The sequence below is a fragment of the Dreissena polymorpha genome, chromosome 2 (genome assembly GCF_020536995.1).
Source record: "Dreissena polymorpha isolate Duluth1 chromosome 2, UMN_Dpol_1.0, whole genome shotgun sequence".
Classification (NCBI taxonomy): domain Eukaryota; kingdom Metazoa; phylum Mollusca; class Bivalvia; order Myida; family Dreissenidae; genus Dreissena; species Dreissena polymorpha.
This window is the reverse complement of record NC_068356.1, coordinates 141,164,621-141,236,709: the sequence shown is the minus strand read 5'-3', so window position 1 is coordinate 141,236,709 and position 72,089 is coordinate 141,164,621. Positions and strand designations below refer to the sequence as shown.

The following is a 72,089-nucleotide window of genomic DNA, read 5'->3' as shown; positions in this document are numbered from 1 at the left end:
TCAAACGTAATTGCCCTATTATTTAATGACCTGCGAGCCGCTTACTAATTGGCACCCAAAATCATTTGGGATTAACATGTTTGATGTGACGTTCTTCGTGTCTAACTGATAACGCGGCCCGTATCAGCCTTGATTGCGCAATGCAATATACACAATCTGAGAAAGGCCCCGAACTGTTGTTTGTCAATGGGGTGCCAATTAACAGCTTCAATTGACTGGCGAATAATAATTAAGTATCTGTGATCACAGTATGAACAGCCATTAAAGTAACATTACTATTCAAAACCTACGAAAATTTCGGTCAATATTTCGTAAAATAAAGCTTAACAATTAAAAATCATTGTTCCTTATGGCAATTGCTGAAATTTCAACGCCAGATGTGGTGTGGTAAAATAGATGTTGGCTGATACAAAATGCTTGTTTCATTATGGTTTTAACATGGTACAAATAAATAAAAACGAGCATTTTGTATCTACGAAAAACATTTTATCATACAACATCTAGCGTTGAAATTGTGGCTATTGCTAGAAGGAAAACTGATTGTTAAGTTGTAAACTTTATTTTACGAAATACTTTACGAAATTTTCGTTGATTTTGAGCGGTATAGAGATTTTAAAATGTGTGAATTACTCGAATTGCGCAATGCAATATACACAGTCTAAGAAAGGGCCCGAACAAAAATAAAATTCTGTGACATGATGTTTTTCATTATATTTGAACTATAATATTTGGTGTACTTTGCATGCCTTATTGATATGTTTCTTTATATTAACGTACATGCTATCGTTACTTTAAAATTTCAAGTAAAAATAAAATTCTATGACATGACGTTTTTCCTTCTATTTGTGCCCGATTACAGTATCGGTCATAGTATTAGCCGACAGCGATACAATTATTTGATCGCAATGTTAATAAACAGTCTCGTATTAAGCAAACCGATATAACTTACAAAACAATGAAAGGTACCACAGAAACAGTTTCACTTTTTTTCTGATGTATTTCGCCTAAATAGGCTTTTTCAAAATTTGTTTTTACAATAAAGCTACATTTTTTTCTATTTCTAAACACAACAATTGTATACTCAATTGTATTCCTGTGTCAATTTATATTTAATATCCCTACTGGATACGAAACTCGGTAATACAAGTTAAATCAATCCGGCCGTTATATGCGAGTATTCGAATATTCGATTGAATGGATTTGCGAATATTCGAATACCGATATAGGTATTCGATGCCATCCCTAATTATTATAAAGTACCATTCCTTTCATTATCCCCTCTATAGCCACCAAGTACTGGTTCTTTCTAGGAAACGGACTCGACAGTGTGCATATCTGACGATAATACTCGAAAGAGCGGTTGGCAGTAATTAGTTTTTTTAACTTTTATATTATAAAAAAAAAGAATTTTAAAATACTGCGTTGAATGCAACCTTAAAACAACGTTGCAGCAACGTTTGGAAAAAAAAACGTCGGGAAAACTTTCATATACACCATTGTGACAACCAAACTGCAACGTTTGAATGCAACCTAAATACAACGTTGCAATACTGCGTTTAAATGCAACCTAAATACAACGTTGAAGAAACGTTTGGAAAAAAACGTCGAAAAAACTTTGATATACACCATTGTGACAACCAAACTGCAATGTTTGAATGCAACTTAAAAACAACGTTGCAACAACGTTTGGGTGCCCACTGGGAAGTGTACAAAATTCCATAGAAGCAACGTTGTTGCAACATACTTCTCAAACGTTCGACCGACGTTCCGCGTGCAACGTTGAAGAAACGTCCTTTCAACGTTATGATGAAACGTTCTGGTATTGTTTTGTATGCAACGTTATGGCAACGTTCGGTAATGGTTGCCGACGTTGCGACCTAAATATAACGTGTAAGCAACGTTCGTTAAACGTTTGATGCCCACTGGGTGTGTCTAACCCATAGGAATGCTGATGTGGAACGTAGCCTGTCCATCAATAAGAAGATCCTGACTTCAGAACGCACCCATTTTTCTGAGCAGTCATTGAATGCATTGAGACTTACAATAGATGCTGTGGAACAATATGATGGAAATGTAACTTCTGTTCCAATAACCAAAACAATGATGAAGTATGTGACTGACTCACATCAGAAATACTTCAAAAGACTTAAAGATGAGAATCAGGAGTCCAATCTGCCTAAAAATGTACAGCTTGTACAGAACAGGCAACGAGAAATGGAATCAGAGGCTATCAAGAAAAACAAAGACAGGAAAAGAAAAATATCTGAAATGGAAAAGGAAGTTGAGAAGAATGAGGTAGGCCTACAGGAAGATATGCATGCAGCAATCAGCCTGTTCAGGGAGGCTAATGACAGGCTAGCAGCTGCAATCAAAAAGAAAGACTTCACGGAGATAGATATTGCCCATGCATTACTTGATGTTGCCAGGACCAAAAAAGATAAAGCCACAAATGCCTTGGAGACATGTAGAAGCCAGAGAAATAAGATTGAAAGCAAAAAGAGCAAAGTAATTGCAAGCTATTCTCAAAAAGAGAAAAGCAGTATCTCAGGCAAATAATATGGTTCATGTAGATATTGTAGGCCTATAACTGAGTATGTTACTTAAATGTTTGGCCAGTGTATTGAAGCGTGCATATCCTATTCCACCTGACTGTGTTGTAGATTCCTTTTTATTTATATTTAATGCTGAGCTTGTGTTTTTTTGCATACTTTTTGCATCAATGTAACCTTGCAATCCATTATTTTTTCTAACTGCTTATGATCATGGATACAACACACAATTGTACATGCCAATACTCATGCTAATGTAGTATCTGTTTAGCTCTTATGCTTACTAACATGTATGCTTTGAAACTAATTTTACTTAACCCTTTATTCCATGTATACTCATTTTAACCCCTTTGCAAACGGAATATTTCTTAGTCATATTAATGGAGGAAAGGATTAATACTATTGGCTTTTGTACTTTGCTTTATAAGATTAACAGTGTCTGTTTTGAATGTCATGTTCATTATTGTATTTCATTGTGTAAATTGATGATAAATGATAAATAAATTTCAGGTGCCTGTATTTCAATGATGGGCAGAACAAGGCATTCTCACAGCATCAGATGGACTAGGATATGTATCAATTTAACGGTAATTCCAGCTGAAAAATGGTAATAAGTTTCTTATTTAGCCCTACTTTTTAACATTAAAAATCCCTACTTTTCCCTACTTTTTGCTAAAATCTTGCCCTACTTTTGCCCTATTTTTTTTGGAGAGGCAGTAGAAAGCCTGCGATAGACACCTGTAAACATAGCATATTATATTAGATGCCAATAATTAAAAGTTGCCATATTGTTTTGCTGTAGTAATTGCGCATGCGAACAACTGCAAAAGTACTCTATCTATCAATATTAAAATTGTTTACGAACGAAAATAGTTTTATTTTCTAAGAATGGTCTAAGAAAAAATTCTGAGATGAACATCTACAAAAAAAATCGCAAAATTTAAGAATAAAAATATTCTATGTGAAATTTCTTACAAATGTTTAGAATACCGCCAAAGAGCTTTTAGCGATTGAGCTGTTGTTCGCTTTAGTATTTCTTAATCTATTAATGATCAACTGATAATTTGCTTTGATTCCTGAATCAACGTGCTTTCTGTATTGCAGTTACAGTAAAGCTGTGAGCAAATTTGTGTAAGATTAATAGTGTTTTTACTGTAGGCTGAAAGGGAACCATGTTTCAATACATCCATCTGTTTGCGCGACTGTCGTTGAAACAGTTACTTGCAAACACATGCTACAACAATAGAAAAAAAAACTTGTCGAACCGGTGGGTGTTTAGCAATACAGCCTCCCAAACCGTTTAGTCCAACCTGCGCATGTCTAGCATCGCAACTGCCACCTTTATCATAGCTATCGTCGTTTTAACACTGCCATCATCGACAACATCATCCTTATTGTAGTATCTTACAAAAGTGTTTTCAAAATTAGAACTGACAAAACAATTTACAAACAATATCAGTCGGAGTCCTTCAATTTCTATTTTACCTCTTAATACGATGCGTATTGACGAATTAATGAAAAATGATTAATCTCCCCGTGGTCATTTCAAAGTGTTTATAATTCGTTGTTATTTATTACAGCTTTGTATAAATGATCAAGCATGTATCTTTTTATTTGTAAATAGTCATGTTTCAATGTGTTTGTCCATAGTTGGAAATTAAACAATCTGTTTAAACGTACACTTTAATAAGTGCTTGCCCTTTTAATGCATGGCTAAAGAACTAGGTGCCGACTTCATTTAAGTGAGATGTGTTGTGCCTGACTGACACAATATCGACGTTGTTGGTGTGTAGTTGAAGACTTTTTTATCGGCCTGTAAGGCTGTAAATATTTACTTACAATAGCAAAAAAGCATCACGACAAATGACACTAGTAGTCTTACTATCGCCTACGTCACGATACGTCTGTCTGACTGCCTGTCTGTCTGTGAACGAGTCAGGTACGAGGCTTCGCACTGCATTAGTTCAACCTTAACATTGTCCCTTACACTAAGTCGAGTATATGTCGTTTAGAATGGTTTCAAGAATATCACTTGGAGATTGTTACGTCACCAGCAAAGAACGCAATCTTCAAAGAGTCAAATAATGACCCGAGCACGGTGGTAAGTGGCGGTTATCACTTTATAGTTAAGATGGTGACGATTGTTTCGCAGTAAAATACTCTTTCTTATTTTTGTTTTATTTTAAAATCACGCTCACTTTCCAGCTATATCAGTACGAAATTGAAAACTGTTGATTTTGTTATATAACATATTGTTACTATAAATGGTAACAAAATGACGTCGCGAGCGGGCCTTTATTCGTATGTAACGGGCCTATATAAATTATATCAACCCGCTTAACCGGGCCGATTTTTCATATCTGAAGAATCGGATTACGCGGCTTCAACTGAACAAAGTGGCGTCCACATTCATTCTTAGCCAACTGTGGTCAATAAAATAAAGCCACAACTTAACAAAAGAATCGAATATAATAATAATTACACTTAGCACATAATTTGGATAATACAAATATCGATTGAAACTGAAACTATTCTGTACATTAGATTGAGGCCTCTGATCGAGCTTTGTCGGGATTCATCAAACAGGAAGATTTATAGTAAAATACACGCATACCTCGATGACAACTTTAATCCGATGCTTATAATAAAGAAAATAACAACGCTGTGCTTAGCACATTGTGCTAATCGGTTTTCTGTAAATCAATCCGTGTATCTATATTGATATTAAATCACACTTTTTTAAACGATTCAACGAATGATTTTTAACGAAAAACGATATTAACGAAATCGAATTAATTGTCCGAGAGATTACAATAAGTTTATTTCTATCGAAGCTGCAAATTACATGTATTCATGTCTAACACACAATCCGAAATACGTATTGGATTCGTTCGATGCATAAAAATATGTCACTGTTAAATAAAATCCAGGCCCTCGAGACGTTATGTCGGCAGACGCCCGGCCCGGATCTTCTGTGTGTTATTGTCTAATTAAAATTCGCTTAATATCTTGACTTTAATCGCTGCGAATTTGCATAGTGGATCTGTAATTTGGTCATCTCGCTAACAACTTTGGCAGCTAGTTAAGTCGACATAAAGAGCGAATATTAATACGAAATAAACGCTAATCAATTTATTTCTGATATGGCTGGAAAGAGGCGGAATAAAAATTAAAAACAGATAAGGGGTATAAAACGGCGAAAAATACCTGTTTCGACATGGACGTCGCCATCTGGACTATAACGTAATTACCACCTCTAATGTAGTGGAGATAAACCCATAATAGTTAGCAGGAACTAATAATCACACTAAAATGGATGCCATCGTAGTGATAATATGTAAGCATCCTCCCATTAAAACTGGGCTTAATGCGTTAAGTGTTGCCAAGATTAACCTTTGCAGTCCGCATGACTTATCATGAAGATATTTTCCGCTTTATCGAATAATTCATTAATAGGAAGAAACTTCTTAGCGAAAATCCAGTTTAAGCGGGAAGTTTTGTTCCTGATAAGCATATGCGGACTGCACAGGATAATCTGGGACGACCCTTTACGCACATGCGTTAAGATAGATTTCCCAGAACGAGGCGCCGCTGCTGTTAATGGTGATGAGTATTGTTGTTATGATGATGGTTATTATTATTATTATATGTTTGCTGACTTGCTCATAACTCATCGCTTGATGAAACTTTTGAAAACCGCGTATAAAGTTAATTTTAGCTTGTTGGATTGAGGTTATTGTTTAAAGTTGTTCAGTTCAAATTGTTCTGCTAAAGAGATTCAGTACGATTTCACAATAGCGTGTACGTGTAGCTTGCTTTCATTTTGCGAAGTATTAACAAATAAATACATTAGGCTCAATTTAACTTTATTAAAGAGGCCTTTTCATAGATTTTGGCATATTTTGAAGTTTGTCATTAAATGCCTAATATTGATAAATGTAAACATTGGATCTTAAAATCTCCAGTAAAAATCAAGAATACAATTAACAAGAAATATCTTTAAAAAGATATACGGCGTTGATAGTTCAATGAATGAGATCAAGGATAGCGAATGTCTTTCTGTGCAGTTCATAGCTGCATCACACGCAGTACGGGATGTTACGCGGAGTTTTCGCGGCTTATTTTACATTATTACATATTGCTGGTCATAAACCTATAGAAACAAAACAGAAAACCAAAAGAAGAATGGAAGTGAAATGAAAACATATGAGTCAACCGGCCACACGCGAAGTATCCGTATTTATAGGCGCGTTCTTCGAATACACCTGTTTTAGTGGTTTGTCGGGCATTGCCATTTGATTCGATTATTAACTGTATCGAGAATCATCGCGCTCATGCTTAATACATTAGTCAATATGGTGGGATAATTATTGTTAAATTAATCAAAAATAATATTTATCATTGTATTGTTGAAAACACATTAAGAATCTATTATTGACATACCATAGTTATATTGCTGAATATCTTCATTGACCATATTTCTGGTAAATAAGAAAATTCCAGGTCACCTAGTTCACTGATAGCGTCTTTATTATATAACGATGGCCGCGAACTTCGGTGATGACCTGTATATAAACTCGATACCTCGCGGGTTCAAATGCAATCCATTAAAGTGAGGCCTCGCTTCCACTGCTCTTTATACTTTTACAAGTTTACATGTTGACAGGAATATGGAAGTAAGTACGAAATATGAGAACATAGCCTTTAAGTATAAAAAGCTTTTGCGCTGGTAATTCTATGAAAATAAAAGGTGCACGCACAAACTGTATTGATGTCGAGAATTGAGTGTAAAACTGTTCTATCTATTGAGCCTTTTCATTAGAGATAAAATTGTTTCATGCAGTAGAACAGTGTTACAAAGACGCGGATATGTTTCCAATGTTCTGGTGGTATACTCAAATCAGCCAATGGAATAAATGAAGTGCATTCATTCGTACCTAGCCGCGGGAAATTTTATTTGAATTTTATTGGACACTTACAAAGGTCAGGTAAGGTGAAAAGCTGGCGTATACAGCTAACGCCGAAAAAAAGGAAAAAAAAATAAGCCGGTACCAGGGCTCGAACCAGTGACCCCGGGAGTCCTGGAGTAAGTCTGAAGTAAAAACGCATTAGCCCTCTCGGCTATTCCGCCGGGTGGACACAGTTGAAGTATTTTATACCTTATATAAGCAATCTTCGTAGTTTCGTAAATTTAAACGACAACAGAACTCTCCAAATTATTCAATCGTTTCGCGTTGCAACGCTTGGTAATTTTTAGGTTTTCAAATCGTCAAAAGATACATATAATGGCTATATTGGACTATGGTAAATGTTCAGTAATACTGTTTCCTCACAAATATCATAACTAAAACGAAAATTTGCGAATCTGAAACAATTTTGTTTCAATTTTGTCAATTTACCAAACCGTGAAAAGATCCCTTTAAGCGTTGAAAACAAAATTTTCCTTGCGCGGCCATATTTATTATTGTTATTCTTATTTCATATCCAAGTAATTTTTCATACAGTACTAATACTACTGCAGATGTTAAACATCCAATATGTCCTTTGAGCGATTAAAAAAGTTGACTAACAGAAGAAGGGTAAACTTTACTGCGGAAAAGTTTTGGTTCAGCTCTTATTTTTGTAACTGCTTTATCAAACCTATAAGTGGATTTGAAGTAAAACCACCAAAAATAAACAACGGTTGCGATAGACACCTATAAACATAGCATATACTGTTAGATGCGCATAATATCACTTTAATTACCGTGGATTAAACTTAGTTAATGAATAATTCTGTGGTTTTAAAAGCACAGCAATTTGAATTTCGTGTTACCTCCCGTTGAAACTAAGGGACGTAATGCATAAGTATAGTTGCACTAAAAGTAACATTTTCTTTTATTAATTAAACATTTTATTTTCATTTTAGCAATAATATTTTGACAGATCATCAAAATTTAGAAAACAGTATTTTATAATGGAAATAATATATCCAGATAAATATATTTCAAACCTACTTTAATATCACGGACACAGAACCATGACATTAACCTGTATCGCTCTACTGAGTTGATCTCGGTTATGTTAATTTTATAACCGACTCATCGTTGGTAAACACGAAATGCTATAAGTAATCAAAATCTGACAAGTGCCTGCGTCATAAATGCGTACTTATAGAACTTTGTGCCGACTTCATTTAAAGTGATATTATGTGCATTTTTCACTGTTGAATTGAGCTGAGGTCAAAATAGTTAGTTCAAATGTGGTAACTGACCAATTAGCTACAAACTAATCTTGCTACCAGTTTTTGAAAAAATATATTTATTATATATTATATTTTACATGACTCACCAAGTCTTCTAAGCCGAAAAAAATTGTGTCTTTGTGTCGTATGAACGAATCTGTATGAAAAACTACATAAAGACTCACATCGTACATCGAATCATTTCTGTCGTCAGTTGTCAAAACGAAAGTACGGTTGACATTCAAATGCATTATTTTCTATTTCCGGGATATTGTTTTAGTATGTTGATGCTGCATTAACAAATCTAAGTGTATATGAAGTGAAAACACCAAAAATAAACAAGGGTTTCGATAGACACCTATAAACATAGCATATAACAATTATTGTTAGATGCGCATAACATCACTCTAAGGTTACTGTTTTAAAATTGTCTAGTTCAACGTGTTCTTCTAAATAGCTTCAGTGCGATTTGACAATACCTTTTGCATGATCTCTTGCTTACAATTTGCGAAGGTTTGACAAATAAATGAATAACGCTCAATTTATTTTATCAAACGTTGAAAAAAGTTCCCTGGGGCGGCCATATTTCTTTTTGTTATTCGTTTGTTTTGCAGTTCCAAGTAGTTTTTCATAAAGTACTAGGGCCTACTACTACTGCAGATGTTCACCATCCAATGTGTCCTTGGGCGATATAACCAGTTGACTAACAGAAGATGGGTACAAACGTTAACAGCAGAACAGTCTTTGTACAGCTCTTTTTTATGTAACTTCTTTATCAAACATCTGTTTTATTTCAATTATCATTATGCTCACGCTCACAAGCGTATACCGATCAGAGATCGGCTACAAAATTGACAATATCGAGTTTCAACTCAGGTGAGCGAATCTTTGATAATTGTGGTAGGTGGCTATCCTAAAGGTGTATAGGCTATTATGCAATTCATAAAACAATATACTATATTTGAAGTAAAACAAACTATTTTGATTTATGTATTTTAGTTTTAGCAAAACTATTGATAAACGAAAATAAGAAGGTTAAACTAGTATTGTAATTTGAATTGTTGATTACAACATGACCTACGCTCCAGGAGTGAAATAACGTAATGCTCAATTTTGTTTATTACACGAGTGTTATTACACTAGTTATACAACTGTGAAAAGACGTCCTTTTTGTGACGAAATGACGTCATTATTCCAGCGAATTTCTTCAGTTAAACTCTTTTACAATGTGAATAAACGGTGAAAAAAGCATAAAAGAAAAAGAAAAATTGTTGGTCATGTTATAAAAAGAATCTTAGATTCGTGGTCATTTTGTATTGAATTTATTAAACTTGTCATCTAAACAAAGATTAAAACTCGGCAAGCCTCGTTCTATCTTTATTTAGATGACTCGTTTAACAAATTCAATACAAAACGACCACTCATGCAAGATCCTATATTTATAGCGACTTATTTTTTTTTTTCTTTTTTCATAAAACTTTATTCATTAAAACGTAATCTGGGCAGTATAGCTGACCAGGACCCGATAAAGAAACTAAATTGAAATGTACACAAGACTTAAAGGGGCCTTTTCACAGATTTTGGCATTTTTTAACTTATTCATTAAATGCTTTATATTGATAAATGTAAACATTGGATCGTAAAAGCTCCAGTAAAAAATCAAGAATAAAATTAAAAAAAGGAAAAGAACATTGCCCGGAGCAGGTTTCGAACCAGTGACCCCTGGAGTCCTGCCAGAGTCCTGAAGTAAAAACGCTTTAGCCTACTGAGCTATTCCGCCAAGTACACATACTTGTCGTATTTTATACCTTATATAAGCAATCTTCGTAGTTTCACAAAATTTAACGACAAAAACAGAACTCTCCAAATTATTCAATCGTTTCGCGTTGCAACGCTTTATAATTTTTAGGTTTTAAAATCGTCAAAAGATGCATATAATGGCTATATTAGACCATGGTAAATGTTCAGTATTACTGTTTCCTCACAAATATCATAACCAAAACGAAAATTTGCGAATCTGAAACAACTTTTTTCAATTTTGTCAATTTACCAAAGCGTGAAAAGATCCCTTTAAACACGGATATAAAAACACAGTCTTTGACGTCTGCACGTCATAATAATTAAAAGCACTATAAAACTTCAAACTTATACGTCTGCACGTATAGCATTTTACAGTCTTTCACGTCTGCACGTATAATATCTATCACAGGTATTAAACAATCACACAATATCACATGTATAAATATAGCACAGTCTTGAATTAACTTAAATGAAATCGGGTACAGTAAGTAAATCAATGAATTAATGATAAGTGAAATAATGGAACGTTTTTGAAATAAATGTCACGTCCTTAAAAATCTGTGAAAAATAACAAGTAATATAAAATATGAAAATAAAAAACAGTGAAAGGGAAGCTCCAACAGGTGGTGGCATCTCCCGAATGACGAGGCTCGGGCCTCCCCATCTGGAAAAAGTCACCAACCGTCCGCGGACTTCCGTAGTCTACGGCGGAGCTGGGTTCGGAGCCGTCGGCGAGATCGTGGTGGACAAAACACAACCTCCCTTCAGGCCCCGAAACCGAGCACAGCCTGGTACACGTGACATATAAAAACAGTGAAATTATTAATAAATGGCACTTATTAAATGTTATAAATTATTCATTGATAACAGAAAAAGTTAGTACGTCGCTCTACATAACCGACATGAGTGATTATGAGGTAATGGTATGGCGCAAATAAATAGTGATGAAGTATGAAAGATATTGAAATTAAATGCATGAAATGAGATGAATCCCAATACTGGGTTACATATAATAGTATGAAAACGTGACTGAAATGAAAACTATATAGAAACGACATGATAAAGGATGATGGCATATACAACACACAAATACACAAAGAAAAACAGCACTTCGAATACAATACAACAATTATCCCCATTCTGCCCGCAGGATGACAACCCCGGTGTCCTACACGCAAACCAGCTGGCTATCGTCATCCTGAAAGCAGAAAGAAAAGAACAACAGCAAAAGGAAATATCAGCTTAAATTTCACTTCATGACTAAAATAAACCCGTAAACATATTAAACACACATAAACCGATAACGACTCGACACAGCGCACAATAAAGCGCGGTAAACCTACAAAGACAAATGAACGTTAAAGAAAGTAGTAAATCTGTAAAACAGACGACACATTTTGAGGTTAAATTAAATAAATTTAAACCATTAATTATTTTATACAGACAAAGAATATGTGCTTTATACAATTACAAAACAAAGCAAACAAGTAATAAGAAGTTTACATGCTTTAAACCAAGGACCTTATGATTGGTAAAACCAATTACAGCTGGCATATAAATCAATAAGTCGACGGTGTTAGCGGCTCAGGGCGTATCACCTATCATCTGTAAAAACAAAGAACGAGAGACATTATAAATACATGTACAATGTGTGTGCACTAGGAAAGATCTTATACCGGCTATTTATAAATACATGAACAAAAAGAAAGAAAACGTTATGGTAAAGGGAGTTAACGCAGTTTAAATTTGTTGACATAGAATTCAACAAAACTATCTGCACCATAAACAAGTTCATTATCAACAGGGGAGATAATATCATACAATCCCCATGATTCAACAAATTGAGAGTAATTCTTTTAAAATCAACATAAATTCTAAATCTTAGTTAAGACAAAAACATGGTTAGGCTATCAATAATTGTAAACTGTTTTTTATTATGTTTTGTCTAATTTCTTATGTTCCAAATAACAAACCTAGAAATTGATAAAATAACTAAAAAGGTGTAATTATGACCAGTACTTTCTGGTGTAAAATCAAAGAATCTAAACATTTCTCTGAAAGTGTGATCTTTGAGTCAGATGCTATGTTAAACAAGTATAAAACAGTCTTATTGAGTGGGTTGAAAAAGGAACATTCAATAAATTTGTGGGTTACAGTTTCAATATTTTTACAAAAATACAATTTTTTATTTTTTATATTCCTTACAGAGATAAAGATAATAATTGACATAAGGTACATCATGAACTAAAGTGAAACAAATATTTCTATGACATGGGTCTTTTGCTTTTGAAAATATGTTTGTAAAAGAAGTAGAAAAGTTAATTTGTGGAAAATTAACTTTACATTTAACAACTCTATCATCTACTGTTAGAATACAATAGAATTGTTTGGCATTTATACACATAAAACTAATATATTCTTTTATTTTTAAGATGGCATCTACAGCTTTAAGACAATTTTTATAAAATAAAGGCATACTTTCACTTTTGGGATATAAATTACTTTCAAAATTCTTGTTATATTTTCTTAATTTAAAACCAATCCAATATTTTGTAAAATAACTCCATGGTGCATTATAATCTGAAATAAACGTTTGTACATGTGACAACAACAAAGAGTACCATTTATATAAAATATGTGGGGCATTTAAACCTCCTTTCTTGAAAGGTAAGTATAATGTTTTCCTGTTAACAGGTTCAAAAGAAGAAGACCAAATAAATTTAAAACACAATTTTTGAAACATATTAATATATACATCTGGAAAATGTCCGGCACTTATATAATACAATTTTTTTGAAAAAGCTAAATAATTAAGTATTGTACTTTTTCCTTTAAACGACATTATAAAGGATCTACATAAATTAATAACTTTTGTAAAGTTTAAAAATAAATTAGACCATATTTTATTTTAATTAATATCATACGCAAAATAATATCCCAACACTTTACAATTTTTCACCCACGATATACCAAAAGGATGATCAGATCTACTTTTCCATTTTCCCACAAAAGCTCAATTAGATTTAGTATAATTAACTTTTGAATCACTAATTGATTCAAAAAGTTTGACATTTTTAAAGAAATGAGAAATAGATACATCATCTATTAAAATTGCAGTATTATCATCAGCATAAACTGAAATTTTGATTTCCAAAGGTGAACCTGGAACTTTTAAGCCTTTAATATTAATAGTGTTTTGAACTTTTAAAATAAATGGTTCTAAACATAGAACATACAATAAAGGACTGAGTGAACAGCCTTGTCTCATAGATCTTGACAAAGGAAAAGGCTCAGATATGTGGTTATTAACAATAATGGATGATTCAATATCTGTATATAGAACTTTAATAAAATCAATAAACTTAGGTGCAAAATTAAACGATTGCAAAACATTAAACATATATTCCCATGAAACTCTGTCAAACGCCTTTTCTTGATCTAAATTTATAAAACATGCTGACATTTCTTTTTGATTACAATAATCAAAAATATTTCTTAACAAATGTACTTTATCAAATATTGTTCTACCTAATTGAACATGTTTGACTATCAGAAATAATACAAGGCAATATATTTCCTAATCGATTAGTTAATATTTTAGAAACTATTTTCCTATCTAAATTTAATAAAGAAATTGGCTTATAATTTTTAACAGTAGTGCTACTATTTGTATCTTATCATAAGAGAATGATAAGATAATTTTTGAGATGTTGACATATAACCAAGTTCAAAACATTTATCATAAATACTTTTTAACAAATGACCAACATTCAGGGACGAGCCCACTGTCGTCAGCTTTGTCATACTGTTTATGTGTTTTAACACGACTTCCAATGTCTGGTTGGACATTCCTTTCGTCACTCGTTCTATGTCGTCCGGCTGGGGCCCTGCTTTCATCAATACTCTCACAGCATCATATTCACTCGTTCCATTATGGTTAAAAATCCTTATCGACCTTTCCATAATTTCCGAGACAACAGCGTCTCCGTCAATAGCTGGTAAATTCACCTCAATCATGGTAATCAATCGAAAAAGAAAAAAACACCAACACGCAATTTAACACCACTGCCACCGCTAACAGTAAATTTTGATCTTAGCCAAAAGGCCGAGAAGGAAGGTCCGCGTCCATTGACAATCCGAAAACAGATAATAATCTTGTTCGCGGATCGTTAAAGGGTGATAATTAAAAGTGAAAGGCGAGTGGACGGGGAATGCCATTTATAACACTATTCGAAGAAGAGGGGGTATATTGTTTTGCACATGTCGGTCCGGGATGATTCCATGAAGTCAATGGTGTTTTTAAAACGGCTGAATGTGCTTTCGTTTGAGGGTCGAACTTATGAAGCCAGGTCTCATCGGTAATCCCAGCTAACAGTCCTCTTTTTCCTGCGCATATCGATACAAAAATGAAGATGAACAGTTCACGCACTTAATTATTTCTTCTTCTTGTTTTATAGGGGTGTTCATAGCGTATATGTTGCTTTCCACTTTGGTCCATGATAACAACAAGATCGAGCAGGTTCTGCCTGGGATGCGGCCTTTCCTGTATGCACGCACTGCATTTGTAACGAATATTTATTTATATCTTTTTTAATAAAAATTGTAACAGGTTCATGTAAAAACACGTAAAGATGAAAAATCGATTAATATGTATGTATTTTAAAGAAGAAAGTTTTTCAGATCGCATTTAAAAGGGAGGTAATTTTAAGTCGCTATAATCAACAATTCAAATTACAATGATAGTTTTACCTTCTTATTTTCGTTTTAGCAATAGTTTTGCTAAAACTCAAATACATAAATCAAAATAGTTTGTTTTACTTCAAATATTGTATATTGTTTTATGAATTGCATTATAGCCTATACACCTTTAGGATAGCCACCTACCACAATTATCAAACTCGATATTCTCAATTTTGTAGCCGATCTCTGATCGGTATACGCTTGTGAGCGTGAGCATAATGATAATTGAAATAAAACAGATGTTTGATAAAGAAGTTACATAAAAAAGAGCTGTACAAACACTGTTCTGCTGTGAACGTTTGTACCCATCTTCTGTTAGTCAACTGGTTATATCGCCAAAGGACACATTGGATGGTGAACATATGCAGTAGTAGTAGGCCCTAGTACTTAATGAAAAACTACTTGGAACTGCAAAACAAAAGAATAACAATAAGAAATATGGCCGCCCCTTGGGAACTTTTTTTCAACGTTTGATCAAATAAATTGAGCTTAATTTATTTATTTGTCAAACTTTCGCAAAATGTAAGCAAAAGATCATGAAAAAGGTATTGCCAAATCGCACTGAAGCTATTTAGAAGAACACGTTGAACTAGACAATTTTAAAACAGTAACCTTAAAATGATATTATTCGCATCTAACAATACATTTTATATGCTATGTTTATAGGTGTCTATCGCAACCCTTGTTTATTTTTGGTGTTTTCACTTCATATTCACTTAGATTTGTTAAAGCAGCATCAACATACTAAAACAATATCCCGGAAATAGAAAAATAATGCATTTGAATGTCAACTGTACTTTTGTTTTGAAAACTGACGAAAGAAATGATTCGATGCACGATGTGAGTCTTAATGTTGTTTTCATACAGATTCGTTCATACGACACAAAGACACAAATTTGTTTTACGGATCATTTCGGCTTAGATGGTGAGTCATGTAAAATATCAAATATAATATATATATTTTTTCAACAACTGGTAGCAAGATTAGTTTGTAGATAATTGGTCAGTTACCACATTTGAACTAACTATTTTGACCTCAGCTCAATTCAACAGTGAAAAATGCGCATAATATCACTTAAAATGAAGTCGGCACAAAGTTCCATAAGTACGCATTTATGAGGCAGGCATTATCAAATTTTGTTATAGCATTTCGTGTTTACCAACTAAGAAGTTGGTTATAAACTTCACATTACCGAGATCAACTCAGAAGAGCTTTTTTTTTCTTTTTCATAAAACTTTATTCATGACGTACCCTGGGGTGTAGATTTCCCCAGGTACCCGCTAAACGAACTAAATGTGAAATAACAAATGTATGGTGACTTATTATAATATTTAACAAGATTAACAAAGTTATAAGAAACAAAATTATATTTTTCACAATTAACAAACAGTCTTTTGCACGTCTGCACGTTTAATTAATATTCCAGTCTTTGTTTACGTCTGCACGTTTATATGATGTTATATTGTAAAACGAAACACAATGATAGCATTTAACAAATAAAAGTCACCATCTTAAATTTAAGCGGGACTTGATTAGTATTATGTATTGAGTTTATATCCTTGATTATAAAACGAGTAATGTATCCACACTTCCTTAATAATTGTAAAGAATAACGAAAAGAAACATATAAGGTTGTATATTTAAATGAAAAAACTATAATGAAATAAAATGTGGTTCCAAGCGAACCACCTCAGGTCATGCACGGGCACTTCCCGCGATGGTTCGCCAGGATCATGATAAAGAGTCTACAGCTGTCCTGGATGATGGAGTTGAGGCACGTGACAGCCTTCGGTACAACTACTCACCCGCCTCAACCCCACCATCCAGTTAAGCCTAAACAAGCGTTAAAAGTGTGAAAAAGCATGTATAATATGAAATCTATTTTTTTTTAATGAAACTCAATACGCAAGAAAGGTTAGTACAATGTTCCTATGGCCTACATGAGTGAAAATGAGGCAATGGTATAGCGTATATACATAGTGATGAAACATGAGTGATAATGAATTTCAATGAATGAAATGAGATGAGCCCAAGACCGGGTTACACAGTATATGAAATTATGATTGAAATGATTCATAGGAACATTGATGATAACAGTGATGATATATAAATACATCAATACAAAAACTCATCACACAAATGACACAAAACACTGTATCACTTTGTTGTTCTCTCTCTCTGACCCAGGATGACAACCCGAGCACCGGTTCCCCACATCCTCGCTGCTGTCATCCTGAAATCAGAGAGAAAACACAACAGCAGAAAACAAGTAAAATGTGATAAAATTGTTAAGTAATTTTGGAAATCAAGTTTTCTATGAAACACAATATTTTTATTGGTTTTGTGACATAATCCACCCCAATATAAATAAAAGAAATAATGTTTTAAGCGATGAATATCTAATTTAATTCTAAATTTTATTCTATTTATAAAAATTAATAATTAAGTCTAAGGAAGATAATAATGTGTTTTCATGTTAGACGGAATTCCTACATGTCCAAATAATATTTCTTGATTCTGACTAAAATATTAAATATACATATTTTAATTCAGTACTTTCAACATGTTTTACATCAAAATACTGGAACCATTTAGGATTAATATTAATGTTTTCAATCGTAAGTATATCAATTAAATATAAAACAGTTTTATTTGAAGGGGAGGTAAACAAACAATCTATAAATAAATGTTGGACAGTTTCGTAACAATTACAAAAAGTACATTTCTTTTTTGCTTGGTTAAACTTTTTATCATATAAATATTTATTTACATACACAACAGAATGCGCTAACCTAAAAATGCATATATTTCTTTTACAGACCACTGTTTAAAATTTTCAGTTTGAACATGCTTTATAAATTTATGAAATACCCTTAAACATTCAACATAAAAAGAAGGAATAAATTCACTGTGGGGTTCACTGTAATGAAGGATTAACTTTTCTAAGTTGCATACCTATCCAATACCTTGTAAAATATACCCAAGGAGATTTATAATCATTTAACAGTTTAAATAAGTGTGATAAATAAAATGCATTTATTCTTTGTTGAACATTAGGAACCCGAAGGCCACCTAAAGTGAAGTCTAAAAATAATGTTTTTCGAGCTATTGGTTCGTAAACACTGCCCCATATAAACTTAAAACAACTTTTTTGTATCATATAAATATAGTGACTCGGAATTGTTTGACATTGAACAAAATAAAGAATTTTTGATACCACATATGTATTTAAAACAGAACTTTTACCTTTAAAAGATTTACATTTATTAGACCACAAATTTAATGTATTTGAGAAATTAATATACGATTCATTGAACACATCATCATCAGTTAAATCATAGCCAAATTTATATCCAAGTAATTTAACATTTTTAACCAGGTTTTCCGAAGGAAAAAACTGGTTATTAGATTGGCGAATGCGGGCGGGCTGGCTGGCTGGCTGGCGGGCTGGCGGGCGGAACAAGCTTGTCCGGGCCATAACTATGTCGTTCATTGTCAGATTTTAAAATCATTTGGCACATTTGTTCACCATCATTGGACGGTGTGTCGCGCGAAATAATTACGTCGATATCTACAAGGTCAAGGTCACACTTTGAGTTCAAAGGTCAAAAATGGCCATAAATGAGCTTGTCCTGGCCATAACTATGTCATTCATTGTGAGATTTTAAAATCATTTAACACATTTGTTCACCATCATGGTACGGTGTGTCGCACGAAAGTACACGTCAATATCTCCAATGTCAAGGTCGCCACGACTAAAAATAGATTTTTTTTAAACAAACTTTCAAAGGGGGTTAATTTTGTTTGTTCATTTCAAAAGTTCAGTTTGAGTTTTCTCCCTTTATCAAATTTTTTTTTCACAATGAAAACCTGGTTTTGTGACAATTTTGTCCCTTGTTCACCCATGATATGCCAAATGGATGGTCAGACCTGCTTTGCCACTTACCTAAAAACAATCCACAACTTTTATTATAATTTATTTTAGAACCTGAAACTTTTTGAAAATCAGAAACATGACGAAAGAAATGAAACAGATTTGTTATCTGTTAATGCCGATGTATTATCATCGGCATATAAAGACATTTTAACATGAAATTTATTTCTTGGTGTCTGTATACCATTTATATTGTTATCATCTTGAATTATTTTAGCAAATGGTTCAAGACAAAGTACATATAAAAGAGGTGATAATGAACAACCTTGACGAACAGAACGAAATAACGAGAAAGGATCAGATATATGACCATTAACAATTACAGACGATTTAATATCCTTATATAAAATTTTAATCCAAGTTATGAATGTATCTGAAAAACCAAATGAAACAAGTGTAATATATAGATAGGACCATGAAACTCTGTCGAACGCCTTCTCCTGGTGTAGAAAATAAAGCAAGCATTTATATTCTTTTGCTCAACATAATCAATAATGTTTCTAATTAAATGTACATTGCCAAAAATAGTACGACCTTTGAGAAATACCAATGATCTAGTCTAAAACCTTACCTTATCTATTTGCTAATATTTTTGATAATTTTTTTCTATCAATATTTAAAAGAGAAATAGGTCTATAATTTTTAACTGATGTTTTACTATAGGATCTTTGCATAATAATATTATATAAGATATTTTTTGTGAATCAGACATATTGCCTAAATGAAAACATGCATTGTATAATTGTGATAAAATATTGCCAAATAAATGGAAGAATTTAATGTTAATAAAGGAAGTTAAACCATCACTACCTGGACTTTAAGTGTGATCCATATCTTTTAAAGCTAATTTAATTTCACCTAATGATAAGGGGCTATTTAACATATTATTATCATCATTTGATACTTGAGGTACATTATTTTTAAAAAAATTATTAAAGGATGCATCTACTTGCTCTTCTGTATACAGTTCTTTATAAAATGTTTAAAAAAAAATGTCATCAGTTGATTTTTTATCAACTCAACCATCAATAATATGGTGTATAATTTTGTAATTACCATTTTTAAATTTCTTGTTATGATAAAATGTACTAGAGTTTTCATTATTATTTACATATGTATTTTACTTCTTATATATGCCCCTTCATATAAATTGTATTTCCGAAATATCAATACAATGTTGATATTGTTTAACTAGTTTTTTGATTTCATCAAAAGATTTTTTATTTTTAGACTTGCTATAATCAATACAGAAGTCTTTAATTTGTGGTTTTAAAATGTCCCACCACTCTAAAGTTATATTTTCAGTTCTACTGATAATTTTAAAATAATATTCAAAAGCAGAGACAAAATCTTCATCTTCAAAAATTGAATTGTTTAATTTCCAGTATGATAAACCAATGTTTATGCTATAAGTTGTATTGTTATTTTCCAAATTTATAGTTAAACTAACAAAATCATGATCTGAAAATGGACATAGAATAATATCTACGTTTTTACATTGTTCAATAAGTGACTTTTCAATATTAATTCTGTCTAAACGACATGCAATAGATTCTGTTAAACATTTCCTACACCAAGTTGTTATTACTTTATCTGGATTAAGATGTCTATAAATATCTGTTATTTTAAATGTTTCAACTATTTGTTTGAAAACTTTACAACCTTTTATTGTATCAATAAATGTACCTCCTATTTTATCTAAGAGTGGGTTTAAAATGAAGTTAAACTCTTCTTAAATAATTAATTTGTTTGATGACACTAAATAATGTTTTATTGATTCAAAAAAATTATTTCTGTCACCTGGTTTATTCGGTGCATAAATATTACAAATTTTAAAATAATCATTTAAGTATTGTATATCTAAGGAAATGAAACGACCATCAAAATCAATTTGAAATTTAGAACATTTAATATTCGTATCATTTACGATTAAACAACATCCGCAAGAAAGGTTATTAGAAAAATTCCATACATAAAAGTATTCTTTTGATATTAAATTTTCTATTTGTTTCGACATTTTGTAATTATCTACATGTGTTTCTTGTATGCATAATATGTTTATCTTGTTAGTTGAAATATAATCTTTAATAAAAGTTTGTTTTTTTTGGATCAAAATCCGTTTATATTTATTGTTTCTATTTTTAACTCCATGTTCTAGTTTATAACTCATATTGTGAGGTTAAACAAAAGATGGCGGCGTCCATGATATAGTGTTAGACTAAAAAAAACGATAATATTTATAAATTGATTTAAACCAGGTAGAGAGGAGACTAAGCTATCGGGACCCAGTTGTTCGTACACTAGGTTATTTTATCCCTTTGGATAGCTCTAACCGCCGGTTAAAGTAATCCAAGCTGGGTAACTAACTAGGCTGGATAAATGCGTTGCTGGAAATATATACCCAGGCTGGATAACTATCCATGTTGGGTAAATTTATCCACTGGTTAACTTTTACATATATCCCATAATCCATTGTAAATTTGCGCAAAAATGACCGACATGTCGTAAAGCCAGACGTCAAACTCGAATAATATGGATACGGCAGCAAAAAAGAGAAAACGGTGTCCAAATTATACGGCCTCTGAACTTGCAGTTTTGGAGGAAAAGTTTTCCGCAAACCGTTCCTTATTGGAAAGTAATCTTTCGGATAAGGTAACGCATGCACAAATTAAACATTGTTGGCAACAAAGCACCGATAAAGTAAATACGGTTGGACACCACTTCCGATCCGGGACAGAAATAAAAGAAAAGTGGCGTCAAATGGTAAAGAAAGCCAAAACAGAATTTAGTGAGTTCAAGAAGGAGTCCACGAAAACAGGTGGCGGACGACCTCCAAGTAACCCGCCGTCCACATCATTTCGAATCATTGAGATGTACAAGGACACTGCTGGGTTTTCCGGAATCCCAGGTGCGGCAGACCTCGAATACTTCAGTAAGCCGTTACGATTATTTTGTACAAACTTTTAAACAATACCCATAAAAAACATGGAAGCATGTATTAAACATACTCCCAAAGCCTTTAATAATTATTGAAATTGTTTTTCAAATCTGAGCGTTGAGTAATTTCAACTAAAAATAACATACCTAATCGTATTTAAATCCAAAAAAATGAACCACTGAATTTGATTTACTCGTTTCCACTGCCGATGTAATTTTCTTTCAGCACGTTTCTTTTTTTTCACTGCGAACTAGATCTACATCGCAGAGTACTCAATCAATGTTTACACTCGATCACTATTAAAAAAAATTCTAACGACACGAAATTTTATTCTATCCACCACGCACTAGTGACACTACACTTTCTATTAATCCCAATCCATGCTTCTATGTGTTGTCGTTGATAACAAAATAACATTGAAACACTGCATCTTGTCATGAATACAGTGTTGCATAAATTATCTCGCTTAACAAACTATTTATACAAGTTATTTTCAGCACAGGTTAATCCAACGATCTGGCCAGTTGTACAGGAAATGAATTCGTCTCACATATTTACTTTAAATGACATATCGATTATGCCGAATAGAACGGATCAATGAAAAAAATTACAATAAATTACGTCATATTCTTGGAAATAGATGACGCATTAAAGTTACATGAGGCCCGTATTTCAATTATGAACTCTGAGGAGCACTATCCACGTTTTTGTTAAATTAAATTGAAATTCCTGTAATATACGTCGTTACAGATCTAAGTGCATCAAATAATTTTTCTTTTATATTATTTCCAGTCGTTCAGGACGGTGAATTGCTCAACCATACACAGACTGGTAAGGCTCATAGGCAGCAATATGCCATATTTTCCTACTACTCTTCTGGTTTTAGCACGAATACAAATACTGTAGTATTTCTTGTATAAAATGCTAATTTGCATTGTATGATTGTGTGTTTAAGACTAAAATACTTCTAACACAATGAACAATACTATAACTGTTATAATGTACGTGCAATCATGCTCGTCTGATTAACTTGGTGTGGTTAACAAAATAATTTTGGATTCTTCAGGGGTAACTGGAGAATTGATCCTCGACTTCATCCTGGAACAAACAGGCGAAGACACCGTCAATGGTATTTTTTATTATGTTACTGTTTGTGTTTGGTCAGATTATTGTTTTGTCTGCTTTGCGTATCATCTTATTCATTCCACTCGCATATTGTTCCATTTATAAGATATTCATAGTCACTGTGGTATGAATGATTCGTCGTTCTTGCATATGCGCACAATTGTCGCAAGCATTGTTTTCTGATTTAAATAAGCAATATATGCAAGTGATTTTTTTTTTCCACAAATCACCATCTATTCAATATCATGCATTATGACATAAATTTAAATAACATGAAATTGCCTGTAAAATTGTGAAGAGTGAATGTTACATTTTATTGTGTTTTAGAGCAATCGAAGTCAAATACAGTAACAAGGAACTTGAAAGAGACAAGTGAGTATCATCATATAAATATGATGGCTTTATTAAAACACATTATCTACAAAACACTTAAAATAAAGTTTACATTGAAATTATTACTTATTGCGTGTAATGAACAGACAGGTGTTGTGGTTAACATTTACTAAAATAACTTCTATTTAATCTACATCAGCGCTTATTAAGTATCAATTACTGACCTCCAGATTAACTGCGTACATGTCGATTCAAACATGCACATGCTGGTTAAGCTCGCGTCAATGCTTTCTTTCGACCGTGTTAAATGAATGCTGAAAATATATCTCTAAACTAGCCATGTGCATTTACAGCTGAAATGTTGTTGTGTGTGTGTTTTTTATGCGAATCTAGAACAGTCTTTGGAACTGCCTTTTATCAACTTCCGCTGTAGATGATGTTAGCATGTGTTCGTTTCTTGTTGAAAGCACTTGATTGTATGATGTTTAATATTTCACGGTCATCGTTTATTCCAGCGATTGAAAAGTCTCATACAGTGAGTTGTGAATCCGTTGATCAAATGACGGGTAAGTTTGAAATAAATTTCTAAAAAAACATAGTTTCAAGGACACAAATCTGCATTTTCCCACGAAAACAAAACAAACGTATTTAAAGTAGTCGTCGTATGCATTACATATATGGTGATAACTCTATCAATGAGGATGAAAATATTCATCTTGCCCATCCGTTTGTGCGTTCAACAACCTTAGATTATTAAGGATGCCTGATATGATTTCTTCGTGTTATTGGCAATGCTGTTCAATTACATTTTATTGAATTGTTGAAACAGTTAGTTTTTGGCTGTAAATTTAAATTCAAATGGCCAAATGAAATATGATCGGCACAAAATTACAGTCGGTCGGGTTTGTGGAATCTTTTAATGCACTTATTTTACAGGAGCGATGACCTAAAGGCATTACAGAAGCAGTACTTTGTAAGCAAGTTGCGGCTGCATGAGGAAAAAATTAAACTGATTGCAGCGAAGATGGAAATGGTGAAGAACCAGGGGGAGTTCTACCGCAACGTGACTAATGCACTAGCGCAGACCAGAAAGTTGATGGAAAATGAACAATAGTTCGCTTTTAATGAACTAGTATGCATTATGCGACGGTTACTTCTTTTTATGTGCAAAAGATGTTAAAAAACTACTGTCACACACATGGGTAACTGTTCAACTTTTTGGTTTAAATAAATAAACATATATATAAATAAATATATATATATATATATATATATATAGAGAGAGAGAGAGAGAGAGAGAGAGAGAGAGAGAGAGAGAGAGAGAGAGAGAGAGAGAGAGAGAGAGAAAGAGAGAGAGAGAGAGAGAGAGAGAGAGAGAGAGAGAGAGAGAGAGAGAGAGACAGAGAGAGAGAGAGACAGAGAGAGAGAGAGACAGAGAGAGAGAGAGAGAGACAGAGAGACAGAGAGAGAGAGAGAGAGAGAGAGAGAGAGAGAGAGAGAGAGAGAGAGAGAGAGAGATAGCCCTCTCAGTCTTGGTCAGGAGATACAAAATGAGACCATAACATATTCAGTGATTTTATAGCAAAAGGCCTCGCCTCTGATCAAACTGCGCAAATGCACAGGTTGAGCTTAAGATCGCTGGTCGAAACGTTGAGACCCCTTTTCGCATGACGCGGCTATGAAATAATTATTTTCATGCGTCGAAAGAAAACTGCGTGTGAATATGCGACTAACAAGTGAAAAAAACGCATAGCATTTTGTTTTCAATTTAATTACTGTATGAAGAAACGTAATTAAAATTACACACTTGATTTCAAAGTCAGTCTTTACGCCGACTATCTTTTTAAAAGATGTTTCTTGTTATATTAAGTTGTTTTTTATATTCGGTTTTAGCGATTATAAAGCATTTTTGTTGTTGTCTATGGTATACTTGTAGTAATTTGTGAACTCGTGTTCAACGTTGTATAAATTGACAACTGTGAATATAAACAAACTTAACTTTCTACTGTTGTGTTGTTAGCACCCGTGAATACGAAAGATCGCCGCTATATTGAGAACAAAAGAACGTTTCCCAGACATATCAAATTTAACCCCGCTATAGGAGAATTCACTATGAACGAGGTTATGAAACATTCCATATTTGTTTATCAGTAGAAGTTTTATTTTCCCACATTTATTAATAGCCTCAGATTATGATTGACCTGTGCTGAACAAAAATACTTCGTCATTAAGACGCAGCAGATAGTGGACTGTTTTAACGTTTAATCATTCAATAACATTCTCTTCCGCGACACGTATCATACAAATATTGTTTATAGATTTTGTTTTCTATATACGCTCCGTTCAAAAATATTTTATTAAACACGATATTCACATTATGTTTCCATTTGTGAATGAATATAGCTGAAGAACTCAAACCTCTTGCATATATTATACAACTCTTTCTCGCGCGGATGCGGCAAGCGAACAACTAAAACGCACCTTCTCCTATCATTCTTTACTGGACATGATATCCCACGTCACATCTGTGTCATGATGTGTGAATATAGCAGCGGGTTTCGGCGTAGTAAAATGATTTTAGATATGAAATGAATTCCCCTCCCCTCTTAAAACCGATTTTGATATTTGTATATGGCATTTTTCTCATTTCCCTCTAGCAGTGAATGCGTGAGGTTTAAATCCATTAAACAGTAATACAATAATGCTCGACGAATGCAAAATTAACTGATAGGTGATGTCTTACCTAACAACTAAGAAAGCACATTGATGTTTCCATTATATTCTGCATGTCATCTCCATAATTGCCCTCTATTGCTATATTTGAAGTTCCATTCAATACCATGAAAACAGAATTATGTATCGCAGAAAAACAATAGAAAGGAGAAAAGATCGAATGATTAGACGACTTAACGACCCCGAAGTTCCCCTCCTAAAAAGTCACAGCGTATGGACACCAGTACTCGTTCGCGTTTTAGGTTTTATCATAAATATACTAGTATGTGTAATACAGTGTATCTGTACGTGAAGTGCACACATAACCAATGTCAAAACAGGGTCGACACAGATTTCAATTAACGACAGATAAAGTCTAGTACAATTTTAGAAACTGTAACGCCGTCAATATTAGAGTACATCGTGATTTGCGCGATGTGCCGTAGGTTTAAGTCAGTCACACCGGTTTAAGATCAAGGCTATACTTCACATGTTTGAGCCTCGTATGTCATGTCGTATTCATACTTCCTATTAATGTACCAGCATCCCAAGAATCTCCATGGCATTCGACTAGAATGGTTTGGTTATTAAGACTATGAGAAGAAGACACTAGTCATCACACATTTTCAGGGGCAAGGTTACATTTGAAGTCCAACGATTTGAACAGATATTTCCTGACCGCTTGCTATCTTCGAAGTTCTTAAAAGTCCATGATAGTCTGATATGATTTTTAGGCCATTAGGTCTTTGTGAAAAGCGCAAACTAAATCACGCCGTTTCAAGATCAATGTCACATTTGAAAATCAAATATTTTGGACATATATTAGTGTCCGTTCCATATCTCGTATACCCTTAAAAGGATTTTATGAAACATGGACACTACATTTAGGCATAATGCCGCATTTTGAAGATGTGAAAGAGGCAGGTGGCTGTCATGTCTGTGCAAGTTGTAGTAAAACACTACAAATTGATAAACCAGGCATGTATGTGGCTTGCGCAGTCAAACGTTGTTGACCTAAAATGCCATCAACAATAACATATATTCCGCTATCATACATATTGCTCCAATAGAATGTAGAAGCTTAAATCTGCGCATGAGTACCGATCACGGATAGTCATTGTTTGGCTTTCATTGTATGACAATTAAGAAATGTGGCCTAAAACGCTTTTCTCAAATGTCTACTTACGGGTTTAATGCATATGCATGAAGTGTCTTACCAGTTAAGTCTTGGCAGTCTGCACCGGCTCACTATGGGCGACTCTTTCCGCTTTTATGGTATTTTTCGTTTTAAAGACACCTCTTCACAGCCAAAACCCAGATTAAAGTAAAGTGTCGTCCCTGATAAGCTTATGAGGAATGTTCTAATATGGGACGACACTATACACATGCTATAAGCCCCATTAACCCAGAGCTAGACTCAAATACTTCGTCAAGCTCGGCCATCCTTCTTCAATTCTTTCTTATTAAAATAATCAACTTATTTGTCTCGTTTGTGTTTTGAGTTTGTGAACGCTATGCCATACTGCTTCAATTTGTACTATTTAACATAAGCTGTTTTATCGCAGTATGTATATGGTTAAATTTGTTTGAGAATTCACTTACTGCTTCAAGTATATATGTTTGTGTTTGTTAAGGCTGGTTGCAATTTTTACAAATACAAATTAATCTTCGTAAAGCCGCTTCAAAGTTTGTTTCGGTTAATGTTATGTAATGTTATGCCATCCAGGTGATTGAAATTGGTTTCAAGTGTGCTTAGTTTGCTTATTTTACATTTGTCGCCATCCATTTAGAACAAAGCTATTTTATGTGATATTATACAAGTCAGGTCATTTCAATTAGAGTTAAACAATCTATGACATACGTCATGTCACTTATGCGCATAATAGCGTTGTATTGCTTTATTCATTTATTTTCTTTACACAGTATTTATTATTCGATTTTACAAACCAGCATGTTAAATATCAGGACCGATTCACTCTTTCTAATACACCATTACCAATATAAAGTCATTTCGATTCGTAGGTGAACTAAAACCTGATGTGCGATACGAAACAATACAATACAATAAATGTTACGTACAAACATCGATTGGTTTTGTAAAATATGGTATAAAAGTAAACGAAGTCAATAACGTTTGCTCACGGTGTTCATTACATGCAGCAGGTAACGAACCATTGAATGACTTTACAAAGATATTAACTTAATGTTAATTTATTGTTTTATAAACCCAAATACCATGCTTACAATTGACCATTTACATTGGGAATGTTTTACCCTCGATTTTGTCGTTCATGCATCTTTGCGTTATTTCGAAAATCGCGTCTAAATGTTGGATAATTGGTCCCTTGCCTAGAATAAAGAGCCTTGATATGAGCCGCGTTCTGAACAAAAACTGGGCTTATCGCATGTGCGTAAAGTGTCGTATCCGATTAGCCTTTCCGCTTAAACTAGATTTTCGGTAAAAAGGGACTTCCTTTAATCGAAAAATACCTTTAAAGCGGTAAGTGTCGTCCCTGATTAGCCTGTGCGGACTGCACAGGCTAATCTGGGACGACACTTTACGCACATGCATTTTGCCCAATTTTCTCAGAACAGGGCACATATGATCACATGCGAATCGTCTCCTACTGATGCAGCTCACAGGCACTTGGTATTAGTTGCTCTTCCCCCACCCCAAGCTGCTACCCCAATTGCCAAACCTTCAAAATTGTCCATTAACACACAAACAATAAATCAACGCAACCTTTCTTTTACTGTTAATATGAAATAGTAAATTAATAGATCTTAATCTGGCCTGCAGACACAAATACACAAATACACGTTATATATATCGAGGGTAACATTAATTTATATACTTTAAGATAATATATCCTCCAGTACCAACATCTTTCATATCGAACCGTTACATAACTGTGATGTTGCAATGGATTGTATCATATATGTTTAATCCACGATTCCCCATGGCAATACAATACGCTACCATACAATGATCAACCAGTCGTTGAACACATTTAGAAACATATCAATTAACCATTAAATATGAACAAATATTGATAAATAAATCAATGCATCATGAATGGACGGTTAAGTGTGCAATTCCTTTTTTTTTTCGTACAGAGAACGCGGATATAAACCCGGAAGAAGTGTCAGGATTGTTCGAAGGTGATATTGACATTTTGCCGGGCGAGAATCCCCTGGTAAGTGTGCCACAGTGATAGTTTGCCCAAACTTACACTTGATACACCATAAAGCTCTTAAAAATATGAATTATTTACACTTGAGAACAAAAATTGCACGACAAAAATTATCTCAATATTCAAGGATATTAAATATGATTTGCTTGTAATAATGTATTTAGAAATAAACTTTTAAGTCCCGTCCATATTTCTTTCAGCACCGCAACGCCATCAATGATCGCAACAGACGCTGTGCTCACGGTGTTGTGCCGTACAAGATTTCCTCAACATATCGTAAGTGGTGTTCATTATCCATTAAGATCTTTTACATAAGTTATTTAAATAAATAAGCATTTTGAGCGGTTATCACATTTCTCTTTGGTAAAGGTAGGATCAAACAAAACATGTACGTCAATATTTTACAAATTATCTTTCTAAATTGCAGTTTCGGCCATTCAAAATATCTTTAAACAGGCTATGTCGTAGATTAACAGTGGGCTTTTAAGTTTAGATGTAATGAAGATTCTTTATTACCCCCAGCCGCGACTGTTCAGAAAATCTTCAAACAGGCAATGGCGGAGATTGAAGAGAAGACCAAGGTCAACGGCAAGACGTGCATCCACTTCAAGCCACATGCTGGCGAGCCCGACTACGTTAAGTTCGTCACCGGAAACGGGTACGTTTTGCAATCTCCCAAACCCATCTCCAATCTTATGAACACCGGCTTCTAATCTCCGCGCAGAGATTTGATACAAAGTTTGTCTACCTTTAACTCATATGAAGTATAAGACCGCGAGAAGTTAGGAATGTTACATTTCATTCTCATATTTAGTGACCTTAAAAGATTCATTGAAACATTTAATGCCGTTGTGGCCCCTCTAACGTAAGGATGTTAGTCACATTAGATAATTGTTTCATTGTACAACCGCATATGTGGCAAGGTCATTAAGGCAATACTCCATACCACGTGCTTTTCTCATAGAACATAGTATTAACATTTTAAACGCAACGCATATAATACTCCTTTTTGTTCATTTTGCATATGTTGCAAAATGATTCCATTTATATTAATAGTCATGAAAATATTTACAATAAGGATAATTTTTATTTATGACAATATATTTTCTTTAATTTACTGTTTTGGGTTTGATAAAATGTTATCATCGAGCAAACTGCAGGGTCGTATGATTTGACTTTACACATGCTTTAAGCAGACATGTCATTTAAATAGTAGTCGATATTTTATAGAACAGTATGACATTTAAAAAAACGTTTTGACTTAGCTAAATGGATTCCTTTTTTTTTCATTTATTGTTTATTTATGCATTTAATCAATGTTGATATTTTTAATTCGTGCATGTATTTCTGAGTAAAACGCTTACTTTTAGTCGAATTTCGGTTAACGACATATAGTCTTTTTTATAAATGCAGTTCGTTTATCTGTTGACCCTTAATAATTCAATGCAAATGCAATAAGAAACAATGGGCATTGCTTTAGAGCAGAGCGTTAAAAAGCTAGCTACTACTTAAAGTGGGTCAGTTTATATTTTTGAAATTATATACACCTATAGAAGCCAAATCCATGGCAAAATCTTAATGGAACATAGTCATAATGTGTCTTGATATGAATCAAGGCAAGGGCTGATTTTGGGTCAAGTAGATTTCAATATTAGGTAAAAAGGTCATATCTTTGACAACATACATGTTTTTGGGTAATGGCGGCGATGGCGCGATTCATATATATATATATATATATATATATATATATATATATATATATATATATATATATATATATATATATATATATATATATATATATATATGAATCGCGCCATCGCCGCCATGAGAAAACAAGCACAAATGACAAAATTTTCGATTTTTACTTTTTTTCATTTTCGGTATCTACGTTCTTTTCCGGTTCCATATATGTATACAATGTCATACTTTTCAGACTATAACCTAAACTAATTTACATTTTCGTTAACCCATGTGACGCTTAAGTGAGCGTCATTACGTCGTAATTTTGACGCCGCGTCATATTTCATTTTATTTTCGAACGCACGTCGTATATATTTTATTTGGAAATGTCCGTCATCATTATTTACAATTTCAACAATGTTTTTGTTGATACCGATGACGTAAATGTGTTACTGTTTGGTTATGTCATATAATGTGTAAATATTTATTTATGTTGTTCTTCACGAACATAAATACCGTAGTTTGTTTGATAATTTAAATGAAATCGGTATGTTTATATATTTTTTGTTATACAAACAAACGTACAGAATGCATAATACATTAACTAAAACTGGTAACATAAACACTACGCACAGTTAGAATAGTAAACATGTTACATTCTGTCTAACACGCGAAGCCTTCCTGACCCCGAGCTGACACTAGAGGTCGCACGTTATCACGCAAGTAGTCGCGCCGTGCTGCAGATAATCCAGGAGCGAGCAGCTGCACTGGCCGGTCGGTGTTCGTGAAAAGGAAACCTGGGTTCTTCAATAAACACAAACAGGTTTCTTCACCGTCGCTGCATGTCTTCGCATGACAACGCCGGGGTAGGCAGACATAAATCGGAAGTACTAATATTTCCTGCAGCGGAAGGACACATTTTATAATTTTCATTAGCTCTATATGTATTTTACCCAAATCAGTAGGATTGTTATTAAACTATTTGCGTATAATATACATTTAGTACATTTTCTATAATGTAATTATTGCTACATACCGTATGCTAGGTAGCGCATTGAAGTGTTTGCCTATGAACGACTTCCAGTTACGCCACCACCACGCTGCCAACTCAACTTGTCCATTGTCTTAACGTCGCTTTGTCTGTAAGCCTTTTTAACACAGGCAAACCCGCTGTCTACGTGACAACGCGCGTGGCCTTAAACATACTAATAAGTCTTTAATGTGTTTGTTTTTTTAACAAAATAAAAGTGTAATGAAATATTTAAATATGCGTTAATCAATTGATAATTTATATATAGATCTATCAGTATATTTAAAACATCAATGAAGTGGCAATTTAATAATAATTGAATTAAATAACATGCACATACTAGCACAAAATTTAAGAACTGTCACGATTCGAACCAATGCCTATCAAGCTAAAAGAGTATCTAGCCTACTGCTATACCGACTGCGCTATTCACTCTATTTTGTGTTTAATGAATTGTAAAATCTAAATATATCCATACGGTATGTTGTAAACAAATATCATATCCGCACAGAAATATAACGGCTATATGCTTTTTTAATATTATTGCAAACACACATAGAGTCTATTTATAAGATGCTTTAAATATAAGATAAACTTGCATTTAATAAATCAAACAACAACACATATATCTAATACACAATAGATACTGTTTTCAAAATATCGCAATAGTCTAGTTATTCTCAGACACTATTCTACGACCAACCAAAGTTTCTTTCATTCACTGATCCATTGCAAAACAATAGGTCTACGTGACTTGTTTCTAAATCAGGTTTAAATAAATAATGTTAAAAAAACATAGTCAGTGGCGATTGTGCGAACACATAATATAAATAAATAATATAGTGTTGAAGTTCTTACCTCAAGTCCGGCATCCATTCCATAAGTTTTTAACTTTCAAACGAAATCAAACAAACGTGTACACAAATACCTCACGCATAAATGCAGAGCAATTTTTCGCAGAAAATTATGACGTAATGAAAATGACGATTTGCCAATGACGTCGTCGATGTCATTTGTGCTGGTTTTCTCATGGCGCGATTCATATATATATATATATATGGGCCGTGTCGCGGCAAAACCTGTATTCGTGACAAAATGTGACATTTTTTGTTTTCTATGGATTGATAAAAACTGTTCTGTGCTTGTTATTATGATACCAAATTTATAGATATAGCCCCATTACTTACAGAGAAATTTTTATTTTAGTAACAGCACTGCAGAGGTGTTTTGACGTTAACAACGTTAACAGCGTTTTCAAGTAAACCGCATTCAGATGTATGTTACATCAAAATCCACACTTATAAACAAGACATGAAATAACATTTAAAGGGGCCTTTTCACAGATTTTGGCATTTTTTTAACTTATTCATTAAATGCTTTATATTGATAAATGTAAACATTGGATCATAAAAGCTCCAGTAAAAAATCAAGAAAAAAATTAAAGAAAGGAAAAGAACATTGCCCGGAGCAGGTTTCGAACCAGTGACCCCTGGAGTCCTGCCAGAGTCCTGAAGTAAAAACGCTTTAGCCTACTGAGCTATTCCGCCGAGTACACATTCTTGACGTATTTTATACTTTATATAAGCAATCTTCGTAGTTTCACAAAATTTAAGGACAAAAACAGAACTCTCCAAATTATTCAACCGTTTCGCGTTGCAACGCTTTATAATTTTTAGGTTTTAAAATCGTCAAAAGATGCATATAATGGCTATATTAGAGCATGGTTAATGTTCAGTATTACTGTTTCCTCACAAATATCATAACTAAAACGAAAACTTACGAATCTGAAACAACTTTTTTCAATTTTGTCAATTTACCAAAGCGTGAAAAGATCCCTTTAAGAACGCATTTATTTTGTTAAAAATATATTATCAGGTATCTATGTGTTCAAAAAATAGTTGTGATTAACATTAAACTGTAAACTAACATACGTTGCTTAGCAACAAAGTCCACTTATATTTACATCGACCAGCAAACAATACAGTTTAAATCATTTTTTTCTAAACCAATCTCACATATTTTCACAACATATCATTTAGTTTTTCATAGGAATGCACGCATCAAAACAAACATTATCAATTACACCATTAATACATAAACCAACAATATCTAATAATAAAAATAATAAAATAATTTCATTTTGTTGAAATGTTAGATTTTTATTTCCCAAAAGTGCTGTTTTTAAAAATTAAGAGTCGAGTAATCTTTAATAATTTTTATAATTATTCTTAGCATGTTCACAATTTATTTATCGTACAGCTTATATTGAATGCAGAATTCTTCGTTTGCCATGAATTCTATAGAAACGAGCAGAAGTGAATATAAATATTTCATTTGATATGAAAAAGTGTTATTTAAATGTGTTATAAATAAACCAATGTATTCAAACAGACATTGAAGGATATTCAAAAAGTACTGAAGAATAAGTTTCAGTTATTTGTCATTCGCCTGTAAATATTGATATTATAATGTGTGTAATATTTCGCCGTAGATGCGATAGATGCGACGACATAACTATAGTGATGTTTCTGGGCAAGGGCAAGTAGCATCCTTGTTAGCATCGCTGAGATATGGCCTGACAACTTTGTACAAGTACTCCTGTCTGTTTCGGCTGAGTCCTTTGGCCTCTACAATCTGCGGTTGTTGGTATGGAATATGGACGCCATCCATAGTCACTGTAACCTTGACCTCTGGACATCCGACTCTCGTGCGCATTGTGACCACACCTGGCTCTTCCGTCGTCATGCGGAAGTACTGATATTGTCTGAAAATAAAAATAAATACTATTTTGGCAAACATTTTAATACGTTTGGATAGGACACAAAATTATGATGCATTTGCGAATAATATTCATTTGCATTGGTAACTATAATTGAAGACAATGTGCATGGTTATGTCCGAGTTTTGTTTTTCTTTCGCTTTGTATTGCACTTTAGGAATTTTAGACTTTTCGTTAAACATCGGTATAAAACCGTTATACAGAAAAAAATATTAACAATTCTACTCAGTGGTGTGAACATTTTCAACCAATTATCATAGGCCTACGTTAGTAAATACCTTATCGCTGGTACAGGACAAAACAGTCGGGACAAAAACCCTTTCCAATCCCGCCAGTTCCATGCCGGATACCTCACTGCTTCATTGGATGCTGAGGACATATTCACCATCTGGGTCAATGAGTCCATTGTCTCAATGTTCGACCTCCTGAATTTTAATGATCAGATTGCTAGTATTGTCAGGAGAAGAAATGTAAACTCGATCTTATTCTACATGCTAAATAAATAAAACACTTCATACAAGGAAAATTTACCTTTTTTAAATTCTTACACATACAACAAAGGCGGCTTTTAGGTACCTGTAAAGTTTCTTTAAATGCCCAAATCCACTGTCAACCAGACACCTGGCATGTCCTGGTATTTGCATGTGGTATTCTATCACGTCATGTCTGCCGGTCATCACACGCCATGTGAAATAGCCAATGAGGTAGCGGTTCTTGTTCTGAACTGTAAAATATTGCAGACCATATCGAGGGGTTAAAGCCAGAACGTGATAAGTGCACTTTTTATCAAAAATCACTTTTTTGCACGTTCATAGAGTTATTCCAACGCTCTACAATATGCACTATTCCCTGGAATCGCATCTTGAATACAACATAGTTTATCCGAAAGAACCAAGGTGCACTAAGTGCTTATCGACAAATCTGGTGTATGCCAGAATGCTTCAAGTGCACTTAAGTCATTTTGGCACAATAAGTTTTCATACATATTGAGAGGAAAAACATGTGCCAAAAGGATTTAAGTGCACTTAAATCAGTTAAACATAAGCCATGTGTGCATATATTTTAAGGTAAAAACAAAATATGAAGCCCTTTCCTTGTTAAGGAATTATTGCATCTTGTTTATTTAAACAGGAATACACAAACTATTGTGCTAATTTGTAATTAGATAGGGAGAATATGCCTTCATTGGTGCTTATCAAAAAGACATTATTCTCCCACTAAGATGGTAAAATAAGATTTGATCTAGAGGCTGTTTTACCGATTCCATGTTCTCCTTTGAGCCAAGTTTATTATAAAAGAAAAAGAAAAAGTTTCAATATTTTCTTTTACTGTTTACAAAACACAAGTTTGACATGCTTATTGTGGAACGAAACTGAAGGAAAATGCGGCTGTGAAGTGGGAACCTGTCTTTTGACTTACATGAAATCCCTTCCCATCACAGTAAAGAATGTCTGTTTTTATTCTGACTGTTGTAGTGGTCAAAATCGAAATTAGGTTATTACTTTTGCATTGAAAAATGTAAAAACATAGACACCATTGAACATAAGTATTTAGAAAGTGGACATACCCAGATGGAGTGTGATAGTGTACCTGCTTCCATTGAATGAGCAAAGAAGTTTACATTGGTATATTTACTAATGGAGAACCAATTGTGAGGGTTACACCAAAAAGAACTCCGTATGTTGTAGTGCCTATGAAAAACTATGACGCTTTTTATATCAAGCATGTAGCTTAAACTGTAATGCCGCCAAATGTTGTAAATGTAAGTGGACAAAAGGTTATATGGACAAAAATAAAATTGATAAAACTACAATTGTGATCGCAGTGTGTGTTTTTTAAGTGCAGTTTTGATGACACCAGTTTTCAGTGTGGTAAACTCATATCCTCTATAAAATCAAATCAAATCCTCTATCAAAGGACCTTCTATAAAATGTGACATACAACCCTTGTAGATTCCAAACTTCCAATTACAGCAACAAAGAAGAAAGACCTGCCATCACTTTGCTCTGAAGGGATTATTCCTTCAGAATATCACCAGTATTTCAGAATATTCCAGACCCAGATACAATAGAAGATAGATAAGATGCAGATGTGGAATAGAATATCAAAATCTTAACTTTCTTCCATTGTTAAGGTTGGAGACACATTTGCATGTCCTGTTCAAATCTAGAATGCAAAAGAAAATAATTATGTACTTCTACAAAAAGAATTACCATTATAATTATTAAAATAAACTTGTTTTAAGTGCACATGTTCGTTTAGTCTCGTAAAATAGATGCATAGCACAGGGCTGTTTTGCCTTAAGGGCACTAAGTCCTGTATGGCATAGGAAAAGCAGCGTTCAATTCTTATGCAAAATAGCACCAAGTGCACTTAACACAGTTGTACTCTGAAAATATATATGTTTTACGTTTATGCCAGAATGAAGTAAGTGCTATTTTGAATACAAAATCATTAAAATATTGTATGCAATCCTATAATATGTTTACAATGTCATAACAATACTATTACCTATATTATAACCAAATATTACGCTGATATTCATATTCATTTAAAAGTTGTAGTCTGTCAAACCTTAATTTTGCGTTTTTCTCCACTATTTGAAAAATGGAGTTATCACGTTCTGGCTTTAACCCCTCGATATGTTAACATTCTAAAAATACATACTAAAACGTTTCTATATTTTTTTCTTTGTTATTAAGGTAACGTTACACATTTTGTTAAGCCTACTTTAAAAGAAAAATCAAACAATTATTACCATATGCTATATAGTCATAGATATAAATAATGTTTAATTGTTAAGAACACAATATTTACTCATATGTTTGAAATATTTATTCAAATATAACTAAATGAATCATATGATTGATTACCACTGGATAATTTTAAAAAATAATACCTGGATAATTATCCGCATGGATGAAGCATGTCGATTCACCACGCCCGTGGGTGTCTAGCACCATATCCAGCATCGAGATGACAGCATTGGGTCCGTGTGTTTGGGTACCATCTATGCCCATAGTTTCACTTTCATCAATCAAAAAATTGAGCTGTTTAGGCAGTCCATCTATCCGTACACCAAAAATCTGTACTTTGCGAAGGGACATGAAATAAATTGGCCCCATTTGCCGCGAGAAGTGAGGAATGGATACATTTTGACTAAAATCAAAAGTATAGTGGTTTGTTCTTTTATCAGAACTTAATATGCATGTTTCCTTGGCACGCTTTACACAGTCATTATAAAGTTCTCTTTCTTTTTGGGCATTTATCACATGTTGTTTGAAGTTTTCGGCAGCCTCTTACTTTTCACTCTCTTCTATTGCCTTCATAATGTTCTTTCTATGGCCTTCACATGTTGCGCAAACATCATCCCTAGGCGAAGCTGTTCTAATGTGACACAGACAGCTTTTCCAAATTTCACAGAAAGCAGTTCGCTGTAAAGATCTAACCCCAGCCTCGCGACAACTTTCTATATACTCTTTATGAATGGTTAGTTTTGTTTTACCACTGTCAAGATAAATTGGAGGAGTATTGTCGCTTCCTCTGGGAGCTGCTGGTTGGGGGATACCATACGTGTCCGCATAATTTTGCAAAAATTCAACCACGCGTTTTACATCATCATAAATGACGGCTTGTGATGGTTTCTTTCCTACGTTTCCATGCTTTCTTGGCAATGGACATTCTGCTAATAATGGTCTACAAGATTTTCTGAAGCTGATCTACCAATGTCATTAACCAGCATAAACGTTTTCTTGCAAACTGGCTTTTGGAATGCATTGTATGAAACCATCGAACGTTTCCTTGGCTTCCCTCGTTTTGTAGTCAGGTCATTTCCACACTTAAGATTACTCATGACAATAATATCCTTCTCTGCCTTTGTCAATTCTCTCATGTTCAATATATGATGGTATACCTGGCCAATTTCAAAATTAACAGTACACTTACTCTTGCAACCACATCCGATCTCGAGAAACTGCCTGACAGTTGCATAGTCAGCGTCCATGTCACCACTGGCGCATGCACCACTGACAATGTATGTATCGTCCACATCACTTTCATACTCATCACTGTTGTTACATACAATGTCATGTTGGTGAATGAAATTTCTGGCTCTACAATCAACACTATTTGCTGCTGAACTGTTTTCGTCCTCACTAAATGAATGATCATTTGGGGAATTTATATAAGTCCCATCATCGGAATTTGAGCTCACCTGAGATGCCGATGGAGTTCGCCCAAAGTGGTCGGACAATAAATTGTCCAGTTCCTGGAAACGTATATAGTCTATGCAAATTATTCAAACATTAAATAATCGATACGTGTTTCTTTACGCGAAATTACAGAAATTTGTTTTTGCACTCAGTCATTGAATAAAAGTAGACACTGTAGATCTATATGTGCGATATGCAAGCTATTTCCTACCGAAACAAGGATAATAAGTGACAAAAATCTTCCAGACTTCTATGCAATATTCTTTCCTGCATATTAATCTATTTAAATCTATTAAGAATTTGGATAAATAATAATTTAGAGACTATGGTCGAGTTTATAATAAAAATCGAAAACAAAAACTAACAAATAACAAATACTATTTTGCTTTGAATTTTAAAAACTGTTTAGCCTTTAGGATCGGCACAACAAATTAGAATCGATCGGGTTCAATATTGGAAAAAAAACTTTTTGTAGTAACCCCATGGTTCCAATAAAAGGTTGGGACAAACTCTTACAACAATTCATGTACAAATAAAAATAACAAACTTTTAGTCTGATAATTTATACCGTAAATAAATTTTCGTTCACTGAATATCTTAACAACGTTTAACATGGTGGTTAATTTGTAAACACGTCTAGTTCGCTATATTCTATTAAATATTTAGATCAAACCAATTTTGCAAAATAGCCAATAATAATAAAATATACTACTTACTTCTATTTCATTATCCATATCACATCATTTCATACTTAACACAAATATAAAACTGTCCAAAACAGCTACACAGATCCACATGTTGCAGTGATCATGACGAAATCGCGCAATTTAAATAAAATGTTGACGTCACTTTACAGAGAATTTACCAACGTCATAACTGATGTCACGAATACAGGTTTTGCCGCGACACGGCCCAATTATATATATATATATATATATATATATATATATATATATATATATATATATATATATATATATATATATATATATATATATATATATATATATATATATATATATATATATATATATATAATAAATACATGAACCTATAAGAACTATTTTGATAGTGAAATATTTCCAAATATATCATTCTGAAAATGTGTCATTCTCAGAGCTAGTGGTGGGCTGTTTATCTCGAAACAATAGATTAACAGCACGTTATTTTATGTAAGCCTTTGGATATGTAAACTCGCTCTTTGTTTTCAGCTGCCACACACCCGTTGGCTACATCGGTCGTCAGTCGGACGTGACGATCGACCCCGGGTGCGAGCGAAAAGGCACCGTCATGCATGAGCTTCTGCACGCACTTGGCTTCTGGCACGAGCAGAGCAGAACCGACCGAGACACCTACGTCACAATCCACTTGGAAAACATTCAGAAAGGTAGGTTGGAGTGTAATTTTAGTGAACAGTATTCATACATATGTTAATGGATACCATCACGCACACATATACATGTTTTATATACGGCAGCGGTCGTAAGTACAAGATAATTCCTTTTTATTAAGATATATTATGAACAATTAACCGGAATTCACATAATCATTGGGGCTCTTAACCAATTCATGCCTAGCGTCTAGAAAAATGGCCTTAGCGAACAGCGTGGAACCAGATGAGACGCCGCATAATACTGCGTCTCTTAAGGGTCTGCGCTGTTTGCTTAAAGGAATTTATGTAAAAAATATTATAAATATATAGAAATAAATAAACTAGACATCCCTAATTTTGGAAATGAATTGATCCAATTTAGAAGGATGGGCCAGTCCACTAGGCATAAATGGGTTAACATATAAACGATATGAATTGCAGGTCACGAGGACAACTTCAACAAGTACCCGACGGGATACATCGATTTGCTGGGACAACCATATGACTACGGCATCATCATGCACTACAGGTAAGGAACAAGTAAACCGACTAAATCGGTATTAAATAATGTTTTTACATCCCTTTTAAACTTCTCTGAAATTATGAATTTGATGCACTAGTAACAGGTTTTTGCAAACGTCCCATGTAATTTATCTTTTTAAAATACTTCGATCGTGTCGCTAATGCTTATTTCATGCAAATTAAAATCAGTGAAAAGCATTCTGATTTAGAATTAAGAACTATATATGTCGAAAGAAAGGAACGATGAGACTGACAATCACGTATGTCGTTATCTTGTTATGTTTTCATGGACTATATATTTTATTTCTACCATTATTTACATAATATAAGTCTCTTTCTTTAAAGATAAACTCAAAATCAAACATATATAACAATTTATAACATTATTTGTTTTATGAAAACTGTATAATTACTATCAAACCCCGTAATGTTCACTATCGACTTACTGAATATATTATTACCCGAACATACTATCGACACACAGAATACACACTATACACCTGGGCGTTGTACAAGATCGACCCTTGCACGATTTATACTAAATATCATTGTGAAAATGCGTTAGGACAGCCGATTCAACTGTTTTCTAACTTACAGCGCCTATGCCTTCGCTCTTGACCCCAATAAAATGACCATTGAGCCTAAGCGGCCTGGAGTGACCATTGGTCAGCGAGAAGCTTTGAGTGCCACTGACATTAAAGAGATTCAACTCTTGTACGACTGCGTTGCCGCTGACCCTCATGGAAACACCTCCAGCCCCATCGTTACCGCCCCTCCAACCACAACACCAGCGCCGCCCACCGGACGTGAGTGTCTTTGTGTATTGCTTTAAACAAATATATGGTTTCGAGTCATAATGGCTTGTTACACTCAATGGTAACAGTCTATGCAAAATAATAAGGCCAAGTATCTATGTGCTGTAAAATATGAAATACTCATGCAGAAACAATAAACATGCTGACATGACATCAAGTGAGAGATCAATTTTATTAATATTTTTTTAATATATGAAATGTTTGAAGAATGTCTGAAAATTATATTTATACAGCAAAATAAAATTGTTTTTGCAGTCAAAATCAGCAGCCTTAATAGATTTGCCTACATCGCTGATTCGAAATATACAATATATATTGTTGTTTTCCTTTGGGCTAAATCTGAACTAAAGGCAGACATGTGCTGTTCATAACAGTTTTTCTTTTATTATCATCGCTTTTCTTACTGCTAAACATAATTTATAAAAGTACCACAGCATTTAAAAGAGACATCGGTTCAAGTAAAAGTAAATGACATGTCAGTATGGAGTAGCAACTTTGTCAATAAATCACCGCAATACTGGATGGATAAATAATATATTTGTTTATTTCTTTTATTTCATGCTTATGTAAAGTATGAAATGTACCGCAGAACTTTCTCTAAGGTTGTCTGCACACAGTCATGCCTATATTGTCAATCAGCGCTTTGTGCAATAGATTCACACCCTTTCAAAACGAGAGATAAGTTCCATGGTAAACAGCGGGGTATTTCGTTACATATATTTGTCAATAACCCTGATATAAAAGTGTGCCTTATAAGTGATCATTCTCTAAGTTAATAACAATATCGATTGAATGAAAACAACTTCTTGATGGTAACGATTCGATTAGTGGTGTGTTGCCTGTATGTTATGAAGAAGTGTCTAAGTAACTTCTCGCTATAACGTAATTTAATTGTTGACTCGTAAATATGAATTGGTGTTTCAACAGTAAAAAGTAGAGAAGTTGTGATGAAAATTATTATTTGTATTATTATCGTTCGTAGTTCGGTCAAACCAAACGATGTCCTATGACAACTATACATTTATTTAGTATAATCGACTCGGACCAAATGGATGGCATAAACTAGTATTCGCGGCATAAACTCATCGGTTGTCATGTCAGTGTCTTCCAAAATTCGCAGTAATGAATTATGTGTGGAACGTGGTAATGAATATCAACGTTTAAACAAACGATGTATGCTATTGCATTATGATTATAAAAAAAATCAAAGAAATTACTATTGTTGTTTATGCACAACTGTCTTGTGCTGAGCAAGGTCGTGCTTTGTGCCATTTTTTTGTCACATATGGGACAGGTTTCTTTATTTTCGTGAACAGGGTAGTTAAACAGCTTAAAAATATGGTTTAAACTAACGTACGATGTGCCTTTGTAATCTGGAAAAGTGTGTAAGCGTGCATATATTATACACATATTGTGTCAGACATATAATTTAATACTATTTTCATTTAAATAGAAGATTAGTGAAATGTGTGGCTTGCTTATTAAATACGGTCCCTAAACCCTTTTACATGGAACCTTTAGGACAAAGTGTGGTCACTTCGTTGGGGTGTCTATTAAAAGTCCACTGAAAATTTACGGTGAAATGTGATCATGTATTTTAATTTGCCGAAAGCTTGTTTATAACTACAACGTTTACAATCTCAATCTCAATGCAATACTATGTCATATTGTTGAAATAAAGAAAAGAACTTTTCTTCACGACAGCATACTTTCATTAAGGATTTAAACGCAACTTTAAATGTCAATTGTCCTTAAATCGATCTTCGACTTGTTAATTTTAATATGAGACTCTTTTTGCTATGATATTTGATACATTATTTAATTTTCCATTTATTATTTTAAGTTAACTCAATCGACACAATGCAAAAAAATAAATTATACGGTTGTCTTAAAACTCGTATAGAAGATCTGCGTAATGCAGTCGGCTTTTACTGTCTTTACAATACATATATAATTATAATCAAGTCTTACAAATGGTTAAACTGCATAATTCGACTGACCTTAGATATATCAGGTATAAGAATCAAAAGTCACATGATAACATGCCATTTTTAACACACAAAAATGCAATTAACCATGATACAAATGTTCCGAAAAAAACGTCCTTCTTAAGATAAAGACTTTTTCTATCAAATATTAAATCATATTAAATAATGATAATTTTTACTCAATCTTGGGAAATGTAGTTCTGGAAGAAAACACGAGTGGCTTATACTTAGTGTCTTGCCGTTCAGGACGGAACTTATTTCCCACTTAGTTTTTAACAGGCGACCATATCGTCAAGAGTGTGTCCAGAAAAAAATACAATAGGTTTAGGGCTATATCACATAATTTAAATACGCTAGAATCTGAGTAATAAACAAAACCTACCTGTTCGATGCAAGATGGTGGCGTTTAATCAATGATATACAGAAGCGCGATTATCCAACGTGAAAAACCATTAAAATAAACATTCTGCTAATTTATACTGCGACAAACGTTGCTCTAAATTTAGGGATATCAGAAAATATTTTTCTGCATATTGTCTTTACAGCAGTATGACTTAAAATAAAAATAACTTGCATGGCTTTTAATGTACTCTATTAACTCCACAGTTGACGTCTGCACATTTGATACTGGTCTTTGCATATGGACAAATTCGCGCGCGGACACGATGGACTGGACACATTAGCATGGCTCTACGCCGACTGCTGGAACCGGTCCAACGGCCGACAATACCGGCTCAGAAACACGTAAGGTGTCTCAAAACGCACTGTAACACTTTTCGCATACTTTTCTAGTACCTTCTCTGTAACTGTTTACGAGTAACATTTTCTTATTGTTTCTTGAGCCATGTTTGAAACCAATAAAGTTTCAGCGCGGAGGCTGGCTTTACACGTGTGCGTTCTCTATACACTTAAATCAAGTTTTAAAAGTTGAACATGATTGCAAATATTGTATTTACTGATACTTGATAATTGTTTTAGCTGTACAAATTTTCGGAAATGGCATCATCGGATGTCACACTTACAATGGATTACATCATCTTTTTATCTAGTTATTAGCTATTCAAAATGGTCCCAACCTAATTGAAAAACTGCTGACTAAAAAGAGCATAGTTTGCTTGCAAAAACAGGTCCACCAGGTTTCCAAAACATAACAATGTGAATTATTTTCTGGGACTTTCACGATCAAGTTTCCGGATGCGATTTCAGTAGGATTATTCCGGTATTCGCTGCCAAAAAGACCCTGAATCCGTACATGTTTGAAACCGGTATTCGCTGCCAAAAAGACCCTGAATCCGTACATGCTTGAAACCAATGTTTCCTTATAACAATTAACTGTACCAATCGTTGCTTCATGCAAACAATTAGTGTTGATAGGGCATGCGATTTTAGAGAATTCTACATGGGTCAACATTCTTTGTTCCCTCAAATTAGTTTAAATGTAAAAAAATAAAGTAAATTCCAAAATAAGTCTTTAATTGTATGACGAAGGTCTTTTTTACATCTTTCAGATTACTACCTTTATCTGGAGGCAACCGGCAAGACCAATAAGGTTGCCCGCCTCGATTCGAAGCAGTATTCGGGCGGTGACTACTGCGTCGACTTTTATTATAACGTATGTAAAATGTATTAGTATTATAGGATACTTAAATATTGCTGTCCGTTTAGCGCAGTGGTTGGTAAACTCGCTTTTTACCTCGTCGACCTGTGTTCAATCCAGACTGCCCGCTTACCGTTATGTGAGATCGGATCGTGATCTCCGAACCGGGTAGTCCAGTTCCTAACTAGAACAAAACCACATATAATGTGAATTTCTTTTAGCAAAAAAGTGTAGCTTTCATTAAAAGAAATGTCCCTACTTTCGAAAGTCAGTAAGTTAATTAGGCGCGGCTGGACCGCATACACGTCGAAATACACACACAGATACATTGTTATTTTGTCATTGTCTCTGAATTATATGAGGGTTTCAATCCCATGACTACCGTTTGATTTAGAAGCTTAACCTTGTCATGTCTGCCGTACCGACTTTTTGGTTTAAACTTAATTTATTAAAGCTCGATTGCATCGAAAGCCTTAGGATTATTTGAAACGGTCTCGAGTCCATTTCCTGGGACTATAACCAGTTTTTGGTGTCTATGGGGGAGATCTTTAGAACGTTATCACAATGGAGATCGAACCCATGACCTCTCGGTCGCTAGGCGGACACCATATGCACTACGCCACGGCGACCCCGTGTACCGACTTTTAATCAAGTACGTATGATGTTTGAAGTTGATGTTGGTTATTTCAACCAAAAATAATGTTATAGTTTCATGACTGCCTATATTGCTTTAGCTAAAGCTCCTCATTTTAACCTTAAGTGGTATTTAAAAAAAACTGCTTTATTTTACCTCTCCTTTCATTTACAAATCTCGTGTATTATATTCCTGTGTATTAGCTCCCGCTTTGGCTACGGCGCACTATTCCTTATCGGCGGGTTTTGATATAATGATATAACGGAAAAAGTGCAGTAAATCATTGATAAGTCAGCTGAGAAAAAACAATCAAATAATATTTATAATATATCGATATAGGGAACGTATAAACCCATGGAGGAAACGAAATTTCCTTAGACCAATCTTTTTTAAGCGTATGACTACCGTTACAGTTCGGGTTCTAGGGGCACACTACCACCAACCGATTGGGCGATATCGCCATCGATGACATCACTATCCATCCCGGAAACTGCTAATCACGAGACTGCATAGATCCTTATGTACTCATGTCCAATAAAGTTCAAACAAACTCCATATGTGTTTTGTGTGTTTAGCTGACTTTAGTATGAATTGCCCGACTGGGCTTTTGTGATCCTTTGTACTGACTGACAGAAAAAGATCGGTCCACAAATGCTTACTACAAGCGAGTTGTGCATATATATATATATATATATATATATATATATATATATATATATATATATATATATATATATATATACATATATATATATATATATATATATATATATATATATATATATATATATATATATATATATATATATATATATATGGAACCTTACACAAATCTTGACAAAAAATGAACAGAAAGGCATATAACAAAGATTTTATTCATGTATACAACGGCCGCACTTTGAACTTAGCATATTTACTTATTGTTAGTGCGCTAAACCATCATATTGTTATTGTTTAGTTTCAGGCGCGAATGCGGATTTCATAAACCAGGGTGCATCCTAAAGAAAACCGTTTACATAACGATACAAAGTGAAACACAAGATTGACATTTAAGTGGAATTGTTTATTTTGTTTCTTTCTCAAGTTATATGCATTAGACTGTATCAAAGTAAATACTACAATATAATAAATACAGAACGTGTAAGAGTAAAGTTTATTTGAAATTATTCATGAAGTTTGTTTAATAAACAGTCAGCAAGGGGAATGGTCTTTTGTTAAACGTTGATAACACAAAATGGTCAATATCGAGAAGACGCAACACAACGATGTAAACCTGTGTTTATATTGCATAAATGGTTAGTTTTACGCCTGCAACCAATAAATACGCCGATATTTTAGCTGTTTTGTATTTAATTGTTTGTATCCCAACCGAACAGTAAATTCATACAATTTTCAAAATCGACATTTAAACCAGACGCAAGCATATTTGTTGCGTGAACTATTAAATAAATTATAATAATATGAGTCTTATTGAATAATGCGCTGTTTGTCGCAAAACAATTAATGTCTTTCAAATTATCATCATGTGACTCATCATGGCTGTTCTAGTTACATGTAATGAAATAGAAATGTTCATAATTTGGGCCGATTATTAAAAAATATAACTCTTTGAAGAGGCAGCGGCAGTTTATTTTTAAGCTATTGAGTCTGTTGGAATATTCCCGCTAGGAAAATTGTATCAACATGTGTTATAAAGGAACGTTTACGACGTGAATTAATGTGTTTTCCGATGGGTTACTTATAGACCGACTCTACGACATTGAACATTGTGTGGTGTTTACTTCGTACAAAGACTGATTTCTATGCTTTCTGCAAAACTGTGTTATTTATGTTTATTAATAAGCCAATTGCTCATCTGCGTATACATGCCAAAGTTGTTGCTTTGCATTTGTTTTAAAACGTTTATTGAATGCGGTCAGAAAATAGAAATATTTGAGTTGAAAATCTTGTTAATCTGATCACTTATGACTTGGCATTTAAGGTCACACCACATCAAATTTTACAACTTTACAACCCCTACACCGTTCCAGTAAATTGTATTTGTAGTCAACCCTCATGATTCAGCGTTTACAAATAACATGTATAGCGAACTAACTTCAAGACAATCGAGCCTTGCAAAGTAAAGATCTTGATACATAGATCTTAGTTAACAAACTTAAGAGAAAATGGTACAATTTACATCTTATTCACATCATCGGTCAAAATAACAAATATTTATTATTTTATATAATCATAATCATCATCATTAATCCCTTGATCGGTTTGGTCGTTTAAATGAGGGACGACGATACAGAAGTCCTCCCCGAGTCAAGTTTGTTGTGCTCTGCTTAGAGTAATTTAGTTATGGGAAGGGATTACTGTCTTTTACAATTTCCATCCAGTTATTCTTCTGACGGCCTCGACGTCGACTACAGTTTTGCCCAGGGAGTCGTGCCTGGTGTGTAAAAAACAAGTCAGCTTTCGTCTTTTGACGGTCGCCAGTAAGGACTCTTGTGGACCAACAAGTGTTGAAGTCATGTTCCGGACGTACACGTTGGTCTTGTGCTACGTGTAGGAGAGGCCTTGCAGTCTTCGGATACATTTATGTTCAAATGCCTATATACTGCGTAATGTGTCCTGCGTGAAAGGTCCATGTTTTGCAGCCGTAGAGTAGGATTTATACTACGATGGACTTCAGGAACCTGTACTTGGTGGCGAAGCTGATGGAACTGCTTGTCAATAACATGCTCAGTCTGGCCAACGCTGAAGTCGCCATGGCAATTCTTATTCGGATTTCAGCGGTTCAGGTACCATACTTGTCAGGGTTGCGCCAAAAGTACTTGAAGCTTGTCTTTCTTTTAGCATCTCGCCGTGATTGGTTTTTGCACTTGTTTTGATCGTGCTGTTCACCATGATCTTCCACTTCTCCGTGCTAACCTACATCCCGTATGCTCCTCCTCTTTCATAGAGGTTGTAAGTGAGATCTTGAAGTCCACTGCTTGTGCCACCCTTGAGGTCAATGTCATCAGCAAATCTCAAGTTTGATCTTCCAACGATGACGATCAAGGTGTGGTGGTCATGAAGAGCTTCCTGCATAATCTTTTCAAGGAAAGGGTTAAAAAGGACGAGAGACAGCAGACGACCGTGAAGAAGTCCCACTGTTGTCCGATTAGAAGTACTTGTCTACTGGCGTTTGAGTAGAGTACTTGAATGACTTGAACCAGTCTTTCGTTGATGTTGAATCCTCTTATAACATGCCATACGCCATCATTCACACGCTGTCGAAAGCTTTCTAAAATTTTATGAAGTTGTGGAAAGCTCGCGTTGATGTTGCTCAGTATTTCTCAATGATTTGTCTGCAGTTGAAGATCTGTTCACTGTGCTACGCCCATCTCTGAATCCAGTCTGCTTTTCGATCAACAATTCATCTACTTTTTAATCGAATAAGGATGATGCGTAGCATGACTTTGCTGGGCTGACTGATGAGGCTGATGGTGCAGTAATTCTTGCACAACTTGAGCTTGCCCTTTTTCGGAAGGGTGACTGGGTCCACTCCTTGGGCCACTATTTCCCTCCCAGATCATTTTGCATAGTGCCTTCATTGTTAAAGTCTTTGCTTCTCCTCGTGCTTAATCAGCTCGGATGGGACATTGTCCACTCCAAGAGAATTGCATGCTTAAGACTACACTCTTCCTCCTCCTCATCTGCCTTAAGTGTAGATGGACTTTCGTCGTCCATTTCTGTTCAGGGATCGTTGTGAAGGGGATTAGATTCTGGTGGAAGCGGGTAGTTGTAGAAGTCGCTTTAGCATTTAGTCACCTGTTTAGGACTGCCGCACTCTCTCGTCGGCATCTGATATAACACTTGACTTGGGCTAACTGGTCTTCGTGAGGGTTTTGAGGGTGATGTTTGCCTTCTAACTGTTGCTGCGGTCATCTTTTTGTCGATGAGGATACATTGTTCCCCCATCCATTCCTCCTTGGCTTCTTTCACTTTCTTAATAACCTCCATGTTCGCTTTCTGGTAATTTTCCCCAAAGTCCATGTTGGTGTACTTCTTATGCCTTAGCTCTCTTCTTTGTCACTTAGGTCCATGATTTCGGTTTTCAGTCCTGAACATTTTAGACAATGACATCGACACCATATCCAAAAACAAAAAGGATGTCCTGCTGTAATTTTAACTTATATATGCATTTAAGGCAACACAATCTGTCTTTTATACTTACAAACGCTATACACACTATAGGCATGACATAAAGGCATAATACCTTTTGTTTTAAAATAAGCGCATGACTATCTGGTGACACAAATTATGTTTGTCCTCCACTATTCTATATCCATGTATGTTTAATTGTTATCCAAAAAACATTCAATCTAGCCCGTACATTATCCAATGTTTGCATATATGTGTCGCCCTTATTTCCAATTACGCCTTTTTGCTTTAGATTCGTTCGCAAAATGAAAGATAAAATTGCTTCCATCACATGTTGGTATAATGTGGGCGTGATAAAAATAGTATCAACAAATTGACGCAAAGTCAATCTGCAACAAAATCGTCATAATTACAGCATATAAGCATGGGTCAAATACAATCCTTGACAGCGGACAGTGCATATGGCGTCAATTATGTCAATTATTACAAACTCTTTTTGTATCCTCTTCATTAAGTGGCAGCCGTTCAATTATAAAGCCATTAAGTCATTAGACTCTTTGCGTATGACTGAGATACGCCCTATCGTTGGATCCTTATTTTTTACATTTACAGTATATCAGTCGACTTCGAAGTGAGTTGAAGATCCATCGAAAAGTTTTGAAAAGGATAGAGAAGGTAGAGAACTGCGGCCAAAAAAATGTGCCCTTTCGGAATTAATGTTGTGTCATGATCGCTAAGTAAAATCTTAAAAAACTATTGTCAAAACCAGTATGAACAATACTTGGTAAGTCATTAGGGTAAACTATTGGAAGCAAACTATCGGCGATATCTTCCAACACTTCGATAGCATTAACCTGGAGATTGGAAAACTACATCGCTTCCAGAGACTCCTGTTTTACGGAGTTAGACGTTGATATGTTAGCAGGTATACACATCAAGCCTACAAATGACAATGCTTTTAGACTATCAAAACAGGACACTATAGTAGGCCGCAGAGTCAATTTAGATTATGGTCCGAATACATCCCATAAATTAAACACTATGATGCGGCTTACAAGGGCATGCGTTCAACGGGCAATAATATCCTTCATCTTTCATATGGACAATATCGTTTTATAGAGTAATGAATACCGTCTGATATGAATTCAGTCTCAGTTTTATGTGCTTAACAAACATGTTGAGTCCCATCAATGGCTCAAATCCTATCCCATAAAGGCCATAGGTTGTCTTATTAGATTTGTAAATAAAAAGTGAAACTATGAACAATTTGGCTTTATAAGAAACGCAACATCTTGCATTTCCCAAATATACAGTACACTCCACGCTTTTTCCCAAAAAAACTCGCTCCCTTCGCGGGACTTTTGTCTGCTAGCGATTGTTACCGCGGCGGGGAAGGCGATGTGTACTCGCTAAAACGCGTTAGCTAATACCCGCGGCGTGTATTACTTTAGCTTAGTCGCTTAGTTCCGTTCTTATTAGGACACCGCATCGCAACACCGCGGTAGCATTGTGCTACTGTGCATGCATAAAAACAACAACATTGTAATAAAATTGTTTAAATACTGTGGCTAATAAAAAAATAGATAATTGTATAGAAAATTGATCTATGTTTTAATTCACAGGTACGTCTACAATATGAATTAATATACCAGGTGATCGTTTAAAATTAGTAGAATGAGTATCAGGTTCTGCCATAATATAGATATAAAAAATACGTTTAAAGTCCCCGGTAACAGCTATATATATGGGCAAAATCGTACGAAAACGTGTTTTTATTGGAGACATCATTGAAAATCCGGTTTCAATCGGTAGAAAACAAACAATATAGCGATTTTTATTTTTGGGTCGAGTACGGTAAAAGTACGAAAACGACCTAATTAATATTCATGATTCGACGCGTGTATTCAAACTTAACAAACACAATTGCGGATACGGGCGAATTTAGCGGACAGAAGGTAAGAATAAATGCAAATACATCAGTTACAGACGGAAACTGAGTTGCAACGCTACGTTTTTGCTAAATCTATGTATTCATCTTCCATACGTTATTAAGGATTAGCGGAAGCTAAATAAAAATAAAATTTGCATAACTCGCGACGCTGCAATGATTTTCGCCTATTACATGTATTTATGATCATTTATTTATCATTTTATCGATTCAAAACCGATTTTGACCAGGTTTTCGATGTCAACCTCGATAACAAAAATATATCTCATTGCATTTATGTAAAGTTTATTTCTCGCTATACGATTTTCATGCAAAACAACGATCTATTCCGCTCGCAAACTGGGGCTTTAATAATTTACATGTGTACGACAATACTCCTCACCGTTGCCAAACGCCGAGGGTCGCCGCGTCAGCTTATCCATTTACCGATCGTTAACCTCGGAGTCCCCAATCATGCAAACTCCGCGTATCGCGGGACGTTTTTAATCTCCCTCCATTATGGCAAGCGGTTCGACGCATAATCCCAAGAAACTAAGTTTCTCATGAGAACCTAGGTTCTCAGAATGAGAACCTAGGTTCTCGCTTGAAGATAGCACATGGCTTCAAGAACACAAGTTTTCAAATGAGAACCTAGGTTTTCATGAGAACCTAGGTTCTCATTTGAAAACCTAGGTTCTCATGAGAACCTAGGTTTTCATTTGAAAACCTAGGTTTTCATGAGAACCTAGGTTCTCAGAATGAAAACCTAGGTTCCCATGAAAAACCTAGTTTCTTGGGATTATGCGTCGAACTGCTTGCCATATCCGTGGTTTTCATTTGGGAACCATAGGTTCTCTGAGAACCTAGGTTCTCATTATAAAAACCAAGGTTTTTCATAGAACCTAGGTTCTCATGAGAACCTAGGTTCTTTGAAAACCTAGGTTCTCTGAGAACCTAGGTTTTCTGAAAACCTAGGTTCTCTGAAAACCTTGGTTCTCTGAAAACCTAGGTTCTCTGAGAACCTAGGTTCTCAGAGAACCTAGGTTCCATGAGAACGTAGGTTCTCTGAGAACCTAGGTTTTCAGAATCACGCGTCGGACGGCGTAAACTTGCTCGTTTGGAATACGGGACACATATTATTCAGGGCGCAGGATCAATAGGGTTCACATATGATTACACACGGGCTGGACAGAATGAAAACACGCCGTTAAGAACTTTATTTTTGCAGATATCTCAAGCTATTGAAATATGTTTGCAAAGTCTTTAGCGCATAAGTTTTTCTTGCAGTGTTGCCGATATCTTACGATTGAATAATACATTATAACACATAATCAATAGAGATAAAACTTGTATTTTATACCATAATGATTGCTTCCTACATGTAGGTCACAGACATACTTAAAAGAGAAAACTGTACCGTACAGTCGTTTAAGGCCCGAACAAGGGAACTGAATATTTGAAACTCATTTAATGCTGTAACAATGTATTATGTAACGATTGATTTGAATTTTTAGTCTCCAAATAATATTTACAATTAAAGATGTATTTCATAAACAGTTCAATTTTTTATTAACGTGTTCAGACCAATGTCGACCGATTACTTTACTAATTTCATTCCTCGAGAACACCCATGCACGGAAACATGAACAAGAGGCGGTCACCGACGGCTAATGCCTGTTGTCACAAATATTCAACATATAAGTACACAAGTAGTTTAGCAATTCGACATTTTGAGATTGGTTTTAGTTCTGGCTGCGACTTTGTCGTCCTCGCCCATTCCGCTATCCACGTTTCGTAGAATATTACTGAGAATTGTCTGAACATTGTTCAGAAAATGCTCTTGGGGAGAAACATTCACGGTTTCACGCCTATTTCTATTCATTTTACACATATGCCGCCAGCGTGTACCAAGCAATGGGAGACAACTGGAGGTTAATTATGGCAAGCGGTTCGACGCATAATCCCAAGAAACTAGGTTTCTCATGAGAACCTAGATTTATGAAATCCCAAGAAACCAGGTTTCTCATGAGAACCTAGGTTCTCATGAGAACCTATGTTTTTATGAGAACCTAGGTTCTCATTTGAAAACCTTAGTTTACGCTTGAGAACCTAGGTTCTCATGAGAAACTAGGTTTTTCATGAGAACCTAGGTTCTCATAGACACATAGAACTTAGGTTCTCATGAGAACCTAGGTTCTCATTCTGAGAACTTAAGTTCTCGTTTGGTATCCTAGGTTTTCACAAGAACCTAGGTTCTCATTTGAAAACCTAGGTTCTCATGAGAACCTAGGTTCTCATTCTGAGAACCTAGGTTCTCATGAGAAACCTATTTTCTTGGGATTATGCGTCGAACCGCTTGCCATACTCCATCTCGCTCCATAAGCGCGTCCGCGGAGTAGCCAGGAAATTGGGGAAAATGCGTGGACTGTACTGTGTGATTAATCTTCTAAACTAATGTTTAATGCGATTCCAACTTAAAATAACCGTACTCATTAAACATACTCACACTGTTCATCCCTTGTCGAAGACAAAGTTTGATATTTTAAACCAATTTTTACTTCCACAACTTATTGCATCTATACTTTTATGTTTGCTCACCTTGACCATCAGGCTAAAACAGATTTTGGGGAACGTCATCATATGAGTTTAGTGCAATACCGAAAAGAAAAGTAAGAGTCCTTCTATATTCAAGCAACACACTAAATGAGCCCCAACCTTATGTTTTGTAATTATTTACAAATTAAGCCGGCATTTAATTGTTCTGAAACTTTTGAATTCACTGTTAAGTATTTAAACCAGTAAAGTTTAATTTTGTCAAGCACTACGGATATCGACTTATAAATTTATTTTCAGATGTGGGAAGTTAGAAAAAAATCTAAATTTGATTCCTGACGTCGACTTTATGTTAATTGAAATATGTCGTAATCTCTGGCAAGACCAGTTCTGTCATTTGCTTTGAAAAGAAATGGTATACGAAAATCATATTAAAATACTATACATATAAAAAATCATCAGTTATATTTTCTTCCGAAACTTACCACTTGGATTGCTTCCTTGTCATCGTGTTCCTCCTATACTTATGTTCAAGATCTTCGTTTTGTAATTGGAGCATATACACAGAGTACTGTCTGGTATATAGTCCCAAGTACATACGTACATGAAAAAGCAAAGTTGCAGGAAAACAGTTACAACAAAACATTATTTGTATTGAGTTCTCTTTAAAGTCGTTCGAAGATGCACACGCTACTTTCCAGAATCCCGCAAACTAGTTTTGAATTATAACATAAGGATCAAATTAAACGAGGGTCATTAGAGCAGAATCGTATGTAAAACGAAACAAATAGCACTACATTGGTGTAATGTTCAGAGCCAGGATTTGAAAAAAATAAGATAACATGGATCCAATGTGTCCAAAGGTTACATCATATCTTTTCAGGTTGTGCAAATATTCTACCCTTTTTGTTAAGTAAAAACGCATCCAAGTTTTCTTATATAATATAAAGAAGTGAAACTCCAGCTGCTAGAGCAGTATTTAATTTTCATTTAAAACAATTAGTTGGTCCTTTATTTAAGGCAAGTGACCGATTGCCCAAACAGTAGAAAACAGCACAATACAAACCAACATAAACACAAAATAAGCAACTTTCAAATATACCCTTTCATCGTTCAAATCGAACAGTCAGGGATGCGGTCCTTACAAATTGAAGAGTTACTTATCAATTCAATATATGTGAATTTCTGCACTTGTTTTTTTTTTTACCAGATATCTACAAATAGACCACTGAAGATTCCCCGGAAGTTGTTTGTACATTGTTTGCAGAAGATATTTTACAGCATGACTTGCAGGTTATCTTAGTTGTTTTAATCGAAGTAAGCATAATCATAAACGATGATCAAAATGACAATATCCAGGAAGTATTTGCCTTTTTGTAGACCGAGTTGCATCCCATAGATGTTCGTGTAGATCCCGCACAAACATTCATTTCCCTTTAAATAGACATACCATCTCAGAAATGCATTGTTTCGCTTAATTTTGTACCAATCGCTTGAATAACCTGCCCAAAATCAGTCGATTGCGTATGTTTGGGTAACCTTGCCATCCATCTTGGGTAAGATATTCGATCTTCTCGGGTAGCGTATAAACTACTTAAAATATCCTTAGGTAAATTATTTAACATTCTGGGTAACCTAGTAATTGCAGCTTTATATTTATTAAACGACAAGTGATGCGACATTTTCGAAGTACCATTATCATTTTTCTTGGTTTACATTTTATTTCAAGTCACTCGCGTGACATCAAAAAATATCCTTGGTAGGCTAAATAAAAGTTTGGTAATTCAGTTTGCGGCCTTATTTTTTTCGGATGGTAAAATAGCATTTTGAGTATCATAAGCATCTTTTTACCACTGAAACAAAGATGGATAATCCGTAAATAAAACATCGTGAGCAATAGTGTGGAGTGTAAATGCATCCACTATCTGCGGAACCATCCTAAAGGTTTATCATATTAAACATCCCTGCCATATACATTATAGAAACTATTTATTTAAAGTTTAAATCGCCACATACTATACATGTTTAGTGAACTTATGTTTCAAAACATGTAACATTCATAAATTAAACACTCGGAATAAATCGCTGGCTAGAAAAGTCGTGGCCAAAAAAATCTTACTCCGAGAGTTTAGAAAACCCAGCTAGTACAAGAAGCAGAGTGCCCGCACACAAGTAATAAAATAAATTATCTTTAGAAACTGTGTGTGGGAGAACAAGCTACAATAACACCCATGTACCATCTGTATTATTGTATTTTTATATCTTAATGGTATTTTTTAATGACCATCGTCATGCGAAAATGGGTCTTATTCCATATGCGCTCATCTAATATATAACCCCCCTGCTCCCGTTCTCCTTACTGCATTTTTGCCATAATTCATAGCGGTCTTTAATAGCTTTTACTTAAGCTAAATGATAGTACTTTGAATAAAGTAATATAAAATGTCATGCATCTTGGCCACAAGTATGGTTATTTACCACGCTACGCACCTGCACTATCGAAGTTTTTTAGACATAGTTGTGTCCCTTGTTTAAATGCAGATCATGATTTACAATGTAAACACGGGGTGTTTTATAATGATGTATTTAAAACAGTTTTTTTAAGCAAAAATGTTTTCCAGCAAAAAGGTTTGTTTTCAATATAATGCTTGCTTTGAATTTTTATATTGAAATAATATAAATATACAGGTAATGAATCTCAGTCTGTTATTGGAAAAAAATTGCCAGAATAAAAACATACCCTAAAGAATGTATGCCTTTTAAACTCTTGTATATATCGCTTCTTCCATATATATCTAACCTCTTTGTCCAGTAGGTTCATTGTATGCTTGAATACGTGTATGCTTTATTCCTCTTTTGCCTTAAGGGGTGTTGCGGCAGTTTATTTAACCGAGGATATATTTATATCAACACCGATGCTATTATCACAACCCAATAATTTTGTTATCAGAATCATCACAAATTAATGACCGAGTAGGTTCATAATAGGTACTCAGTGGTTTGATCCCAGGTGCGGTTAACTTTTTTTAATTCTTTTTTTTTCTTTCTTTTATTTCATTCTTGTTTTTTTCCTTGAGCTCTTTAGTCCTGTTGTTTACATTAATCAATTTAAAGTATTAAATCAGAAACTTTAAAACATGCCGAAATCTGTCAACAAGTCCCTGTTATTGATGATTAAGGTCGAGTTTGATACTGTATGGTCTTATGTTTGTGATTAAATATTGTATTAGTGTTGTTGTTTCTAGTAAGCCGTTGTGATCCCAATTAAGATTGTAAACTATATAAAAAAATTGCATAGCTCTAACAGTCTATGTACCGGTACTTGGGTTTCGCCTAATTGCTGTATTGTATGAAGTTTGACACAGACGGTAGGGATAGTTAAACAAAAAAATCTCTGTTAAAAGTACGGTGACCCCCTTTTTTATTTTTGTTTTATGATAACAATACGTAGACGAACATATTTGAGCAGTTTCGCAAAAAGTTATTAGATAGAACTTTTTTAAATTCCATTTTTGTGGTTAAAATAGTAAAAAACTGATGTTTTTTTGGGTGACATAAACATTTTAAAAATTAAATTACTTCAAATTTAACTTGTGTTCTCCATTTGTTTGGTTGTTTGTGGTTTAATTAAATGGTATATGATGTACATTAGCTTATATAATATCTACATGTTGCCAATTTCATAGGTTATTAATCATTTTTATGCAATTAGAGATTTTTCAGTTTTAATGAAAAAGTACATGTCATATAATGGTGAATAAAATCAAAACAAGGCCGGTGACCCTATGTTTTTATTTCATTTTTCATATAGTATATGTATGTAGTACTTGAATAAAAATTTTGAGCAAAAGTTATTAGATGGAAAAAAATCAGCAAAACTGCAGCAACACCCCTTAAGCAGGAAGAATTTTTGCTTACATGACACTAGTATTTACACACTATAAATAAGTGTGTGTGTGTTGTTTTTTTTTTAAATCCTACTTCCTAGCTTTCTAATCATGTCTAGGCCTGTGTTAATTTATGTTCTTAAATATGTACATTGACCAAGCAATTTCTTTGTGCATGTGTGCATTTAGAATCAGTACTGTTTTTTCCTAGATGCAGTCAAATGTAGTCTTCCTCTCCTGAATGATTTGTTTTCCTCATATATGCAAATGTGTTCTGTGTTTAGTTGTGTTAAATATTTAGAACTTTTTCTCCGTATCTGGTCAATATAAAAGTAAAATTATCACTCAGTGTTACCACTAACTAAATATTAAACTCATTTAGATACCTTCAGTGCCAATGATTCCATTTAATACATGTATATTTAATATAGTTTATGTGTAATTAAATTGAGTACTGAAGATATTGAAAGTGGTGAACCTATTAGCATTTGTGTTCTATTCACTTAACACTCTTCAGGTTAACTGCCTTCACTATAATTTGAAACTATTTCTTCATTTTCGATTTTATATGAAGCTTTTGTATGTGTTGGGTGAATTTTCAGGTGCTTAATAAATTTACACTGCCTGATTTAATTCAATTCAATGGCTTCAAAAGAAGTCTTTATTCTAGAATGTAGATAATATACGCAATTACTAGATAATGCAAGATGCTTTACACATTTTACAAGTCTATAAGAAATAGTAACATATTTAGACGTTTTAGCTTTCCCTGGTACTTTCCATTATTATCATAATGAAAATACAAATAAAAACTAGTAAACGTGCTCACATAATTAAACTCATTAAAAAAGTAACATATACTGTAGCATGTTTTCTTCCATTTGTTTATATGTCTATTTTTTACTTTGTTGCTTCAGTACCTTATATTGGATTGTGTTCTTTTGTTATTTCTACCCGTTGTTTCTTTGCCACATAACAATACTGTTTAAAACATTTCTATCAATAAGCATGTGTATCATTACAACTAAAATATAATGTGGCTTATGTTTGTTAGGGGTTTTATCAAATGAAGCACTGTATTATGTATAGTACTTCAAATGATATGCGTATCACTTTTGTGTATTTTCGTACGTTTATCTGATAATATAAACGTGTTAGAGTTTTTATCAAATTTAACACTGTATTATTTATAGTACTTCAAATGATATGCGTATCACTTTTGTGTATTTTCGTACGTTTAAATACTAATATAAACGTGTAGTCGGCGTTTACGATCGAAATTAAGATATGTAGTATATATAAAAAAAACAACAATATTTTGTAGATTAGACTATTTTTTTATATCTGAATCTCTTTGCAACATTATTGACACATGTAACATAAAACCAGGATTTATGACTGACAACTCTCTACTTGAACTTAAACTGCACAATATACAACCTGAAAGAGGCCCAGGATACTTTAAAATTAACAATAGCATTTTATTGGATACACAATATCAAACACAAATAAAACAAGAAATATTAAATACAGTTCAAAATAATAAAGATGCAAACCCAAACACCTTATGGGAAGTAATTAAAGGAAATATACGTAACACAACAATTAGATACACATCATTTAAACAAAAAGAAACACACAAACTTGAAACTGAAACCATCAAAACCATTGAAACACTTGAAAAACAATTAAATCAAACAAACACAAATGATACCACCGACATTGAAAATGAAATAACATTTTAAAAAAAAACAAATATTAGATGGAATCTATCATACACATATCAATGGAATAATACTAAGAGCGCGTGCACAGCATGTTGACCACAATGAAAAAAAATACAAAATACTTCGCAAACATTTAAAAACGTAGAAGTGAACAAAAAACTGTACACAAATTAGTAGTCAATGGCAAAGATATAACAAACAATACTCAAATACTAGAAGAACAACGTTTATTTTTCGAAACCCTCTATAAACGAAAACATGTTGAAAATCAAATATCAAACAGTCCATATTTGCTGACGATGCAACTTGTTTTTAAACGACAATTACGATTCCTTTCATAACCTTATGGAGTCACTAACCCTTTACGGAATGACATCAGGTATTAAACTAAAAAAAAGTAAATGTACTGTGCTACGAGTAGGTAAATTAAAACAAAGTAATGTCCTCTATAAAAAAGAAATGAAATTTAATTGGACATCCGATGAAGCCACAACGTTAGGAATTACTTTCACAAATAGTGAAAAGAATACAGTTCTTAAAAACATACTAATTAAATTACAGAATTTTAAAAACTGCTTAAAATCATGGCATCACCGTAAACTTACACTAATCGAAAAAACCCAGTATTGAAAACGTTTTTACACTTCCTAAATTAATTTATGTACTAACAGTTCTCCCAAATCCACCAAAGGATGTTATTAACGATATAAAATCAGCAATATTTAATTTCACATGGGACGGTAAGCCTGATAAAATAAAACGAACTCAGTTAATTCAATCTGTAGAAAATGAAGGTATCCAATTAACGAACATTGACTCATTCTTGAATGCAATCAAATGCAGCTGGGCTAAAAGATACCTAGATAATACCAATACGAGTAAATGGAAATTATTCTACCAGAAAATCCTAAAAAAATATGGTGACTCCTTACTCTTTGAATGTAACATCAGCAATACTATCTTACATGAAATTGCACACGAAAACATATTTCTGTCTGATGTTCTATCAGCATGGAGTGATGTCACTCATAACCTAGAAACCCAAACAGCAGTATAACTATTTTATGGAACAATAAAGACATAACTTCAAACAATAAGACGTTTTTCTATAAAGATTGGTTTGAACGAAGCATTAAATATGTCGACCAATTATATGACTACAGAATTAAGGATTTCTACTCTTTTGATGATATATGCTACATATACGGAATACCTTCAAATAATTTTCTGAAGTACTACACACTAATCAAAAGCATACCCATGCATATTAAATCTGAAATCAATACAAATAATACACGATGCACTCAAACAACATTCGTAGAAAACATACTTGGAAGAAAAAACAAAACGAATAAAATATTTTACACACTACAAATTAAAAACCCTACAGAAAACTCCAAAACCCAAAATAAATGGCAAGTCCTTTTTGGAGAACATGAACTTAATTTGAAACACATATTTACCACAACATATAAAGTAACTATTGAAAGCACACTGAGACGTTTTCAATATAAATACATTTATAGAATTATAGCTACAAATAAATATCTCTTTAAATACAAATTATCTAACTCAAAGTTTCGGAATTTACTCATTGAAATCAATTGACTGTAATAATATAGTGAATTTTATTCTTATATTGATGAAATATTTTATCTTTAACATGAAGTACAAAAAACAAGTACCAAATTGTAATTGTTTTGTCCATAGTCTTAAACTAAAAATCCAAATTGAGAAAGAAATAGCCCTCAGTCATGACACATTACAAATCTTTGAACAAAAATGGAATCGGATTAAATTCTCATAATGTTTGTCCACTTATATACATTTCACTCTAATGTTAGTTTATTTTTCTAAAATATGTTTGTATATTTTTTTTTCAATCTTATAAGATCATTGTGAAAATACAAGAAAACACACAAGTCCAGTATGCTTTCTTCCGACTTTATACAAATCATAATTTTTCATAACTCTTCTTCTGTTGTTCTTTTCTTTTCTCTTTAAAAAAATATATATTAGCATATCTTGTATAACATGTCTGAACTTTATTGCTTTGTACAATCACTATGTTGTATGATCATATACATGTATACAGTGTATGTAATATATTGAATTTAGAAAAAATGAAAAAAAAAAACATTCATAAATCTTCTTTTACCATTTCTCTAAATAAACCTTAAAATAAAATGTATTGTAACTCGACATTGGGAAATTGTGCCTTTCCTTAATCCTTAAACCTCAAGATGAAATGTCTTGATTCGATATGGGGAAATATTTATTTATTGGATATCACTGTAGGGAAATACATGTTTATTTATTAAAACAAATAAACAATACATTAATAAATAATTGATACACAGTCGATGCATAATATCGTTTGATACCTTTTTACTGCGTCACCAATTATCAATAAATTATTGCATTCGGCATCCATTAATTGAAGTCGGTAAAACACTTTGGAAATAGCTTTATGAATCTTGAATACAATATACATATTTACGATAATTAACAGAATCCTTTGATTAATTCTAAATATCCACAGCAATCAATTAATAAACACGGAACCATTTGCTCATATATGAGCAACAGAAGAACTTGTTGCCAAACTAACTAACTAGTCATAACTTATTTTCAGCTAATTATCGCAGTTTACAGTCTTGTATGAAATCATTCGTTTTGTTCTGTTACAAGTAAACAAATCATAAAAACGAACATATACATTGACGATTTCGAAATAACGGTGCACGTCTGTAATTTGTTTTAACTTTCGTAGAAATAACGTTAACGGATGTTTTAATTAGGTGATTATAAATATAACTAACGGTAAAAAGCTATTCATATGTGACGTTATGCACATGATTATAGGAACATCCAGTGCATTAAGTGTATTGTCAGTCTTTCTTAAACATGTTGGAACTTATTTTCAAACACAATGATACAAATTGCTTTTGCAATTGTGGGCCGTCCAACTTCATCGGCACCTGACTATGATCATCATCCTCATAGAAATCTATAGATGGAAACCACAAAAATGAGAAGTCAAACAAAGCAATTCCGACATATTTATATACTTCTGAAGCAAAATCCTTGCAGTTACTATGAAGGACATGATACTCATGTTTTAGTTTATTGGTATGATAGAGCCAATCAATTAAATTGAAAATGGTGGTTCTTCCACGAGATTGCCTCATTAGTGTTGGTCCAGACTTTCGCTGTGTTTGTCTGTAGTTGTCTCTTACGTCGGCCTCTTTCTTACTTCGTTGAATTGTTATCCCATCAGAATGCTTTTCGATGGACCAAAACCAATTTTGAGTTTGAAATACAATAAACATGTGATATAACAAGAACAGATTGGGTATGAATTTAAATAAACGTACTTTATATGCCCAAACTTTTATAATCAACTCGTTCGATCCAACGATTTCTCTTAGCAAAACCATAAGGATCTTGTCTGTAATATGGTCGTATTTCCATCCTTTTTTTTTGCCCGCATCGGGGTCGAAGTAGATCTTGTACTTCCACTCACCTCCTTTTATCTGTTTTACTGAACTAGAACTAGCAAATAACGAAGCCTGAAAAGGTTGATTATAAAAATGTTTACTGAATTGATCAGCGTACAAATGCAACATAATTATTCCTCTTTATAAACAGGCATCATGTTATTAACACAAAAGTAGCAGAATAGCTTATATGTTATAATTGTCAAACTTTTAAAAAAAACGGAATTCCGCAAACACATTCTGTGGTGGTTAAGCACACTTTGTCCTTTAAATAACGGAGCAAGTGGACAGGAAACAAAGCAAGGTTTGAATGCTATCCTGAATTGGTTCTAAGTAATTTGCAATGTATACAATATACATATATCATGCGCCTTGAACCAGCGCCTTGCCTCTAATAAAATTAATGTATAACCAAAAATGTTAATACGTTCAAGGGCGTGCTTTACGCGCTGGCTTCGCGTAAAGAAGATAAGCATCGTGCTTCTATTAATAATACATTGTATATACCTTAGATTGGGTTTCATATAGCCATTGCATAAAATCCCTGTTCATGTCAATTTGTGAGATATACGTGTTACTGAAATTATACTTTGATTTATTTAACCCGACGCTGAAGTTGTGTTATACATTTTATTGTTTTGTAAATGCTAATGAAGACGTACATGTAGAGAACATTCCTCTCTTGACATAGTGAACACATACATGAAGATGTTACTAAAATATAATCAAAATTAGGGTCGAACGTTTTAACAACATGACAGAATGGCCTTTTAAACTCCGCAATTGTTTGATATAGCAAAAGTAATACTTGTTAATATTATAGCATTTGGACTTAAGTGTTAATGAGTTGCTAGGTGTTACCATTTTCAATTGCGTAGTTAACGTCTACATCGCATATCTCTCCACTCGTAAAATAGTTACAATGGACGCGATCTGAAATAGAGGTTTTATGGTTGTCTTTAAACAACCTCAATAACAAGGAAACCATAATGCTAAATCCAGACAAATAAACACGGTCCAGAAGGATCGAAGACGTGACAGACACCACGACCAGCATTGGGCACTCGGTGAGTGCCTTATTTATTTTTCTAAGGTTAATTATCTAAGATGGCTGATCAAACAGTCCCGTATTAAAAAAATAAGTTAGCAAATTGGATCAAAAACATAGCAAAATATTGGATGCTTTCAAATTTGGTTGGGAATCGATTGAAAGTTGCTTACCAATCAAGTAGAGGACTTGTTAGCGATTATGTTCATCGGTATTGTACTGATAAATCATAAGAGTCATGGGCAACTTTATTAGCTGAGCTTACATCTAGATTCGCAGAAATTCAGGACCCTCTTTATGCTGCCGCTCTATTAAAAACGACCAAACAAAAAACAGACGAAAATGTTCAATTATAAGCGGAAAGACTCCAATCTCTAGCAAATGAAGCGCACGAAAACATTGAAGACAACCTCGAAATCATACAAAGACATTGCACATTGATGGACTAAAACATGATTATGCAAGCCTCAAATTAATGCGCGAAATCCTATATACTATCGGCAACAGTAAATACCGCTATGCATGAGCAAAATGTAAGGGTAAGATTCGAATTAGGATATCAAATAAATAAAACACTCAACAAGCACATAACGGACCTGTTCCCATTTTCATGGATCACATTAGGCCGTCTAAAGCTCGCACGCTTTGTAAGAAAGCGGGTCATGCTATACAAGACTGCAGACGTAGGAAACGCGAAATAATCGCAAACAAGACAGGATATGACAAAAATTGGAAAGACAAATTGACTGTTGGAAAAGTGGTTAATTGGGTCACTTCAGTAGAGAATGTACTCAAAGTAAACCATACATGAATAGAATAACTAAGATATTCTTACCAAAATGGGGTCTATTGTAGTACTAATAACAAAGAGACATTTAATATTGCTTTGTGTGATAGATACAATGATTTCAATAGGAGTGTGTCAATTTCGAAGTATTTTTTGATACAGGTAAAGATGTCTCAATAATTAGTAAACGGGCATACGATTTCCTATGAAACAAACCAGCACTTATAATAAAAGTAAATCTAAAATCATTTAACGGAAATTCATTATATGATTACGGGAGCGTAAAATTAAAATTTTAAATAGGGAGTATATATAAAGAACACTCGTTTGTCGTTTTTGAAGACATAAATAGAAATGTGATAATAGGAAGGGATTGTTTTACAAGATAATGGCTACCGTTTATACTATGTAGGATGTTTAAGAATCAAAGATTGTTAAGTGCCTCTAGAAGAAGATGTTAACCTGTCCACGAAAGCGAAATTACATAGAAATATTGTTTTCAAACCAAAAACTACTTAAAGACTATTTGCAAAACCTGAAAAAATGCATAAAACAAAACGAAAATTATGAGTTCAATGTAATTAGAAATTCTTTCTTTGATTATGAGCTCGGCTTAACTATCGTTAATGCAGTTGTCAGAACAAAATGTGACAGAAAAATAGTTTTAGTATTTAACAATACGCCTAAAACAATCAGGCTAAGACGTAATTGTGCCATAGGTCAAATTAAATCTATATAAGATAGTGAAATATGCTCTGTCGAAAACATAATCGAAACTAACCCACCAAAATCAGGAAGTTCGAGAAAAGAAATATTTTCAGATTTAAATGTAAATGAAGATCAAAAAGAAAATAACTTTCCCTTAATTTAAAAACACAAAACTCTATGTATCAAGAAACGGCTTAGAATGAACCCAAACATCCTCAGTAAAAGTTAAATATCCCAACAGGTGACCATCCACCAATTTAATTGATACCATACCGAACACTAATAAACAATATTATTTTCATAGATAAAGCGATTGTTAGATGCATATATTATCAGACCAACTATCTCCTCTCGGAACTTTCATATAGTAATAGTAGACAGAAAGAAAAATACACTTGATTCATATAAAGTTAATAATGCGTGATTTTAGAGAATTGGACAAAAAAGATTATCCATTGCCTCTTGTTGATGATATACTAGCCTTAATATTAAAAAGAAAGTACTTCACAAGTTTGGATTTATATCAGGATATTGGAAAACCCATTTTAAAGACTAAGACAAAGAAAACACACCATTTGCCTTAAGAGGTCTTTTTGAGTGTAACGTAATGCCATTCAGTATTTCCTAGGGTGGTCCAATATTCCAAGCATTAGCAAATACATGTACATTACTCAAAGGTTGTCAAGATTTTGCAGAAGCATATCAAAACGTTATCCTGATATTTTCACCTGACGTAAAATATCATTTATCACACATAAACACTGTGCTTCAACGTCTCAGCAGCTATAACATGAAACTAAATCTATCAAAATGTCAATTCTTACACCAAAATATTAAGTATTTAGGTTTCTTGATAGACGAAAATGATATAAGACTGGATATTTATGTTTTATCTATCTATCTATCTATCTATCTATCTAGCTATCTATCTATCTATCTATCTATCTATCTATCTATCTATCTATCTATCTATCTATCTATCTAGCTAGAGCTAGCTATAGCTAGCGATCTATCTATCTATCTATCTATCTATCTATCTATCTATCTATCTATCTATCTATCTATCTATCTATCTATCTATCTATCTATCTATCTAGCGATCCATCCATCCATCCATCCATCCAGCATCCATCCATCCATCCATCCATCCATCCATCCATCCATCCATCCATCCATCCATCCATCCATCCATCCATCCATCCATCCATCTATCTATCTATCTATCTATCTATCTATCTATCTATCTATCTATCTATCTATCTATCTATCTATCTATCTATCTATCTATCTATCTATCTACTCTCTCTCTCTCTCTCTCTCTCTCTCTCTCTCTCTCTCTCTCTCTCTCTCTCTCTCTCTCTCTCTCTCTCTCTCTCTCTCTATCTATCTATCTATCTATCTATCTATCTATCTATCTATCTATCTTTCTATCCATCTATCTATCTACCTATCTACCTATCCATCTAACTACCTACCTATCCGCCCGCCCGCCCGCCCGCCCGCCCGCTCGACCGCCCGCCCGCCCGCCCACCCCACCGCCCGTCCGCCCGCACGCCCTCACGCCCGCCTGCCCGCCCGCCCGCCGGGACACTGTCCGGAACCTAATTTTAATCTCACGTGTCACTTTGTGACTCCACATTCACCCTGTTTTTTAATTGTACATCAAACTGGGGTATTACCCTTTCCTTAATGTATTTCATTACTTATCATCATAATAAATAATTACGATGCGTACATGTCCTTTGCGGGTTTACTTCATACACGTACGACCGATGTTTATATTTACATAAACTGTTATGTAGTAGCATCCCTACTAATTTTCCAGTGATAGTCGGTTCAATTTTAATTAGTCATGTAATCGTTAACAATGCACTAAACATGATATCATTGCATAAGGTCTTTTTATAGCATTGTATAGGTTATCCATAATCTACTTTTGATAAGTGAATATACGATATATAATATATAATTCTGATCTAAAACTGATTTCCAGATTGATTTCGTATATAAAATACAGAAAGATATGCATAATATTGCATCCGTCGTCATCCTTTCTTACATCAAAGCAAGCAAAGAAGGGAATCTTTAAACCATGGAGGGAAATTTCCATGATTATTGACAATCATTTCGGAATTGACCATGAAACCAAGAGCACTTCCAAAAATGTTGCACTGCAAATACTAAAGTGTACTGTCGATTCGCTATACAACTTAAAATGCAACAAATAAAATCAACTTTTAATTCATTCACCACTATAATCACAATTAATCCACAATAGGAAAAACAATGTAATAAAAAAAATTAATTTGAGCGCACTTCCTATTTTTAATGACGTTGATTCCGATAATAACATATTCCTTATAACCTATGGACAACTTCTGTAAGAGATACTGCTTGAGAAACTGAGGGGGAGGCAATTTTATATGGATCATATACAAATAAACTAATTGCAAATATTAAAAATATTCATTTTATGCTTTTCGGTGGTTAATAGATAAATATCAGTGAATTAAAACTGATATTTCATTGTTTAAAACAGTAGGAAATAACAGTGAAAATTATCTATATTCTCATTGTTTTAACGGAAGTATTTATTGATATCTTTGGTTTCCCCCATTGTAAATTCCCAATTAAAGGAAATTTTACCAAGGGCGACTACTCTGCATTGATGTTTATAAAAGATTCGGATGATCTTCCTTTTAAAATACATGGGGGAGGGCGCCAAACGGGGTATTGTAGTCCGGAATGGCAAAAATACAAAAATAAGCATTTGTAAGCATCACATATAAAGACAATTTGTAAGTTAAGATTAAAGTAAATTGAAGCCTATTGGCCGACTTGCAGTAATGAACTCAGTATTGATGTTAGTTCACTTAAGTTTATTTTGCAAACAATAGGAAAGAGAAATTGAACATGTAATCTGAATGTTCTGTATCTCAAAGTTACTTTAAAAAAATTGTTTTCAACTACAATTTATTGTTGGTGTAACAAGACAAATTTCATTATAGAGTATGTAGAACCGAAAATATACAAATTCTACATGTGCACATTCAAAATGTAATAAAATGTCATTTAATACCGTATATTAAGGAAGAAAACATCACATAACTCATAATTATGAGTATCAATTAAATGCTGTTTAAGCGAGTTAAATAAAATATTTTGATTCAAAATGGGAAGTGTTTCTAGATAAAGTTCCATACCTTACTCGATGATATGTTTCCTTATTTGTATAAGATTAAACAACAAATGAAGACGTTTGCTTCTTGTTTGTGTAACAGTACTTCAACGCGTATAAGCAAAATAATATTATCGTATCTATTGCGTGTATCTCTAAAAAAAAAGATATTTTTTTACAATTTATAAGTGATCTTTCTCATTTTTTCCGGTAAATAGAAAAACATGTCTTACTCTCTTAATCGTAAAATATATTTCTAATTTATGTTGTTTTTTTTTCATAATATTTGTCCATACTTCTTAATGTTAAAAAGTCAAATGTAATTAACTTTAAATACCTGTTAATGTCTGCTATCATATACGAATACCATCTGAAAAGAAAGGTCGCGTGCACTAGGTTAAACCATGTAATAACTGATCATATAGACACATGATATATCATTTAGTATAAACATCACATCGCCTGTTGGTCGCAGTAATATTGATCGTACATTAAACGAAACTTGCGACCAACTTTAGTTGTAGATTACCGACCGATAGATGTTATCGATTGTATGCGATACGCTATCTCCTGGACAATAGTTACGATATCATATTGAATGTTTGTTACAGTATGCGTACATAACATGAAAACGGTTTCAAATTCATATTAATACTTATGTTCACATAAGTAGTATGTGAGTCATTATTTCGTCTAACCGTTATTTAACGCTTTAGGTAGGTAGGTAGGTAGGCAGGCAGGCAGGCAGGCAGGCAGGCAGGCAGGCAGGCAGGCAGGCAGGCAGGCAGGCAGGCAGGCAGGCAGGCAGGCAGGCAGGCAGGCAGGCAGGCAGGTAGGTAGGTAGGTAGGTAGGTAGGTACATGTGTCCGTTGTTAATCGGAAATAAGTTATAAGTCAAGTTCATTGAACACGTTAATAGTTGTTTACCAATGTGCACACATATCTTGGTAATTTCATTTTGAATTCACATTCTGCGGTTTATCATATACGTATGTGCCTTTCACTTTTCAAGCATAAACGTGTGATTAGTATTTTTTAGACAACTAAAATAAGAGTGGTATGCCATTTCTTGATATTCGCATAATGTTTTTTCTCTGAGTTCCGAATTAATGTATTTTACAATAAAAGAAAGCTGAAAATATATTTTTAGAATGATCGTTTATTTTCTTACAATCAGCTTTGATTTTTAGTCATACCAACACAATGAGGGCGTTTTCATATCCCGGCTCAGAGTCAAAACATCATTTGTGCGAAATGATGAACAAAATGTATTCACCTAATAGTGTGTGTATATATAATTGCATAACAAAAACCAAACAAGAAAAGTTGTAATGTGTATGCATGTCTAGAATATCTGGAAAAAAAGAGCGCATTGAACTATGACTAAGTGCATTGTGCTTTATTTGAAGTTGGATGATGATCATCTGGTCTTGGGCTTTTTCTTGTGGGCTGCGAGGCGAATGTATTTTTCGGAAGTTATTTCATTTGCTGAAATTTGTTTAAATAGGTTGTTAGGTTGGTGCTCCTGTCCATTTATTGTTTGGACATGCACAGAGACAGGAGTAACCGGACACTGTTATGAAAAAGAGCTGAATTGCATTAACACAGATTATGGCTCATATGCACCATCGAGTTTAAAACTATATTGTTTGCAATTGAAAAGCTGATGGCTAAGAGTGACAATATGTCTTTCTGAGAAATAATCTGGACCATGAAGAGACAAAACACAGTTGAAAGGCCACATGCTGGAGTTTGTTTTGTTGATCACTAGATGAATATTAATACTTCACGTGTGGTCTGTTGCAGACGTAACGCCGACAGAATGTTCGAACGAAAACAGCCGGCATGCAGACCTGACTTTAGGGAGTTAGGTAAAGGTGCTGTCGCAAGGCGAACGGGTTTTTTCTCGGGTCCGGCGGTACGACTCCTTCCCTGTGGGGCGTCGTTCCAAAAGGAAAACAGTTTGATGAGTGTCGTTCTTGTGACCAGCCAGCACAACACGCACATGTCTCATGATGGGGGACCAGCGGCAATTCAGAAGTGAACTTACTGAGGGCACTAGTTATTACGCTCTCTTCTTGCAAGGGGAGTTAACGTGCGTAGATGTGTTTGTCTGAGGTAGGTATAACCAGGAGAAGTTGTGACTATATGTTAGCCTGTGACTGAATATTTGAGCATGTGACTGTATATTTGATTATGTGACTGTATATGTTAGCCTTGGGCTGTATATTTGAGCCTGTGACTGTATATGTTAGCCCGTGACTGTATGTGAGCCTTTGACTGAATATGTTAGCTTGTAACTGTTTATGTTAGCCTGTGACTATACAATTAAGCATATGACTGTATTAATAGCCTGCGACTGTATATGTGAGCCTGTGACTGTATATGTTAGCCTGTGACTGTATAATTCGGATGTGACGATGTGATAATAAGCTTTTGGCCGGATGTGTATTCCCAGTACGA

General features: G+C 34.0%; 3 protein-coding genes and 2 long non-coding RNA genes across 5 annotated transcripts; 1 reads left to right on the top strand and 4 right to left on the bottom strand.

The window, feature by feature from the left end:
- The first annotated feature begins 22,007 nt into the window (after positions 1 to 22,007).
- LOC127870132 (zinc metalloproteinase nas-13-like) lies at positions 22,008 to 45,558 on the top strand. The gene is made up of 10 exons (XM_052412788.1): positions 22,008 to 22,179; positions 23,252 to 23,314; positions 29,473 to 29,552; positions 29,750 to 29,825; positions 30,072 to 30,207; positions 40,464 to 40,639; positions 41,066 to 41,153; positions 41,744 to 41,952; positions 44,556 to 44,693; positions 45,458 to 45,558. Exons 1-9 carry the CDS (start codon positions 22,008 to 22,010, stop codon positions 44,630 to 44,632), a joined length of 1,077 nt encoding a protein of 358 aa, XP_052268748.1. The 3' UTR covers positions 44,633 to 44,693; positions 45,458 to 45,558.
- Positions 31,436 to 33,220, bottom strand: LOC127869245 (uncharacterized). The gene is made up of 3 exons (XR_008044487.1): positions 33,121 to 33,220; positions 32,269 to 32,427; positions 31,436 to 32,132 (listed from the first exon to the last, which is right to left on the bottom strand). It is a non-coding gene; the product is annotated as an uncharacterized LOC127869245 (long non-coding RNA).
- Positions 33,596 to 38,031, bottom strand: LOC127869239 (uncharacterized). Its single transcript, XM_052411624.1, has 4 exons — positions 37,941 to 38,031; positions 35,618 to 37,207; positions 35,320 to 35,466; positions 33,596 to 35,026 (listed from the first exon to the last, which is right to left on the bottom strand). The coding sequence occupies exons 2-4, from the start codon at positions 35,716 to 35,718 to the stop codon at positions 34,777 to 34,779; spliced, it is 498 nt and encodes a 165-aa protein (XP_052267584.1). The 5' UTR covers positions 35,719 to 37,207; positions 37,941 to 38,031; the 3' UTR covers positions 33,596 to 34,776.
- On the bottom strand, positions 38,190 to 40,060 carry LOC127869238 (uncharacterized). Its single transcript, XM_052411622.1, has 2 exons — positions 39,969 to 40,060; positions 38,190 to 39,308 (listed from the first exon to the last, which is right to left on the bottom strand). Exons 1-2 carry the CDS (start codon positions 39,984 to 39,986, stop codon positions 38,727 to 38,729), a joined length of 600 nt encoding a protein of 199 aa, XP_052267582.1. The 5' UTR covers positions 39,987 to 40,060; the 3' UTR covers positions 38,190 to 38,726.
- Positions 45,559 to 60,004: 14,446 nt separating the features above from the next.
- On the bottom strand, positions 60,005 to 70,138 carry LOC127869231 (uncharacterized). The gene is made up of 3 exons (XR_008044482.1): positions 69,964 to 70,138; positions 64,767 to 64,838; positions 60,005 to 63,977 (listed from the first exon to the last, which is right to left on the bottom strand). It is a non-coding gene; the product is annotated as an uncharacterized LOC127869231 (long non-coding RNA).
- Positions 70,139 to 72,089: the final 1,951 nt, after the last annotated feature.

Coding starts and splice junctions, on each gene's coding strand:
- LOC127870132 (XM_052412788.1), top strand. CDS start 22,008: ATGGTAAAGAAAGCCAAAACAGAATTTAGTGAGTTCAAGAAGGAGTCC. Junction 29,826..30,071: donor CAAGATTTCCTCAACATATC/GTAAGTGGTGTT, acceptor TATTACCCCCAG/CCGCGACTGTTCAGAAAATC. Junction 41,953..44,555: donor ACCAGCGCCGCCCACCGGAC/GTGAGTGTCTTT, acceptor TTAACTCCACAG/TTGACGTCTGCACATTTGAT.
- LOC127869239 (XM_052411624.1), bottom strand. CDS start 35,718: ATGACCGGCAGACATGACGTGATAGAATACCACATGCAAATACCAGGA. Junction 35,467..35,617: donor CATTTAAAGAAACTTTACAG/GTACCTAAAAGC, acceptor ATTAAAATTCAG/GAGGTCGAACATTGAGACAA. Junction 35,027..35,319: donor TGTCCTGTACCAGCGATAAG/GTATTTACTAAC, acceptor TTTTATTTTCAG/ACAATATCAGTACTTCCGCA.